Source organism: Hemiscyllium ocellatum, chromosome 26, assembly GCF_020745735.1.
Source record: "Hemiscyllium ocellatum isolate sHemOce1 chromosome 26, sHemOce1.pat.X.cur, whole genome shotgun sequence".
NCBI classification, from domain to species: Eukaryota; Metazoa; Chordata; class Chondrichthyes; order Orectolobiformes; family Hemiscylliidae; genus Hemiscyllium; species Hemiscyllium ocellatum.
The window spans coordinates 16,458,992-16,531,080 of record NC_083426.1 but is presented as its reverse complement, the minus strand read 5'-3'; positions in this window follow the sequence as shown (position 1 = coordinate 16,531,080).

Genomic DNA, 72,089 nt, shown 5'->3' with positions numbered 1-72,089 from the left:
ACATTTTTCCAACAGGAAAGAGACCAGAATTGCATGCAATATTCCAACAGTGGCCTAACCAATGGCCTGTACAGCCGCAACATGACCTACCAACCCCTGTACTCAATACTCTGACCAATAAAGGAAAGCATACCAAACACCTTCTTCACTATCCTATCTACTTGCAACTCTACTTTCAAGGAGCTATGAACCTGCACTCCAAGGTCTTTTTGTTCAGCAACACTCCCTAGGACCTTACCATTAAATGCATAAATGCTGCTAAGATTTGCTTTCCCAAAATGTAGCACCTCATATTTATCTGAATTAAACTCCATCTGCCACTTCTCAGCCCATTGGCCCATCTGATCAAGATCCTGTTGTAATCGGAGGTAACCTTCTTCGTTGTCCACCACACCTCCAAACTTACTAACCATACCTCTTATACTAGCATCCAAATCATTTATATAAATGATGAAAAGTAGTGGACCCGATCCTTGTGGCGCTCTGTTAGTCACAGGCCTCCAGTCTGAAAAACAACCCTCCACCACCACCCTCTGTCTTCCAACTTTGAGCCAGTTCTGTATTGATGATGACCAACTCTTAAAAACTTAACAAGGTGGGATTCAACTTTGGGATCAGGTTGGTGTTGGGGTGTAGAAGGGGTTTCAGTGACAATGAGAGCAGTGGTCGGAGTTTAGAAAGTAGGATAATTCTTAAGACCATAAAGCAGGGGCTAGAGTTTTCAACTAAAACTTATAGCTTATCTTGTTGAGTCACAATATTATCATTTCTCTGTTGGCTGGCTCACTCTCTCACAGCCCCACTTGAATGACTCACACCCAGGAGACTACCGGAATCTATTTGTTATAAATATAGGAAAATATGGGACAAATGAGAGGTTAAGCAGATTGGCCATGCTAAGTTGCCCATAGTGTCTAGGGATGTGTAGATTATATGGATTAGGTGTGGGAAATGCAGGTTTACAGGGGTAGAGTGGACTCAATGGGCTGAATGGCCTGCTTCCACACCGTAGATATTCGATGATACCTTGCCTTTTACTGGACAGATCAAGGGATAATCCCTTAAAATATAGGCAAAGTTACCACGCAAATGCATATTGAACACTTGAAAAGGGGACATCTAGAAAATTAAATCACCCACTTCATTCACATAATAAATAAAAGAAAAATACGCTATGCCTGTGAGTGCTGAGGATCAGTCATGAATGGGCTGTTCTGTAGGTTTCCAATTTTATTTTCAGGCATATAAACACAAAAAATACACAAAGCAAAAGGCAAATAAACAGTCTGGAAACCAAAAAGTAAACATAGCCATACAGGCGAAATGTTAAATACAGCTCTCACAATACAAACTGTACATTACATACATTAAAGAGAAGATGATGATCTGCCTCCTAATTTTCTCCATGATGCTACTTCTGCAATTAAATAAATAAAATGCAGCTAAATATCTCAACCAAAATGAGTTAAATATGGAAAATTTCACAATCAAAGCACTTCAATGCAGCTAAAGTACAGGCAGAACCAACCACAAGATGAATAAATAAACACAGTTAAACTGCAAACAAGTTAAATGGACGCAGCTATTGAAAATAAACGACTTAAGTGTAATTTAAACTTCCACATTGCACGATTCATGGCATTTTTGTCATTCATTGTGGTCTTGATTTTCTTCGATATTATGAATTTTTTTAAGTTCTTTCATGCACATTTCCTCCTCAGTCTGGAAGTGTTTGGTGAATTATGCTGTGAAGAAAGAGAACAAAGGTAAGCATGAAATCCATCAAGGAGTTCCAAACCAATGCCAGAAGGCTTCCAAGCTAAGCACCTGCTGAGAACAATTGCATTCTCTAGGTCACCTCCAATAAAATTGGTTCCCCTTCAGTTTGTCAGGCACCAAGATTCCAATAGCCAATGGCTTGATGAATAATGAACTGATCCTTTGGTCACACGCATTATTCCTTTTACTCCCTGTGGTATTTTAATACCAGCAACCAGTTCTACCTGTACATAAAACCAGTACTGAGTATGCTACACATAAAATTCAAAGACAACACTGATGAGGATTAACTACAAACTTTAGGTGAGATTATTTAGTCATTCAAGCTCACTGATTTACAAGACATCAGTGATGAAAGCAAAATTAACATTGCATCTGCCATCTTAATGATCCATTACTTCTTGCTAAAAAAACATTACCTTGGAAATTAATTGCAATAATCTTTAGCTTGCCAGCAACAGTAATGTACAACGCTGCACTGACCTGTTTGTGCCCTACTTTGAGGGTTGCTATCTCTGTCTGGGCAGTATGGGGGATTGCAGGCATGACCAGCACTATTTCGCTGTGTACAGCAAAATATTTGGCTTCATTCGGACAAGATCACTCAATGAAACTCAAAGCTCCAGAACCATTCCATTCTGAGTCACACAACTTGTGATGAGCCCCTCTAACAAGACAGCATACAGTACTTCCACTGCCTCTACAGTTTCAAAAGAAAAATATGAACTTCATCCAAACATTCCATAGTGATACCTTTAAGTAACACGAGTGAGGAGTAGACTGTATACTTCATACAGTTAAAGTCGACAACTGGTTGTGTTTGTTTAAGAGATAACATTACTGTACCTGGGAAATCAAAAATGGCAGGTTGAGAGCCAAACAAATAATATACTGAACTTAGGTTTGCAGGTTACTAATCCAGGTCTTCACAGAATCACTTCAGCACATTTAGACTATTGTGCCTGCATGGGCTCCATTACCCAATACCAATCTTCTGCCTTTTCCCAAATATCCATGTACACTATTACTATGCAAAAGCAATCATGAATGCCTCAATTGAACCTGCCTACACCACATTTCCAGGCAGTGTACTCCACATCCAAACAACACACTGCACAAATAATACATTTTCCTCAAATCGCCCTTGCCTCATTTGCACATCATTTTAAATCATGAAAAGTAATCTCAAATGACTAAACCTCTAAGGATTCTGAATTCTGTTCAACCTTTCCTGTTAGAATTAGTTGTGTTGTTTGTACCCATAATACACACAAGCTGATAAAATTATGGATAACGATGCATACGCAGCTGCTGCGTAATTCATTTCCAACCGTGGGGATTGCTGAACAATTTTCACCTCCATGTGATCCAGTCAATGACTCATCATTTTCACAGTGCAGCTCCTGTATATTGAATAATTGACAGTGCCGTCGAATGCATTTTGATTTTCATGACCATTTCTGTTGAAGTGAAATGATTTAATTATGGCTTTATTGATCTGTTTTCTGTCAATCTATTGGGATAAACCGGATTACTGTGCTTTGCAATCTGGCAGGAGATGAAGGCAGATGTGGTGGGTTCATGAAGGATTTTACAGTGCTTTCATAACCCTGCATATTGCTTTAATCAGATATCCATTGAGACTATTGTAATTCCAGGCACACACATACAGGTGCAATTTATGATAGCGGCCAGTCAGACTGGGTTTCCAGAGCTGTGACTGTGCGTGTAGAATGAATCTTGTAATAGCAGAATGACAGAGACAAAAAGGAAATGGTCTGTTACAGAAAATGAATAAAATGTAATTGATATTTTTTAATTTTGTAAATCAAAATGTTCATGTTTCATTATGTGCAGCTGTTTGTCTCTTAGAGCATGGGGCCCATTCTCCAGAAGTGGAAAATTTTGTCCGTTTGGCCGACTGACCACAGAGACAATCTCCTGACTTTGGCAGAGCACTGTCCCATTTCTACCTACAACTGAAGTCAAAATCCAGATGGTTGGGGATAAGGACCTTCTCTATGTCCCAGTCTTAGCAGGTGGGCAGATTTATCATTGTGTTATATAAATGCAAATTTACAATGTTGACGTTTCTAGGTTGCACTTTGGAAAATTAACATCCTGATCGGCCTCACTGTGAGGCAAAGGCTTAGGCACTTAATTCTTCCTTGATGATGAGTAGGAACGAACAGCATGATAGAAACTGGTAATGCTATCATAATATCAAAATGGAAAGCCATTTGATTTTAATAAACTAAGTCAGTATTTTAAGGAAATTAATTTTGCAGTAAACTGGAATGCAGCCAAATGACATTGAAAATAATGATTGCAATACTCCAATTTACTCCTATTATCCTCGAATTTCTCTTTGCTTACCATGTGTGAATGCAGGTCTTCAGTTTGATGGGCCACAGGAAGCAGAGAAATATGTTGTGCAGCATGGGGTTAATCTTCAAGAGAAATGGAAATAAAAACAGGAATAAAGAGAACACAAAAGGTATGCCAGAGCATTGTACATAGCTAAACATGACATAAATCAATAAAATGCTCTTTAAAGTTTAAACTGAATCTTGCAGTGTAGCTTCACAGATGTTTGGAGCCTCAGGGCAGTGTCCTAGAAAGTGTGCTTCCAGATGTGTCTGTTGTGTTTCCCTTTGTAGCAATAGCCTTCATTGATTGGTGAGTCAAAACCCAAAAGGTGTCTAAATTGCTTGAAGCACCTTCACCACCCACAATGCAGTGGGACGAGAAGGATTAGTAAGATCTTTTCCAAAGCACCTAGGGAATGCATAATAAATGTCAGTCATATCAGATGCTGAGAACAAACTGCCTCTCAGACAACATTTTCAGCCTTTGTGATATGAAGAAGTTACACTTATTGCTAGAAATAGTTTTCTGAAGCAGTGATAGAACCTCACTGCCACTTCACATATCCACTCTCTGACTGACGATGGTTTCTGCAGTTCAGTAGGAAATAGAAAGAGAGGAACAAAAATAAAACAATGCAATGTATAGTGTGATGTTGGGTAATATTTTGGATGGTGAGGCCTCCCACTAACATAAAGCAGTGGGTAGATGCCCCTGCCAATTACACAGCTCCACGGTATTTAACAGTCCAGGAGAGTACATCCCGGCTGGAGACAAAATCTTTGCCCTTCACTCGGAGAGCTGCCTCAGAGAACTGGCAGTCAATCTGATTACTTGGACTATAGAGCCGCCAGACAATGCGAATGGCAGCAGTGGTTAGGACTGGAACTGCAAAGAGTTCAGAGATTCTTAATCAAAGAATCTTGCTCCAGGAGCAGAATTTCACAATCCCCCACCTGTAGATTAACTGGGAAGGAATAGGGATTGTGGGATGAAAGGTATGAGGCTGCTGCTACCTGTAAATTCTCCTGGTGGCCTTCCCATCTCTCTGCCAGTCACCTTAACCCACTTACAAATTAACCTTTGGTAGGCTAGGTTTTACATTGAGATAGGTAAGGCCTAGCATGGCCTTCTCAGGCCCAAATTGAGGCTATTATAATTGACCACTTAAGGACCATTCCTGCCCAGATTCAATTTTGAAACTAGCAGGAGAAGTTCAAAGGCAGCGAGTGATACCAGCAGGTCACCTTGAATGTGATGGATGGAGGGTGTAGCTCCCTCTAGAGATGCCATCCTGCATCAGGTACAGCCCCTAAAGTTCTGACCACTGGGTGTCTGCACTCCCCATAGCTTCTACATCAATATGGTGTCTAGCTTCCAATAGCATTTGAAGGTTCCTTAAAACTCGCTCCTTATCCCCCTCAATCTCCATCCAACCTTAATGCCATTCCAACCACCCTCACCTTCTAATAGTGCATTCCCACAATACACTATGCCACCACTGTGCCATCCCCAAAATATCCTCCAAACCAACCCAAAGTGCATTTTCCCTCCCCATGTAAGACACCATGAATGTACCTGGTCATGGACTCCAGGACGTAAATATTGTGGATTGCTTGTATTCCCTGTCCTGGCCACTGCTGGCACAATTGAGTTTCCGGCAATTAGATTGGTCAGTAGCTGTCTGCGTGAGCAAAGCCTCTAATGGGAAGATGTAAATTCTGCTGTGGATTTATTTTGCCAAAAAAAACATTAGTTTGATGATGTGCAATTATAAAGAGAACATAACAACTGCCACCACAGAAATATCTTGTAGATATCTGTGCAGTGCTTTGAAAAGGAGCAGCATTTGTGCACATGGTGTTGCTCTGACTTCTTAATAGAGACAGGCACAGAAGCCTTAAGAATGTCTTCTTCCCCCCATCCCCAGGATCATTTGCAGAGATCAGAAAAAAAGAAGCTTTTTGGACAGTCTGCAATTTATTCTGGAAATCCTTCTGAATGTCTCCCAATCATAATGTTAAATGAAAACAGTATGATCTTTCTTAATGTTTCAAAAAATGTCTATCCTTAGGCCCTTTTTGAGTCAGATGACCAAATTAGTGCCACATGGAGCTAACTTAAGGATTTTATTAGGTTTTAAAGTCTCAAGGATAACTGATTCACCATGCTCAACCAGAGCTAAAAATTAGATTTCTTCCTGAATTAGATTAAGAGATTATACCAGTGCCTGAATAACTAGGCCTGAAGCCTAATTGAGATGAAGACTTAAGCATCACTTGAATAATTAAAAGGAGACATCATGATTTGTTGTACCTCCAGAAGCTTCTGGCCTATTTTGATTGCTTGCCTCATTAGTTGTGACTCTCTAATATGTTTTGGAAGGCTTTTGGAGTTGAACAGGAAGAATGAAAAGTAAGGCTTCAAAGAAAAACAAGCTTGTCAGGCTAACCTACAGCAAAGTCCTGAAGCTTGAGTATTTACCCAGCCTCTGTTCAGTTTTGTTGGATTTCTTCAGGGAGTCACTTAACAGATATTAGCTGCCTGTTCCAAAACTGTGCCATGTAAAGTATGAATTTCATCAACTTTCCACATGGGCAGCTGTTTTAAGAAAAGCACTTTCCAACTAAATCAAACATTAACTGAAACCTAAGATTGTTGAAACTAGACGCCAGCATTTTGTAATAGCCAGATAACAAACACATCCTTTGAAGACATAATGACCTCCCAGATGTATGAACTGAGCCATTCATTTTATCATCAACATGAAGGACGGATCATTCAAAGAGTTAATGGCTGGAACAATCATCTTAGCTATAACAATAACTAAGAGAATGTGAAATATTTCTTTTACAACATATAATAGACAAGGAGATTGAAAAATCGTGCAATGCAATTCTTTGTGTAAACTACTGCTGGGTTTGAACTTGTAAGAAACTGGTACATGGAAGAGGCAGAGCTTTCTTAGACTGTTAGCAATTCAATAATTTTGACAGATTTCCCACTGCTATGATTCTTGAGAATTGTACATCGTGATTCTGGATAAGTGGCAATGGAGGATTCATGGGAGAAGGTGGGGGGCACGGTGATGTCATGGTGAAGCGTGAGAATGTGAGGTGACATGAGAAGATGGGGGGGGTTGGAATAGCATAAAGTTGAGTGGAGGTTGAACCTGATGAGGAGTGAGTTTTAGGAAACTTTTAAATGCTGTTGAAAGATGGATACTAATTAATATCATACAGTCTAGCCCTTTTTTTGAGAAGATTTGGAGCTCAGGTTGAGGTTCTGGATGTAGGTTTGCTCGCTGAGCTGGAAGGTTCATTTTCAGATGTTTTGTCACCATACTAGGTAACATCTTCAGTGAGCCTCCGAATGAAGCATTGGTGGTATGGCCCACTTTATTTATATGCTTGGATTTCCTTGGGTTGGTAATATCATTTTCTATGGCGACATCATTGCCTGTGGTGATGTCATTTCCTGTTCTTTTTCTCAGGAGTTCATAAATGGGATCCAAGTCAATGTGTTTGTTGAGAGCGTTCCGTTTGGAATGCCATGCTTCTAGGAATTCTCGTGTATGTCCCTGTTTGGCTTGTCCTAGGATGGATTTGTTGTCCCAGTCAAACACATGTCCTTCCTCATTCATATGTAAGGATATAGTAAGAGTGGGTCATGTCTTTTTGTGGTTAGTTGAGGTTCATGTATCCTGGTAGGTAGTTTTCTGCCTGTTTGTCCAATGTAGTGTTTGTCACAGTTCTTGCAATGTATTTTGTAAATGACGTTAGTTTTGCTTGTTGTTTGTATTGCGACTTTCATGTTCATTAGCTGCTGTTTTAGTTGGTGGGTTTGTGCCAAGGGGTCTGAATAGTCTGGCAGTCATTTCCGAGATGTAGGGCAGTCTTTGATGTAGGGCAGAGTGGCTAGGGTTTCGGGACATGTTTTGTCTGATTGTTGGGTTTGTTGCTGAAAAATCGGCGGACTGTGTTCATTAGGTACCCATTCTTTTTGAATACACGGTATAAGTAATTTTCTTCTGCTCTGTGTAGTTCCTCTGTGCTGCAGTGTGTGATGGCTCATTGGAATAATGTTCAAATGCAGCTTTATTTGTGGATGTTGGGATGATTGCTTCTGTAGTTCAGTATTTGGTCCATATGTGTTGTTTTCCTGTAGACACCAGTTTGAAGTCCCCCATTGGCTGTTCGCTCTACTGCGACATCTAGGAATGGCAGTTTGTTGTTGTTTTCCTCCTCTTTAGTGAATTTTATGCCAGTAAGGGTACTATTGATGGCCTTTCTCAATGTAGTCTATTTGATTTCAAATGACTGTCAAAGAGACTCGAACAAACAGTTCTGCCAACCATTCAACCCAAACTTTGGGTCCGCTGTATGACACCTTTCTCATCGTTAAACAAAACAAATTAGAGGAAACCTTCAAGACCATCACTAATACCCGAACTCTATCAACAAACACATTGACTTAGATCCCATTTACCACCCCCTGAGAAAAAGAGCAGGAAATGGCATCACCACAGGAAATGACATTACCACCCAAGGAAATCCAAACATACAAATAGAAAGCGGGCTATATCACCAGTGCTTTATGTGGAGACTCACTGAAGACGTTACCTAGTATGGTAACAAAATATCTGAAAACAAACCTTCCAGCTCAGTGAGCTAACCTACATCCACAGTTTAACCATTTGAGGCATGAGGAAAGAGGCACAGTGTTCTTTTAGCACGCCCTAGAACATTGAACAGGAGTATTCAGCCCATCAAACACATTCTGTTATTTAATACAATCATGATTGATCAAATACTTCAATGCCTTTTACCCATTCTACCCACCCACAATATCCTCATAACCATTCTTACCATTGATAATCTGTAATTTCCTAATCTCTACTTATACTCAGACTGAGCCTCCACAGCCCTCTCGGATAGAGAATTTCAAAGGTTCACCACCCTCTGTGTAAAACAATATCTCCTCAGCTCAGCATTAATTGGTATCTCCTCTACTTTTAAATTGTGCCTTCTGTTTCTAGATTCCCTAAGTAGGGGAAATGTCTTACCTGCATCTACCCTGTCTATTCCTTTACTTATGTTGTCGGTTTTACTGAGATCACCTCTCAGTCTTCAATCTTCTCGAGAATACTGGCCCAGTGTGCAGAACCTCTCTTCATTGAACTGTCCTGCCATCCCAGGAATAAGTCTGGTGAACTCTCATTGCTCTCCCTCTGTGGCAATAATATCTTTCCTGAGATGAGGAGACCAAAACTATACACAGTACACCAGGTACAATCTAACCAACGTCCTATACAACTGAAGTAAGACTTCACTGCTCCTATTATCAAATGCATTCCATTAGCCTTCCTAATAATTTGCTGTACCTAAACATTAACCTTATTGACAAGGACACCCAGATGTCTTTGCACATCTACACTTTCTAACCATTTACCTTGTAAGAAATATTCTGCACAGCAGTTCATCCGACCATCTGGATAGCCTCACATCTTTCCAGATTATGTTTCATGTGCCATGCTCTCGTCCAGTTATTAGGCCCTCTTGAAATCATTTTGCATGTTCCTCGCAAAGCACATTCTTGCTTTGTCTGGGATTATCTGCAAATTTGAGAATATTACATTTGATTCCCACATCCAAATCTTTGTATATATCATGAACAGCTGGAGTCCAAATTTTGATCCTTGCAGTATCCCCCTAGTCACAGTCTGCAAACATGAGATTTACCCATTTATTCCTACTCTCTGTTCTCTGTCTGTTAGCCAATCCTTAACAAAATTACCTTACATCCCATGTGTTTAATTTTGCTAACCAACCTTCCAGAGGGACCTCATCAAATTCCTTCTGCAAATCCAAATATTCTACATCCATTGACTCTCCTTTGTAAATGTTGTTTGTATTATCCTCAAAACCTTCCAAGCAGTTTGTCAAACATGGTTTTCTATTTGCAAATTCATTCCCCAACTATACATAATTAAATCATTTTTACTCAAGTGTCCATCTATTATGTCCTTTGTGGTTGATTCTGGCATTTTCTCTGTTTCTGTTGTAAGGCTGATGGGCCGCTGTTCCCTGTTTTTTTTGTCCCTTATTCCTTTCTTAAATAGTGGCATGACATTTGCAAACTTCCAATCTGCAGGAATCATTCCAAACTCTGAGAGATGATTACTAAGGTATCAATTCTGTCAACAACAATCTCCTTCAAAACTCCGGAATGGGGACTTATGTCTCGGGAACCTATGAACCTTCAACCTCATTAACGTCTCCAATGCAACTTTCTTATTAATACATTTTTTTTATATCCTCATTTTTCCTAGTCACCTGGATCTCTATTTTTGGGAGATGCCTTAAGCTTCCTTGGTGAAACATGTAACAAAGTAATCATTTCACTTCTCTGCCATTTCTCCACTCTCACTAGAAATTCTGCAGACTCGGTTTTAATAGAGTCCATTTGTCTAGCCAAACATTTCCTTTCCCATGTACCTGTCAAAGCTTTTACAGTGTATTTTTATGTTTTTTTTTAATTTCTTTGCAATGGTATTCTTCTCTTCCTTTCCTTATTGAATTCTTTGTCCTTCTTTGCTGCATCTTAAAAACTTCCCAAGCCTCAGATTTATTAATATTTCTGACCATTTTAAAAATCTTTTGTTTTCAAGTTATACATATTTTTACTTCACCTATGTACAGTCTTGACATTTTAATGTATTTTGCTAATCCAGCTCAACCAATTTATGCCTTCTCATGCCTTCATAATTCAAAGTGAACACTGTTGCTTCAGAATGAATTACACACACACTCATGCATGCACACACATGCACAGTCACATTCGCACTCTCTGCATACACATACACACACATACTCTCTTTCTCTTCTTCTCTCTCTCGCTCTTTCCACCCCCCACCCCCCACCCCCATACACATGCAGACCCACATGTAAGTCTGTGGAGTGAATTTGTATTTGCAGAGCTGTATTTGAGGATACATTCTATTTTGCTCAAAAAGCACACAATCTGCAGGCAGTCAATGCAGTCAGTCAATCCATGTGACATTTTATAATTCCTACTTTGGAAATAGAACCAGTCTGACTCAATATTGGAATACAGACTAACCTCACACCTTTAATGCATTGTCTGAGCTGAGGTTTCACCTTCTTTTAATAAAACTTAAGTTATCTTGGGAATGTGACTTGAAAGAAGTTTTGGCAAATACATATTAATGAATCGAAACCTACAACCCATTCTAAAAGATGAAAGATGTAACAGCGATCTTAGTTTGTTCAATATATCATATCAGTTGTATGACGTTATGATCTTTTGCTATAAATTCTGTGTCTTTTGATCATGCCCCACTAACTACATGATGAAGGAGTAGCACTCCGCAAGCTAGTTCCAACTACACTTGTTGGACCATAATCTGGTGTTGTGTGATTTTTAATTTTGTCCACCCCAGTTCAACACTGGCACCTCCTCATCATCTTTAGCATTTTGAGATTATTCCACAGTCAAGGCATACTCAATGCTCAGCTTTGTTTTTCCTGTTCCTCAGGGCTTTTCTATGTCCCATCACCAACTGCACACGGCAGAAACGTCTGTCTGATACACTGACTATGGAATTCACTGTTGTCCTTCCATACATCCTTCTTTCCCCTGTACAGATGAGATGCTCCTGGTATGATTTGACTTGTCTCAGTTGGCACTCACCCAAGAAAAGTACTTTCCGAAATGGAATACCAATTGGCAAGCACAATAGACTCATTGGACTTCTACGCTACCTTCCTGGTTTTATTAGATTGACTAGTAGTCACCTATTCCATCTCTGCCTGTGTGCTTCTAACCTGTGGCATCAGCGTTTCCCTATATGTGCTATCTATGTAGTCTGCTGCCTCATGTATACACAACAGTAACTGCAACCTCTGCACAGCTTCCAGAACCTGGACATCCAGCTTGTGCAGCTAGTGATGCTTCCTGCAGATGTGTTTGCCTGAGATACATGGCGTGTCCATGACTTCACATAGACTACAGGATGTACACTCCACTTATCTCTGCTGTGTTGCTATCCCATAACTCTGAAAACTATCTTTTACCCTTTACTTCACTTAAGTTAACTTTGTTTTCCTTCAATTTTTCTTTCTCATTTTATTCTGTCTTGACTGAATTTTGCCCCCTTTCTTATGAGTTAGTGTTCCTTCCTAAAAGCCAGGTAAGCATGACTTTTTTAAAATAAATAATAGCTTTTTTTTACTTTTAAGCCATTAAGATCTGTCAATGACAGCAATTTCTCACCAACCAATAAAATGACAGATTTCCCAATTTACAGGTTTAGACTTTTTGACATGCAACGACTCCCCACTCACCATATTCTTTCAACTTTGGGCCTCCTCTCTCTGCACTGTGTTCAGAATGAAATAACTCCCCACTCACTGCACTCGTTTTAAGCTTGCTGCCTTCTGTCTTGGTGCTGTTTTCAGAAATGAACAGCTCACAAGATGCACAACAAACCCAAATTTTATGAAAAGGACAAAGATCCTTCATAAAAATTTCAAATGGATTGGAAAAGTATTTCATTAGCAGCGAAAGTGTGTAGAACAGGTTTTCCTGAACTCAGCTGAAAATTCGATTCTATTTCTTGAGCTATGTGTGACTTTAAGAACATTCTATATATGTACAAAAGTGAAAGAGAAGTAAAAAATTATTTTAATCCCGCTCCACCATCCAACAAGATCATGGCTGATCTGTTCGCATTTTGAATTTTATGTTCCCATTTACTCCCAACAATCTTTGATTCCTTTGCCTGACAAAAATTTGTCTACCTCATTCTTAAATATATTCAATGACCTTGCCTCAACTACCTTCTGAGACAGGAAGTTTCAAAGTTACACATTCCCACCGAGCCAAAACAAAATTCCTTTCACCTCTGTCCAAAAACGGCAAACCCTAATTTTAAAACAAAGTCTCCTTATTCTACCTTCTACCTACCTCTGTATGGAAAGAAAGCTCTGCTGGTAAGTTAACCCTGCTCTTGATATAACTTCGCAGTCACTGTAATGAAATTCTTGTTGTCTGCAGCTTTTGAGTGGTTGTAAACTCAGATCCTTCTTCCCCAATCATCTGTTTCTCAGGCAGCTTGGATAACATTGTTTTCGGTCACAGGTTAATGGAATACTTGCTGCATTTCCCATCAGGCGATGTGAAACACCATGTTATCATTCACTCTAATCAGCAAGGAAAAATAAAGCACATATATTTCCGTTCAATAACCTCACGTTTATTGTGGTTTTCTTTAATTTGCTTCAAGAAATTGCATCCAATTTGCTTGCCATGTGGGAAAATTGGCACAGTAAAAAAGATTTGCACTTATAGAGCACTCATCATGACCTCAGGACCTCACATTATGCCTTACAGCCGATGAAGTGCTTTTGAAGTGAAGCTATCAGTATGCAGGATATAAATTCATACACAACAAAACTCACAAACAGCAATGTGATATTACCAATTCATAGGCAGGTGTCAATACAAAGGCTCAAAATGTGGTCTCACCTCAGGAAATTGAATTGAAAGGCTTTTGGAGTTTGATATTGCCACTACAATTATCAAATCATGCGGAACAACGTTTCTGTGCATACCATCACAGTGTACTAATAAAAGGAAGCAAGTACAAAGCAATTGTAGCAGGCCATCAGCATCTACAAGTAATTGGCTCTGCAACTGTTGATGCCATCAAGTCCATCATCCAAAACTTGAATGAGCCGTAGTTTGTCTCACTTACAAAGACAATGTCCAGCATTCCATGAATTATGCAAGCTATGCTCCACAACAAGACATTGGACTAAAACATGTAGCAAGTACCATTGCTATAGAGACCATTGCTGGCAGAAGAATTATTATTAGTGACTTGGATGACAGAAGTGGATGAATTATCACCAAGTTTGTGGATGCAGCAAAAATAGGTAGGAAGACAAATAATGAAGATGATACAAAGAGTCTACAGAATCTTATGGCCGAGTTAAGTAAGTGGGTAAAAATTTTGGCAGATGGAGTATAATGTGGGAAAATGTGAGGTGAAGCACTTTGACAGAAAAAGTAGAAGAATTGAATATTATTTAAATGTAAGCAAACTAAACAAAACTGCAATATAGGGGGATTAGTGAGTCCTGAGTCATGAATGCTTGAAAGCTAGCATGAAAGTTCAAAAGGTAATAAAGAAGGCAAATATACTATTGGCCTTCATTTCAAAGGGAATTAAGTATAAAAATATGAAGGTCTTGTCATGGTTATGGGTTTTGGAGGTCGGTCATCTCAGGTCCATGATATTTCTGAAGAAGTTTCTCAGGGTAGTGACATTGGCCCAGCCATCTTCAACCACTTCATCAATTCGTGGCCTTCCAATATAAGGAAGTGTTCATTGATGCTTACACAATGGTCAGTACCATTTACAACTTCTCAAATACTGAAGCAGTCCATACTCAAATGGATACAGCAAGATCTGGAAAATATTCAGGTGAGGGCTGACAAGTGAGCCACAGATTCTCCAACAAAAGAAAATTTAACCATCACCCCTTGACATTTAATGGCATTATCATCACCGAAGTGGACTAGTCATATCATACTGTCAGTACAATAACAAGTTATAGGCTGAGAATCCACAGCGAGTAACTCACTTCCTGCCTTCTCAAAGCTAATAAGACACAAGTCAAGAGAGTGATGGACTATCCCCTCTTTCCTGGGTGGGTGCAGTTCCAACAACACTCAAGAACTTGACATGGATTAGCACAAAGCAGTCTGCTTGATTGACACCATATTTACAAGTATCCATTCCCTCCACCATTGACTGGGCAGAGTTATAAGGGCACCACCAAATTCCCCACCAAGACACTTGCCATCTTAAAATGTTTTGCCATACCTTTGGCGTCACTGGTTTAAAATACTGGAATTACTTCCCTAACAGCATTGTGGGCACACCGGCAGCAAATGGACTGCAGCAACTCAAGAAGGTACCATTGCTTCCTCTAGGGCAACTGTGGACAGGCAATAATTGATGCCCACATCCCATGAATGAATAACAAACTGCAAGCACCTAATGCTCGACTGCCATGTATTTTGAAGAATGGAAGATCTTTGTAGCAGTGCTGCCTTTCTCCTAGAGCTTCAGTAGCAGCTTTTGTTACAGCCGCGAGATAGAATTCCCCTTTATTTGGCTTGGTAAGTATTGATAAGTATCTTTAATGGCCTTTTACTAAAGAAAATGCATGTGTTAATCCAGGGATTTATAAAAGAGTAGCTTCAAATTGCTGGAGAAACAATTCAGAGCAAAAATATCAAAATTATAAAGGGTTATTTATGGCATTTTAATTCGTGTAACCATGAGATTCTAATGCAGCATTTGACCGTTAATTTCAAGACGCTGTTTTTCTTTATACTACTGTGACTCTCTCCTTAATATTTCCTTCTCCTTCTCCTCCTCCTCCCCCTCCTTCTCCCACAATTCTCTCCTCCCCCAGACTCCTGTGTTCTCCAGTTCAGCATTTCAATTGCTCTAACCCTGTGTGGGTGTAGATGTGATATGTACATGCCTGTAGAAGTAGTGGGTGGGCTGCGTCAGAGTTAGGTCGTTATCACTGTGAGTGCTTTATTTTCAATTAAACTTACCGTGGGCCGAACAATGATGTAGAAAACAGAACTAAAGCGTTATGCAATCCAATATAATCAATCACGTTATTTAAAAATAATTGCACGTTAAAAAAAATGCTATCTACATTCAGTTTCATTCAAGGAGTGTTTTTTTTCTACCTTTTAATGACTTTAAGCTCAAACATCTTCGGCCACCATCATGGTCTGTATCCAGTTGGATCACAATGCAGATAACAAAAAATTAGAAGTCATTTTCAAGACCACAGGTTTTTTCATTGTGGGATAGAATTATACACTCGATAAAAGGTCACTCAGCTAACCATTTCTGTGTCTGTCTAAAAAAGCTAACCATGTGATCCCATTTCCCTGCATTTTCCCCAGACCGATGTTCACACTAAGCTGCCTAGCCAAGCAGTAACCTAAAAGTTCCCACGCAGGCCATGCATAAGTTTTACCACTTTAAATTACTGTGTGCATGCTCATACACAAAGAATATTTAAACAATTCGCACAATCAAAGGAAATTAGAAGACGTACAGGGTGTGTTTAATGAATACACAAATAAGCTCTTAGGTGTCCAATGAGATTAGTCCAGCCTCAGGAATCGTGCGCTATTAAAATGTCATACCTGGAGCAGATGAGGGCATTAATGCCTACTATAAGAAGGTCTTGTACATAGTGTAAATAATGTCGCAACCCAATGGGGAACGAGGTCACTGATAATCAAGCCTCACTATTCTATAAGTTATCTCTATGACAAATGTGTAACTGCCGAATGAAACAACCAAGATGGTAAATTTCCCTGACTGCTATTCAGGATAAAAGCAATTCACACCAGGTTTTATCAATAACAGGAAAACAAGTCTACCTAGTGCAAACAAGCATTTTTTTCTTATTCAATGGCAGAAATTGGAGCAATATGTTTTAATTTTGTGACTTACAGAGATATAATGTTCCAAATGAACAGACTTTTAAAAGCTTCAAAGCAGTAAGCCACTGCAGAACAGCAGTCTGTAAATTTAAAGTTTTAGTAAAGAATTTAATGGTCATACAGTAACACAGAATTAAAATGACTGAGCTTATTCCTGATGAAGGGCTTATGCTCGAAACGTCGAATTCTCTATTCCTGAGATGCTGCCTGGCCTGCTGTGCTTTGACCAGCAACACATTTGCAGCTGTGATCTCCAGCATCTGCAGACCTCATTTTTTACTCGAAGAAATTCGATATAGTCTAGTAAAGTCTAAAGTAATTCAATCTGTAGAAACATTACTGAATATACAAATACAAATTTAAGGAACAGCAGATTACAAGCAATATTGCAATGATAAATTTGTTAAAGCTTTATCGTAATAAGGTTTATCAACATTTTGAGAATAAATGGAAAAAGATTTGAAATCATTTTATAGATTCAAACTCAGAAGTGGACTATACAAAATGCAAGAATTGACATGATAGAGATGCCAGCTCTTAAGACATAGCCTGACCTCAAAATCAATACAGAAATGCAAAAGTAGGACATGGTTACTGAGCTGAAGGAGGAATTAATGCACATAGAACTCATTATAGTCCAGAAATCTCCTTTAGAAAAGACAAACAGGACATTTTGAGGGGAAATTAGCAATTCAAATGATTTGGGATTCACAGAACCCATTTTTGTCAGTGGATATTCCATTGCTGCCAGTGCTGAGGTCATCATCCTGTCAGACTGTGGCTGTGACTGTGGCTAAAGATGAAGAAACTCCAGCCTACAGAGATGAGGGCATGTGAATTGGGGAGAGGCTGTCAGGAGCGTAGAAATGCTATAAGTGATACTGCAACACAAGGAGCATAAAGCCGATAGAAGTACGTACATAGTTCACAATCAACACTTCTCATGTTTGAGACATGGAGGTCCAAGACTTCAACTTTTATAAAAGTTCCAATAGTTCCAAGAGGAATAAGCAATTGCCAAACCATTGGTCTGAAAGCAAACCTTTGTCAGCAAATCAGTCAAGGGGCCACCAGTTGAAGGTTTCGTTGAGTTTCTTAGACCTATGACTGAATCAAAAAGAAGAAAGTTTCTATTAAGATCACCAATAATGGCATAAAAGAGACCTGTCATATGGTCGAGACGAAACATTGGCTAACCAAGCAAAAAAACTCAATCAAATTAGACTGGAACAAAAGAGTGAGCAGCACTGTGCTACCACTTGCCAGCACTGTGTTGAAGGATGGCCAGACCATGAGTCCACCAATTTGTCAGAACATATATTTTGAGCACCAACTACATTCCATAATCATGGATGGCGTATTAGCATTTGTGAAAAGACTAGTTATTCCAGCATGCCTGCAGGAAATGTTATTGAAAGGAATACACCTGGGACATTTTGGCATTGTCAGTGGTAGAGCCTGGACTCAGTCAGTGGTGTGGTGGCCAGAAATCTTAAAATCTTAATTCCCTTGTCACATGCTCCAAGGGTTCTACACTTGATATTTCTTTTATGTAGCTGCAGAAGCTCTTAGTGTTTATTATTACATTTCTTGCAAATTTACTTTCATTATCAATTTTCTCCCTTTTTTTACCTTTTAGTCAACTGCTGCTCGGTCCTTAAAAATTCCCAATCCCAAATTCTGTTTTTGCTACTAGTTCTTATGGCTTTATATGCATAAATGTTGATTGGATATTCTCCTTGACCACCTTTCTTAACTATGAGATGTTTTATTAATCCTAACTCATCACACATTACTAGATCCAAAAATAACCTGTTCTTGGTAGGTTATGCAATGTCCTGCTGTAAGAAACAATCCCTGGTTCACTTGACAAATTCATCTTCCACATTACTCTTGCCCATCTGATTTGTCTGATCAGCTGGTTCAGATTGTCAATGTCCAGTAATTATTCCAGTGTGGGTGGTTATTGCACATGGGAACCCTGTGGATCCCCATTGTAGCAGGAACTACCCAGGAAGTTGAATTTTTCAGTGGGCAATTCCTCTACTGCTGGAAACTTCAAACATTCTCCATTTAATTTAGAGAGTTTTGGGGGTAACACACTACCAACTACACCTTCCCCAGATCACCCTCCAGACCTTGACTAACAACCTCTCAGACAGACCTGCCTGACCTGACCACCAGCCATCAGACCCAGCCCAACACAGACCTCCCCATCTCACTTGACTCAAAAGCCCTCTCACCTCCCAGTTCCACCCAAAATACTAATGTCTTACACAGTCTGTGGATAGCAACAAGGAACCGTACTCTAAATTTTGGAAGGCTCAGTACTGGCTGTTGAAGGTTATATTGGTTATGCCTTGCTAAATGTAATTCTATTTATTGTTGCTGTGTAATAAGCCATATTGCTGTCTATAAGCAATGCTTCTTCTGTAGATACTCCATATGATGGCCTATCCTCTATAGACAATTAGTTATCTGAATCCATAAGCCTGGATTTTAGATTCTTGCAAACTTTGTATTCCTCTTGGCGCACAAAAAAAGCAAAGACAAAAAAAAATTTACAGAAAGAGTGGATCTTTTCTAGCTCAGATCTACGAATGGTACATAGACCTTTGAATAGAAGTGCAGTGATGTCCTGTTTATATAACAGAGCTTGATTAAAATAGATAGAGCCATTGCCTTCTGATGAATGTCTCACATGCCTCCCTAAAACAGCAAGTTAACATTTCAACAGGCAGCAGGATTGTGGAAAGCAAATCACATGGCCCATTGTAACATGCTGCCTTGCCCCTCGAGACTCTTTCCTTTGTTATTTTACTACGGTTGAGTGATTCTTTCCCCATTGAATAATATTTTACCATGTCTCCAGTAGTGATTGTAACGAGGTCAGCCAGGTGGACTTCATACAATGTGAGTTCCCTGATTGAGGCTGTTAACCTGTTATTCTAAAAGTGGTCCCACCAGTGTCCTGTATGGCTGCAACATGACCTCCCAACTTTGACACATGCCCAATGTTGCCCACAATCACAGCCGCAGATGGGACAAGTGGTGTTTGTTTAAACAGGCAAGTGGGTGGGATGCTCAGGATTTTACACAATTTCTGTTTGCACCTGAACTCACCTAGGCCTGATGGAGATACTGAAAACAATGGGCACATGGGCACAGACTACAATTTTGGGTGATTACTGTCTGGAGAAATCTACAATTCATTGGGGACATTGCATTTTATGAAGAAGGCTTCAGCATTCAAACCTCGTCTCCCTTCTATAGGAAGGATGTTGTCAAACTTGAAAAGGCTCAGAAAAGATTTACAAGGATGTTGCCAGGATTGGATAATCCATCTTTTCTTCGTTTTAACTTAATTGTCTTCTTGACTGCCATCCAGGGAGCCCTGAATTAGATGGTTTACCATTCTCTATTGAGAGAATATGCCCAGACTGTGCCTGAACCATTTCTTCATTAAAGCAGCCTTTATTTTGTTTCTGTTTATCCCACTAATTTCAGTCTATCCCACCCAGTTCTGCTCTTGCCTCATTAACGTAAGCTTTTGACCAGTTGATTATTCTTACTCTAGATATCATTTTCCATCATCCTCTGAAACCTTGGGATTCAATGATCATTATCCTCCAATTGTTCCCACACTATCATTTATCATCTTGTCCTATATCATTCCAAGAATCCAGTTTAACAGTGCTTCCTTTCTTGTGTGATGTAACATATGTTGCTGACGGAAATTCTCTAGATCACAATCTAGCGACACTTTCCCCCCACTGCCTTTTACACTAACACTATCCCAGACTACATTCAGGTAACTGACGTTCCCCATTATAACTACTGTGTGACACTTACACTGCTCTCTAAGTGAAGGGTGTGAACAAAGTGTTGCCTCAGGAGGCAAACTGTCAGCACCTGGTGGAAGAAAAGATAACAAGGGGAAAGAAGGTGGCTGTCGTTTGAGTCCTTTTTGTACTCCATGCCCCATGGTGAAATATCAAGAACAGATTCAAGAAGTTGATGTTTCACACCTATCTTACAAAACCCCCCAAAACAAACTCCACCTCTGCGAAATAAAAGGAAGGATGGTGGTCAAGCCAAAAACTGCTTGAGCTGTGCATGGACTATGAAGACGGATCAGGACCCTGGACCTGGGCCCCAGACTGAGGTTACAGTGGGGCCCAATAACTGAGGCTTGTGGCAAGAGGGGGAAGAGGCCACAAGCAAGGAGTTGATGCCACTACTCTCTGATTGAGTTACGAAGCCCTCCTCATGTCGGGAGCTCTGATCTCAGTTCAAGGCGGCCAGAATGGGATTGGGGGAGCCTTTCTTGGGTTGGGGATGGGGGCTGGCTGGGCTTCACCTGGGGATGTGACACTATGCACAGTGGAAAGAGTGGGGCCTGGGCCAGGGGCAGCACCCACATCTATGATTTCTGTCCTGTGCATTGGGCTGGGCACATTTTGGTGTGACATAGCTTGTTCACATTCAGGATCTTGGAGTGCTATAGAGTGGAGAGCAATCTGCCTGAAAACAGGATTGGGGTATCTCCTTATTAGACAATGCAAAACTACGACTGATGTGCATCCTCCAGAGAAGCCACAAAACAAGAGTGAGTCCTTTGGAAGGATTGGTTGGTCAGCAGGCACAGTGAGACTGATGCACATCCCTGAATTTTTGGCTGCACCTTGAAAGATGTCAAAATTCTTGAATTATGGTGCATGGGGGACTGTGGAAGACCTCAGTAATTCACTGCCTTGAGATACTATCAACAAAATCTAAAGAAGGTAAAATCAGCAGGGATTATGATCAGAATAAGGTATTTTTGTGAGTTATAATAGTGACATAGATGTATTGAAAGTATGAAGCATGAATATGAAGCACCTCTGCAGTGTCTTGAGACATAGCCTTGCTTGAAGTCAAAGGAGACCGAAGAAAGTTGAAGAGGAGGACTTTAAGAAGCTGATCAAAGAACTCATAAGAGTCAATGCAACAATAGAGTATCACTTCAGCATAAAGAGATTCTATTACATGTACGTCTGTTAACAGGCTTGAAGGTGAAGAAGGTTTCAAGCTAAAAGGAAGGCTTGCTTAAAGGAAACTTGTTGCTGCAGTACTGACATTTAAAATTAATTATTTCAATCAAATATGCTTGGAATATGCTGAAGTACACTGACTCATGGATATAGTGGGTGACTCAGAGGACTCGGTTCTGTACTCGGGCACCTAGTAGGCAAGAGTGTTGGGTGGGGCATCAAACCTGAGTGTTCTGCAATATCAGAGAGGGTTGATTTGACATATGTTGCTCTGGCTGTGTGGGACATCTCGCATTCATTGGGATTGTGAAGAAAAGGCAGTGTAGTCAGCAAAGGGCTGATGCTGGTCAAAAGAGACAATATGCCAGCTGTCGATCTGTGTAATGTGTTGAAAGAGGTTGGTTAAATATCAGACCTCCCTCTCTATCAAATCATCAGAAATGGTGGCTTCTTCCTTCTCACATTCTGTGTGTCAAGGAGCAAGTGCTGGTCTCATCCTGTAACTGGTCACTTTCCTGTGCATTTGCATATAGCCTGTCCTGAAAAGGGAATGGTAGATCCGTAAAAAATTAACTGAAACTTGCATCCATTACAGCAAAGCGTGGCATGCAGTTACTCTTGAATTTCATTGAAATACCTCCTGTGCTTCACAGTCAGATGTAAGAGGGTTAAAGAAGGTGAGTATTAAGCCATTGTACACTATGCCCGATATCTAAGTTAAGATGGGTTGTCATGGCATTAACAAAATTACATATGAAAACCTATACTTTGTTATGTTTTCTGGATTTTTCAGAAAATCTAGCATAGTCAATAACTATGTAACACCTTACAGCAAAATAAGTGTCAATAGGCTTCATGAAATCTTTGTATTTTGCCATTTCTTCCTCGATCTTGAGTTGGGCAAGAACAACATCAACAAAGTTCCTGATGAGCATATAGAAGTACACTACCCTGGTCTATATCAGATACGAAAACGAGGTTTGAAGTAATGTGGCACAAGGTAAACCATCAGCACAAATTTATCCACTGAATGGCCTGGCCTGGGCCAGGGTAGTGGCTCAGTGGTTAGCACAACTGCCTCACAGCGGCCAGGACTTGAGTTCAATTTCACCCTCAGGTGAATGTCTGTGTGGAGTTTGCACATGCTTTGTGTGGCGGTGTGGGTTTTCTCCCACAGTCCAAGGGAATGCAGTTTAGCTGGATTAGTCATGGGAAATGCAGGGTTATGAGGATAGGATGGGTCTGAGTAGGATTTCCTTCAGAGGGTCAGAGTGGACCCTTTGGGCTGAAAGACCTGCTTCTGTACTGTAGGAATTCTAAGGATGCAGATTGTCTGGCTGATTAACTTTAGAGCATGTCTCTACCTAAGCTTCGACGAAGGCCAAGATTGTTTCACAGAGTCTGACTCGGACCTTCCCAGAGGGATCATCTTGTGCTGTTGACTGTTTCAAATATTCCCACCATCAATCATGGCTGGGAAGTTTTATCAAACGAGGAGTCTATTGCCACCATGTTGTAAATAACAAAGAAGGTGTAGAGACAAGTGTATCTATCCATATTCTGGTGAACAGGAAACTGCATGAACTATTTCCACCATATACACATGTGGGTAAGGGAGGGAAGCACGAGAACACTGTCCTAGTTCCATGTGTGTCCCTCACATCTACAGGCATTGCAAATAATATGTAATTTTCATTAGCCTAATGAACGTATCCATTAACCTACACTTAGTATGACCCAAACTCTCATAATGAGATTTTAGATCTGATCATCAACACCTTGTTCAAAGCAGAAAGAACTAAAGGAGGAGAATGAGGTGGAGAGTGGTGGGAAGGTATTTCTAGATGTTGTGGTTCTGTTCGCCGAGCTGGGAATTTGTGTTGCAGACGTTTCGTCCCCTGTCTCGGTGACATCCTCAGTGCTTGGGAGCCTCCTGTGAAGTGCTTTTGTGATGCATCCTCCGGCATTTATAGTGATTTGTACCTGCCGCTTCCGGTTATCAGTTCCAGCTGTCCGCTGCAGTGGCCAGTATATTGGGTCCAGGTCAATGTGCTTATTGATTGAATCTGTGGATGAGTGCCATGCCTCTAGGAATTCCCTGGCTGTTCTCTGTTTGGCTTGTCCTATAATAGTAGTGTTGTCCCAGTCGAACTCATGTTGCTTGTCATCTGAGTGTGTGGCTACTAAGGATAGCTGGTTATGTCGTTTCGTGGCTAGTTGGTGTTCATGGATGTGGGTCATTAGCTGTCTTCCTGTTTGTCCTATGTTGTGTTTTGTGCAGTCCTTGCATGGGATTTTGTACACTACACACACTCAGATGACAAGCAACATGAGTTCGACTGGGACAACACTACTATTATAGTTCAAGCCAAACAGAGAACAGCCAGGGAATTCCTAAGCATGGCACTCATCCACAGATTCAATCAATAAGCACATCGACCTGGACCCAATATACCGACCACTGCAGCGGACAGCTGGAACTGACAACCGGAAGCGGCAAATACAAATCACTATAAATGCCAGAGGAAATATCACAGAAGCACTTCACAGGAGGCTCCCAAGCACTGAGGATGTCACCTAGACAGGGGACGAAACGTCTGCAACACAAATTCCCAGCTCGGCGAACAGAACCACAACAACGAGCACCCGAGCTACAAATCTTCTCCCAAACTTTGGTATTTCTAGTGCTTAGAGCCAAGACAACTAAAGGTATGGCCAACAAAATTGGAGTGATTAAACTGGAGGTAATAAGGGGCCAGAAATGGAGGAGCGCAGATATCCAGGAGGGTTTTGAGGAGATTATAGAGAGGTGAGGCCATGGAGGGTTTTGCAAACAAGGATGAGAATTTTAAAATCAAAATTTTGCTTGAATAGGAATGAATATAGATCAGCAAGCACAACGATGACAGAGGAATGGGACTTGCTGCGAATAAAGACGAGCTGCATTAGGGACATTTAAACAACTCTTGGAAAGGCACATGGAAGATACTACAATGGAGGGTATGTAGGTTATGGATTAGTGGTGCTGGAAGAGCACAGCAGTTCAGGCAGCATTCGAGGAGCAGTAAAATCGACGTTTCGGGCAAAAGCCCTTCATCAGGGCTTTTACCCAGTATGTAGGTTAGTCTGAGCTTAGAGTAGGATAAAAGGCTGGCACACATTGAGGGTCGAATGGCCTGTACTTTGCTGCAATGTTCTATGTTCAGCAGAGTTGGGGATGACTTGAAGTTTACAGAGAGTAGGATGTGAGGTACAAGCCAGGAGTACATTAACTAGTGGAATCTACAGGCACGGATGAAGATTTCAGCAACACATGAACTGAGATGGGCTGAATCAAGCGATTTTGCAGAGGGGCAAGTGATAGTATTCATGATAGTGCAAATAAGCTGTGGGAAGCTTATTCTGGACTCTTTAAAGGGCACAACAAAAAATGTGATTGAGATGTTTAGATCTGGATGAAGCAGTGAGAGTTTGAATGCTACTCCAATGTGAGTATGTAATTGTTTATGTTCTTCATAAAGTTCAAACAACAAACATTTCGTGCAAGTCATCCATGCATTCAACACTATTAGGTTCAAAGATTTAACATCAACCTTCTAGGCACTATTACCCTGGTGGCTGTAGGGTTTTGTCTGGCTGAGTTCCATATTGTCATTATCAAATTAATGTAAGTGTCTATCCAGTCGGTCTTTCACAGGAGACAGGGTGTTTGAAAGAGTAGATTGCAGTATAGATGAGTGGTGAAAATCGAGGAAATGCAAAGAAAGAAGTAAAAAATACCATTTAAGATTTATGTTAGGGCTATCTTTTTAGTTGATAAGAGCAGACCTGCTGAGATTTTCCAGCATTTTCTCTTTTGCTGCCTTTCCAGTCATTGGTCTACCCCAAAGAAATCTGAATTGTTTTCTTTTGCCATTTCAATAGTGTTATTATTCATCCAATTTATTTGGCTTATTGCATTACTCTTGGGATGCAAATTGGTGGGGTTTTTTTTATTTGTACAACAGTAAATACATTTAGAAAGTACTTTTACTTTGGGTTATTGTGAAGATTTGAAAGGAGAGATTTCTAATGGACCAATCTGTTACTTCCAATCCCACTGAGATGCTTTCAATAGCAACAAATTTTATGTGAGAGTGTTGACTCTATCCTTCAATAACAGCATAGGTTTCTGTGGCAAAGAAGATCCGCCATAAATTTCTGATCATGTGTGTCTGGAGCTATGTCATTGTGATGCCAGATTGCTTGCAGCTAGTGCCTAAGTCTGTGGGCTTCTACATACCACCTGGCATACCACCCCTTGTTCTGTGAAGCCAAGTAATGCTCACTCACCTGAATGCAAACCTGATCTTGTAACAGTTTTTTCTATTTAGTTAGTGTTAGCTCTCTTTTGGCCGAAAGTAAGTTTGTTATGGATAATAGCTTCTATGGATAATAAGTTCATGGTGTCGACCTTCAGGTGGGCGACTCATTAAGAGGAAGGCAAAAATGACTCCCTGTTAATTAGTGGTGCTACTTGGCTGAGTAGCAGGGACCTTGTCTTCCCACCTCCTCAGTAACAGCATCTGTTCATAATAAAGAGTTAGAGCACACAATTTGTCATTCATCTAGTTAGTCTACTTAACAGTTTGTGTATTTGGGAGTTAGGAATTCTGAAGAATGCATTAAACTTCTTTAGTTCGAGGGAGTATTGTTAGCTAAGCATAACCAAAACTGTTCAAAATATTCAGCAGATTTGGATTTATTTGTCAAATTATGTTTTCTAAATATTGACAAAAAATGTCTTTACTCCAGTCTCATTTTGTTGCTTGTTAGTCTTATGACAGCCACACTAGTCTGTGTGTTTTTGATTGTCTCCACATTTTATAAGTTACTAATCAGCAATAACATTTCCCCATCGAGTAATGGATAATAGTTAATGGGCTAATATTAGCGTGTTTGACTTTGAAAGACTTTCTGTTTTACAGGAGACAGCTTTAGGCTCTCAAAAGGTATTTAATTGGAGTAGTTATGTAGTGCAATCTGTGTTTGCAAAGTATCCTGAAACAAGTCTTGGTGCAGGAACTCAGTGCTTACAGAAATGCTGAATTAATGACAGATGTTTGAAGTTTTTTTAGCATTTGTTACAGGTTGTTGTTGTTCTTCAACTGTACATGTTGATGGATAAATGTCTCATATTGTACACACATACAGTAATTCTGGCCCATCTACTCTAAGTCATGAGAAAAAGTTTTCAATCTTAAACCATTTACCAGTTTTTGATCTGTAGCTCTGTAGTTGGCATCTCAAGTGCATGTCTAAGTTCTTTTTTCGATGGAAGGAGGGTTTCTACCTGTATCATCTCTTCAAACAATGAGTTCCAGAATCCTTCATCCTCTCAACAAAATAACTTACCTCCCCCTTACTCCTTACATTGATTACTTTTAATCAATGTTTCAAATTTTTTAAGTCTCTCTTAATAGAAACACACCTTTCTTCACCAGTCTATAAAAGCAGCTTACAATCTTATACACTTCAGCCAAACCTCCTCAGTGTCCTCATGTGCAAAGAGAAGAAATCAAGCTGATCCAACCTTTTCCTAACATCTAAAATTTTCCATTTCCTAACACTGATTCTGAGCTGCTGCAATTCAGGAATCTGTGATTATGCAACAACACAGGGTCCCTCTCTTCTTCTAAGCATCTCACAATCCTGCCAGTTATTATACTTTTTCTCCCCTGGGTTGTCTCCTCACCCTTACGTTACAGTTCTCTGGATTTATTACTTTCTAGGCAATATTAAATATCTTTTTGTTGTCAATAAGCTTCCTTCTCACGATCTACCAATTAGTCAATTTTCATGTCATACAAGACATCTTAATCATAAATGTAGGATTAAATTATTAACTTTAGTCAATTCTGACATTTTCCTTCCTCCCACTAAATCCATTTTGACTTGCCATCTGCTCTTGGATTCTGTGGATTTTACATTTTCTAACCAGCCTGCCATATTGGGACCTTGTCAAACTCACAGAACATAGAACGTTATAGCGCAGTTACAGGCCTTTTGGCCTTCGATGTTGCACCAACTTGTGAAAATAATCTGATGTCCATCTAACCTACACTGTTCCATTATTATCCATGTGTACGCCCAATGCCCACTTAAACGCCCTTAACATCGGCGGGTCTACTACTGGTGCAGGCAGGTATTTCCAAACCCCACTACTCTCTGAGTGAAGAAGCTACCCCCGATATCTGTCCTAAATCTATCATCCCTCAATTTAAAACTATGTCCCCTTGTGTTACCCTTCACCGTCTGAGGAAAAAGGCTCTTACTGACCACCCTGTCTAACCATCTGATTATCTTACACATCTCAATTAAGTCACCTCTCAAGCTTCTTGTCTCCAACAAAATCAGCTTCAGTTCCCTCAGCTTTTCCTTGTAAAACCTCCCTTCCGTACCAGCCAATATCCTAGTTAATCTCCTCTGAACCCTTTTCAAAGCTTCCACATCCCTCCTATACTGCGGTGACTAGAACTGCACACAATACTCCAGATGTGGCATGACCTCGTGGCTCCGAAACTCAATCCCCCTACCAATAAACGGCAACACACCATATGCCTTCTTAACAACCCTATCAACCTGGGTGGCAAATTTCAGGAATTTATGCACCTGAACAGAGATCTCTCTGTTCATCTACACTGCCGAGAATTTTATCATTAGCCTAATACTCTGCATTCCTGTTATTTCTTCTGAAGTGAACTACCTCACACTTTTCCACATTTGCTACTTCTCAGCCCAGCTCTGCATCTTATCTATGTCCCTTTGTAGCCCACAACATCCTTCAGCACTACCCACAACTCTGCCTACATTAGTGTCATCCGCAAACTTACTAATCCATCCTTCTACGCCCACATCCCGATCATTTGGAAACATGCCAAACAGCAGTGGTCCCAAAACAGATCCTTGTGGCACACCTCTGGTAACTGAGCTCCAGGATGAACATTTTCCATCAACCACCATCCTCTGTCTTCTTTCAGATAGCCAATTTCTGATCCAAACCGCCAAATCACCTTCAATCGTGAAACTCCGTACTTTGTGCAACAGCCTACCATGTGGAACCTTATCAAATGCCTCACTGAAGTCCATATAAAACCGCTTTACCTTCATCCACATGTTTTGTCACCTTCTCGAAGAACTCAATAAGGTAACCTACCCTTCATAAAACCGTGTTGACTATCCCTAATCAAATTACTCCTTTCCAGATGATTTAAAGTCCTATGTGTAAGTAAAAAGTGAGGTCTGCAGATGCTGGAGATCAGAGCTGAAAATGTGTTGCTGGTTAAAGCACAGCAGGTCAGGCAGCATCCAAGGAACAGGAAATTCAACGTTTCGGGCCAGAGCCCTTTCCTGATGAAGGGCTCTGGCCCGAAATGTCGAATTTCCTGTTCCTTGGATGCTGCCTAACTTGCTGTGCTTTAACCAGCAACACATTTTCAGCGATTATAAGTCCTATCTCTTATTACATTTTTCAACACCTTACCCAAAACCGAAGTAAGGCTCAATGGCTTATAATTACCAGGGTTGTCCCAGCTCCCCTTCTTAAACAAGGGAACAACATTTGCTATCCTCCAGTCTTCTAGCACTACACCTATCGACAATGATGACATAAAGATCAAAGCCAACTGCACTGCAATCCCTTCCCTGGCTTCCCAGAGAATCTGAGGATAAATCCCAACCAGCCCAAGGGTCTTATCTATTTTCAAAATTGCTAAAACCTCCTCTTTGTCAGGCTCAATCTCATCTAATCTTGTAGCCTGTATCTCCGTATTCTCAGTAACATTGCCCTTTTCCAATGTGAATACTGACAAAAAGATTTCAATAAGCACAGCGCCTATGTCATTAGATTCCACAAACAACTTTCCACAACTATCTTTGATTGGCCCTAATGTTACTCTAGTCATTCTTTTATTCCTGATATACGTCATAGAGTCATAGAGGTGCACAACACAGACCCTTCAGTCCAACCCAACCATGCCGACCAGATTCCCAACCCAGTCTAGTCCCACCTGCCAGCACCTGGCCCACATCTCTCCAAACACTTCCTATTCACATACTCATACAAATGCCTCTTAAATGTTGCAATTCTACTAGCCTTCACCACATCCTCTGGCAGCTCATTCCATACACGTACCACCCTCTGTGTGAAAATGTTGCCCCTTAGATCTCTTTTATATCTTTCCCCTCTGACCCCCAGGGAAAAGACCTTGTCTATTTACCCTATCCATGCTCCTCATAATTTTGTAAATCTCTATAAGGTCACCCTCAACCTCCGACGCTCCAGGGAAAACAGCCCCAGCCTATTCAGCCTTTCCCTATAGCTCAAATCCTCCAACCCTGGCAACATCTTTGTAAATCTTTTCTGAACCCTTTCAAGTTTCACAACATCTTTCTAATAGGAAGGAGAGCAGAATTGCATGCAATATTCCAACAGTGGTCTAACCAATGTCCTGTACAGCCGCAACATGACCTCCCAACTCCTGTACTCAATACTCTGACCAATAAAGGAAAGCATACCAAACACCTTCTTCACTATCCTATCTACCTGCGACTTCACTTTCAAGGAGCTATGAACCTGTACTCCAAGGTCCCTTTGTTCAGCAACATTAAGTGTATAAGTTCTGCTAAGATTTGCTTTCACAAAATGCAGCAACTCGCATTTATCTGAATTAAACTCCATTTGCCACTTCTCAGTCCATTGGCCCATCTGGTCAAGATTCTGTTGTAATCTGAGGAAACCCTCTTCGCTGTCCACTATATCTTCAATTTTGGTGTCATCTGAAAACTTACTAACTGGACCTCTTATGTTCGCATCCAAATCATTTATGTCAATGACAAAACGTAGAGGACCCAGCACCGATCCTTGTGGCACTCCATGGTCACAGGCCTCCAGTCTGAAAAACAACCTTCCACCACCACCCTCTCTGTTTTTTTACCTTTGAGCCAGTTCTGTATCCAAATGGCTTGTTCTCCCTGTATTCCATGAGATCTAACCTTGCTAATCAGTCTCCCATGAGGAACCTTGTCAAATGCCTTACTGAAGTCCATATAGATCATATCTACTGCTCTGCCCTCACCAGTCTTCTTTGTTACTTCTTCAAAAAACTCAATCAAGTTTGTGAGACATGATTTCCCATGCACAAAGCCATGTTGACTATCCATAATCAGTCCTTGCCTGTCCAAATACATGTACATCCTGTCCATCAGGATTCCCTCCATCATCTTGCCCATCACCGAGGTCAGGCTTACCAGTCTATAGTTCCCTGGCTTGTCCTTACCACCCTTCTTAAACAGTGGCACCATGTTTGCCAACCTCCAGTCTTCTGGCACCTCACCTGTGATTATTGATGATACAAATATCTCAGGAAGAGGCCCAGCAATCACTTCTCTAGCTTCCCACAGAGTTCTAGGGTACACCTGATCAGGGGGATCCTGGGCATTTATCCACCTTTACCTGTTTCATGACATCCAGCGCTTTCTTCTCTGTAATCTGGACATTTTGCAAGATGTCACCATCTATTTCCCGACAGTCTATATCTTCCATATCCTTTTCCACAGTAAATACTGATGTAAAATACTCATTTAGTATCTCCCCCATTTTCTGCGGCTCCACCCAAAGGCTGCTTTGCTGATCTTTGAGGGGCCCTATTCTCTCCCTAGTTACCCTTTTGTCCTTAATGTTTTTGTAAAAACCCTTTGGATTCTCCTTAACTCTATTTGCCAAAGCTACCTCATGTCCCCTTTTTGCCCTCCTGATTTCCCTACTTCCTTTATACTCTTCTAAGGATTTACTCGATCTATCCTGTCTATACCTGACATCCGCTTCCCTCTTTTTATTTACCAAACCCTCAATTTCTTTAGTCATCCAGCATTCCCTATACCTACCAGCCTTTCCTTTCGCCTTGACAGGAATATACTTTTTCTGGACTCTCATTATCTCATTTCTGAAGGCTTCCCATTTTCCAGCCATCCCTTTACCTGCGAACATCTGCGTCCAATCAGCTTTCGAAAGTTCTTGCCTAATACCATCAAAATTGGCCTTTCTCCAATTTAGAACTTCAACTTTTATGTCTGGTCTATCCTTTTCCATCACTATTTTAAAATGAATACAATTATGGTCGCTGGCCCCAAAGTGCTCCCCCATTGACACCTCAGTCATCTGCCCTGCCTTATTTCCCAAGAGTAGGTCAAGTTTGCACCTTCTCTAGTAAGTACATCCACAAACTGAATCAGAAAATTGTCTTGTACACACTTAATAAATTTCTCTCCATCTAAATCTTTAACACTATGGCAGTCCCAGTCTATGTTTGGAAAGTTAAAATCCCCTACCAGAACCACCCTATTATTCTTACAGATAGCTGAGATCTCCTTACAAGTTTGTTTCTCAATTTCCCTCTGGCTATTAGGAGGTCTATAATACAATCTCAATAAGGTGATCATCCCTTTCTTATTTCTCACTTCCGCCCAAATAACTTCCCCGGATGTATTTCCGGGAATAACCTCCCGGAAGGTTTATTTGATAAGGGATAGCTGTAATGCTATCCCTTATCAAAAACGCCACTCTCCCTCCTCTCTTGCCTCCCTTTCTATCCTTCCTTTAACATTTGTATCCTGGAACATTAAGCTGCCAGTCCTGCTCATCCCTGAGTCATGTTTCCGTAATTGCTATGATATCCGAGTCCCATGTTCCGAACCATGCCCAGAGTTCATCTGCCCCTTGCATTGAAATAAATGCAGTTTAATTTAATAGTCCTACCTTGTCCCTGCCTGCCCTGACTGTTTGACTTGCTTCTGTAATCAACTGTACTGGTCTCAGATCGATCTCTTTCCTCACTATCTTCCTGGGTCCCACACCCCCCTTACCAGTTTAAATCCTCCCAAGCAGTTCTAGCAAATTTCCCTGCCAGTATATTACTCCTCTTCCAATTTAGGTGCAATCCGTCCTTTTTGTACAGGTCACTTCTACCGCAAAAAAGATTCCAATGATCCAAAAATGTGAATCCTTCTCCCATACACTAGCTCCTCAGCCATGCATTCATCTGCTCTATCTTCCTCTTCCTCTTCCTGCCCTCACTAGCTCATAGCACCGGGAATAATCCAGATATTACTACCTTTGAGGATCTCCTTTTTAAATTTCTGCCTAACTCTCTGTAATTTCCCTTCAGAATCTCAACCTTTTCCCTTCCTATGGTTCCAATGTGGACAATAATCTCTTGCTGGCCCCTCTCCCCGTGCGAACATTCTGCACCCTCTCTGAGACATCTTTGGTCCTGGCACCAGGGAAACAACACACCATCTGCTTTTTCACTGCTGGCCACAGAAACGTCAATCTGTACCTCGGACTACAGAATCCCCTAACACAATTGATCTCTTGGAAGCCTACATACCCCTCGTTGCATTAGAGCCAGTCTCAATACCAGAAACTTGACTGTTCATGCTACGTTCCCCTGAGAATCCATCACCCCCTACATTTTCCAAAACAGCATACCTGTTTGAAATGGGTATATCCACAAAAGACTCCTGCCCTAGCTGCCTACCTCTCTTACCTTTCCTAGAGTTAACCCATCTATGTGACTGTATCTGAGACTTTCCCCCTTCCTATAACTGCCATCCATCACATACTACTGCTGTTGCAAATTCCTCATTGCTTCTAACTGTCTCTCCAACCGATCCATTCGATCTGATAAGATTTGCATCCAACAGCATTTATGGCAGATATAATCCACAGTAACCCTTAAACTCTCTTTAAACTACCACATCTGACAAGAAGTACATATCGCTGTACTAATGGCCATTTTTGCTCCTTCACAATCTACAGACCCAGAAAATAACACCAACTTAGAAGGCCTTAGGGATTTCCTTGATCCTATCCGCCAACAACTTCTCATGTCCCCTCCTGGCTCTTCTTAGCTCTCTCTTTAGATCTTTTCTGGCTAACTTATAACACTCAAGCCCCCTAACTGAGCCTTCACACCTCATCCTCACATAAGCCTCCTCCTTCCTCTTGACAAGAGCTTGGCTCCTTTTCTCAACAATTACCTCACTGCCTGATAGGTATATGCTTATCAAGGACCCGCAGTATCTATTCCTTGAATGAGCCTTGAAGGGACATTTCAAGAGTGTCCACCCCCTGCAGTTTCCTTCCCTATCCTATGCATCCTAAATCTTGCCTAATCACATCATAAATGCCTTTCCCCCAGTTATACCTCTTTCCCTGTGGTACATGCCTATCTCTGCCCATTGCTGTTGTAAACTTAACCAAATTGTGGTCACTATAGACAAAGTGCTAACTTACCTCCAAATCTAACATCTGGCTGGGTTCATTTCCCAGTACCAAATCCAATATGTCTACATGCTGTGTCAGAAAACCCTCCGGTACACATTGAATAAAAAATGACCCATCTAAACTCCTTGAACTATAGTATTCCCAGTCAATATTGGGGAAGTTAAAGTTCCCCATAACAACTACACTGTTACTCTTGCTCCTAACAAGGATCATCTTTGCTATCTTTTCCTCTATATCCCAGTATCAATTTAGAGGCCAATAGAAAACTCCCAACAGGTTGACCTCTCCTTTCCTCTTTGTAACCTCAGCCCAAACTATCTCAGTGGATGAGTCCTCAAACTTTCTCTCAGCTGCTGTAATACTGCCCTTGATGAACAATGCCATCCTTCGCTTCCCTCCCCACCAGCCCACTTTTACCATCACTCTATTCTTGCTGAAACATCTAAATCCTGCAATCTGCAACAACCATTCCTGTCCTTCCTCAAGCCATGTCTCTGAAATGGCCACAACATTGAAATCCCAGGTACCAACCCAAGCTGCAAGTTCACCCATCTTATTCCGGATGCTGCTGGCATTGGAGTGGACACATTTCAAACCAACATTCTGGTTGCCAGTGCACCCTCGTGACCTTGTAAACCTATCCCTGACCTCACTACCCTCAACACTGGAACTACAATTCAGGTTGCTATCCCCCTGGTGCATTAGTTTAAACTCTCCCGAGAGCGTTAGCAAACTCCTCCCCCCCCCCCCCCCCCCCCCCCCGGATATTGGTACCCCTCTGGCTCAGGTGAAGGCCATCCTGTTTGTAGAGGTCCCACCTTCCCCAGAGAGATCTCCATTTATCCAAGAATCCAAAACCCTCCCTCCTGCACCATTCCTGCAGCCCCATGCTCAGTTCCGCATCTCCCTGTTCCTCGTTTCACTAGGACATGGTATGGGCAACAAACCAGAGATAACAATTCTGTTTGTTCTAGCTCTAAGTTTCCACCCTAGCTCCCTGAATTTCTGCCTTAGATCCCCACCTTTCTTCTTACCTATGTCATTGGTGCCTATGTGGACCACAGCTTGGTGCTGCTCTCCCTCCCCCACAAGGATCCCAAAACACAATCCGAGATATTACGAACCCTGGCACTTGGGAGGCAACATACCAATGGTGGGTCTCTCTCTCTTTCCCATAAAACCTCCTATCTGTCCCCCTAGCTATGGAGTCCCCAACGACTAAAGCTCTGCTCCCCTTCCCCCTTCCTTTCTGAGCAGCAGGGACAGACTCTGCACCAGAGACCTGTGCCCCATTGCTCCCCCCCAGTAGATCAACTCCACCACCTTCCCGCAAACAGTATCCGAGATGGTATACTTGTTGTTGAGGGGAACCATCACACAAGATCTCTGCCCTGTCTGCTGGACCCCTTTCCCACCCCTGACGGTAACCCATCTACCTTCTTCACATGGCTGTGGAGTAGCTACCTCCCTGTAACTGTTCACAATAACCCGCTCCGCCTCCCGAATGATCCGAAGTACATCTAGCCCCAGCTCCAGTTCCCTAACACAGCTCCAGTTCCCACAAATGAAGTCAGGAGGGACACTAAAGCTGACCCTTGCCACCCACATACTGCAGGACGAACATTCAACTGTCCTAACCTATTCTAAATTCCCGAATAGACCACTGAAAAAATGAAACACAAAAGAAAACACTGACCACCTTACCAACTGACACAGAGAAAGTTTTTTGCCAACATCCTCATCGACATCCATATGAAACACAATTCACTCATCAAAACTTCCTCCTACTTTCTCAAAAAAATTCAAACACATTCGTAGCCATGCTCTCTGTCCTTGGTCAATCCTTGCATCTTTAACACAGTTTAGACTGACTCTCCAATTTTTTCTATAATTTTGCCACCACTGAGGCTGACTAGTCTGCAACTATTTGGACTATTTCTTCCTTTTTTTTGAACAATAGAACAATGTTAGCATCCCTGTCATCATCACACACCATTTTAACCAGAGATAATTCGAAAATGATTTTCCGAGCTTATGATTTTTCTTCCTTTGCTTCTCTTATCAGGCTGGGATACATTTCATCTGCATCAGGTGATTTTTAACAATTCATCGTTCAATTTGTTTATCCTTCCCGATATTTCACAATCCTTCTTCTTACCATTGCATCTGCTTTACCCCTCATTTTTGTGAAAAGAACTATGAATTATTCATTAAGAAAAATGTCATATCTACCATCTCTACCATAAGTGATCTTTTTGGTCTTTAACTGACTCTCTTTCCTCCTTAATTTTCCTCCCTCTATCTAGTTACAAAACATATTTGAATCTTCCTTAATTTTGCCAATCAATCTTTTTTCATCTTTGCTCTTTAAACTTCACTCCTGCAGTTTCTATACAGCTCTAAACTTACTGCAATGAACTCTTAGAATCTAACATAATTTTTCTTTATTTTGTTCTGATCCTAGCTAATATTATGACTGGAACAGTTAAATCCCTGACTGAAATTTAACTAAAATTTTTTTTTAAAGATTAACAAAGTGGTCTTTCACTAAAACACAAGCACACAATACTGTAGATTTGATTTTAACAATAACACTGAAGTTTGTTATACAAAAGAAAAGATAAAATGGAATATATCATGCCCTTTACATATAATACAAGTTAGAAGAGCTCAAAACAGACAGTAAGGTACAATCCTGTCCATCTGAACATAGTCAAGCAATAAACAAACAGGACAGAGAGTTTGTTTCTCGATCACACCTACAGGTTTAATGTTTCATCCAATTCCCTGTCTTGAAAGTTTGGTAGCCTCTTCCCTGAATAGTCAACCAACTGAGCATAGACTTTCTTAGCTTCAGGGGGTCTAACCAAACACATCTGGGATGTAACTTTAACACTAAGATCTTACCCCTATTTCTTAACTGTTCTAAACTATTACAAATAAGTATGAAGTCAATCAGTATTGCGTAGGTGCTGGAGAAACATTTTATTTATGATAACAAGCAGGCTATTGGAATGTTGTAAATATTTTTAATCAACTTATTTAGACATGATATATACACATCTCTAGGAAAGTGAGACTTGAACCCAGACATCTGGGTCAGGAGTATAGAGACTATCATGACACCTAAGGATTTTGTACCACAGGACAATCTGTAGATATTTATAGTCAAACCGCTGAGCAATGTTATGACACATCTCTGGAGTAGGTGGGAATCAGACCCAAGCCTATTAGCCCACAGACAAGAGCACAACCATTCTGTCACATGACTGTTAAGCCTACTTCACTTGATTTTCTCATGTGGTCTCCCATCCAAATACAAACCAGGCCTGAGCCTTATTGGCTCCTCCGATCAGATGAGGTTGGGCAAGTTCCCCTCCAAGCCACTCATCATCCTGACTTGGAAATATATCACCATTCCTCCACTTGAATCAAAATCTAGGAATTCCCCTCCTAAAGCATTGTGAGTCAATCTACAGCAGTGGTTAAAGAACGCAGCACACCACCACTTTCTCAAATTCAACTAACAATGGGCAATAAATGATGGCCAGTCACTAACACTCGTGTCACAGTGCAAATTTATATGATTCTTTGCATCTGAATATTGTATATAGCTTAGAACAACACTAATAGATGTATTCTGTGTAAGACCCACACCCTGCATATCTGTTTTTGTATATAATTAACATCCAGGCAACTGAATCAAAACTGAATTGATAGAAAATATTTGATTCCTTATGCTCTCAGAACAGAAATATGCATTATATAGGAATAAGAGCATTTTTAAAATGTGCTTAAACATCCTAATACCATTCTAAACTAAACATAATGCAGGGAAACCTGTGCACAGATTCCAGTTAATGTTTTATTCATTCCTTGCAAAGAAGTCGCATAGTCTGCCTACTGTTTCTGCAGAACATAAGCCTCCAACAGTGAATGCATATCTGAATACAGCAAGAAAGGTTCCAGTTCTTCCACTCAACACCTGTGAAGCAAAACACATTTACTTCCTCTTATTTGCCAATGGCCCATACAAATTCCAAAGCATGAACTTCACTGAAGGAGTTGGCAAGAATATTGCTCACCTCCCTGCTCTCAAACATCCTGAAGAGAAGTCAGTCATGATTGAACTGACTTTAAGTCAAGGGTGCTCCACATCGTGCTGTGTGTGGCCTTAACACACTGACGAGTGAACCTCCTCTTCTAGCACCATTGGAAAGTTGTCCTGGCCTGTGATTGGCTAATTGCTTTCCTAGCAGCACCAGAAAGGAGTAGTGGCCATTGCTTGATCTGCAACGAATGCCCATGAGAAAGAAAATATGGATCTTACAGAGAAAAGCAAAACAGAACCTTATATGTGAGGAGGGATGAGGCACCTGGGGGAAGAGGATGGCTGGGGATAGGGAGTTTGGAGACCAGGAAGGGAGAAACAATGTGGAGATAACATCTTGGAGCATGCAATAGTTCATAACTCATTTTCTCAATACTAGCACAGACATGTCAGTGCCTGTGAGTGTAATATATGTAGATACTAAGAACGATAATAAACCTCTTAAAACTGTCAGTACAATGTTACCCATATCTCATTCTTATGTTATGGGAGATAATGTAATTATTATCTCTTTGGGTACAAATGCCCTGCTGAATATAAAAAGAAATCACTGCATCTATGACAGATTGTGAGAGCAGACCAGTTCAGAAATCTGTCACTCACTCCGCCTACCATTTCTCCCACTCTCAGAGTCATCATTAAAATCAATCCCTGGTTTCCAAAGCAAAGCAAACCAACAGCAGAGTCAAAGAACCTTTGTTTCAACACTTGTGTTATAATTAAGGCGTTTATAACATGGACAGATTTGCAATTCCTTACCTTTAATTCTCTTTTTACATCCCTTTTGAACTTTTATTACCATGGCTGCCTTAAAAGTCGAAAATCTCCTAAATTCACTCATACATGAATATAACAGCTAGTTGCAGCATTTATCTCATCCACTTTGAGGCTTCTTTATGACAGGGCTGTACATTCAGAATTAAACTTCCAAATACTGTTTATCTTACCCACGCAGAGTAAATCATTCCTATTATCTCTAGAGAGAATCATTAAATCATTAATCCTCTCAGTAGTATTTTACAGATCCCACTTGTGTTTTTTTTTATCATTTATGTTTTAACATTCACAGACATCACAAAATTTTCATAATGTAAGCAACCCAAGTTTATCTTTTGATTTGATGCATCGTGATGACATGTAAAGAACACAAGGACGCATATAAGTTAGTACATGATGCAGAACAAAATCTGAAAGAGTACTTCAAGCTAAAGCATGGTGATAGGGACCAGAAGTTCAAATTGACAGAAGATCAGTTTGCTATTGATGTCAAGTTTTTCTCAGTACAAAAATTGGTTGATGTATGCATTTGACTTGGGATTGCAGAAGCAAACTTGGAAAGAATTCAAATATCATGGAGCGATCTGGATGGATGAGAAAAGGACAGTCTAAATAGTTTTCCTCTATACCTTTTTTATGAACTTTCACTGACTGTGGCTATTTTATAAGCTTATTGCTTCTAGGACCAGGATCTTTCACCTGCTCCATTAGTGGATAAGGTAGCCCCAGTCCTCCATTGTTATATTTCAATATACATTGCCAATGTGTAGGAAGGCTGCTCAGTTCTGTTCTTTGTTCATTCAGGATTCCTTTTAACTCAGCAAATTTATTCTAAGTATTACTTGGATTGCACATAGTTCAAACGTGGAACAATTTAAGGATATTTATTTCAATCATTTTGTAATTCAAATCTCTTTAATTGACAGAAAATAAATAAATTCAGAAGCAACTGATAGTCTTTTTTGCTGAAAAAAGATTTCTGTTCAGGGTAAAGAGACATCACAAGACAAATGAATATTTCTGCAAATAGCACAGTTGAAAAAAACAAACAGAATGTGATTAGGGCTAAGGAGATAGTAACCACTCCTTGGAGACAGCTGCAGTCTCTCTTTGCCTCAAAATATTCTTTCTTATAGATCGGTAATTGTTATTTAATCGCACTGTTTAAGATTTGTCTTGCAATTTGATCTGTCGATAGGCACAAGGAAAGAATGGCTTTGGAATAGGAGAAATGGGGATAGGGTGAAGTTCCAAGGGCCACTGAATAGTTCACTAATGGATTATGAATGTTATCAGATTAGATTAGATTCCCTACAGTATGGGAACAGACCATTTGGCTCAACAAGTCCACACCGACCCTCTAAAGAGTAAATCACCCAGACCCATTTCCCTACCCTATATTTATCCCTGACTAAAGCACCAAACACCATGGTCAATTTAGTATGGCCAATTCACCTAACCTGCACATCTTTGTGATTGTGGGAGGAAACTGGAGCACCCGGAGGAAACTCATGCAGACACAGGGAGAATGTACAAACTCCACACAGACAGTCGCCTGGGGTGGGAATCAAACCTGGGCTCCTGGCGCCGTGAGGCAGTAGTGCTAACCATTGTGCCACTAAGGTATTTTTGGCCGAGTCTTCCTAATGTTCTATTATTCTATAGGATTCCATCAGGGAAATGTGACAGTAAGATAACTTGGTAATCCATTTATCTCTTAGTTAATCAATATAAATCCCTAAAGGAGAGTAAATTTGAGAATTCTCCATTATTTTATAATATGGAAACAGCAAGATTATTGTGGGTAAACTCATGAACACTTTCTATAAAGCCATCAATTATTTGAATCTGAGTAGAACATTTTTCAACATCAAGTTCATGTTGTTTGTATTTTTAGTTATCACCTGACAACATGCTTAGCCTCCATCTCTCTGAATCTAGTTCATTTGTGAGCACAAAGTCCACATATCTCTAGAATTAAAATACAGTGAAAAAATACGGGTTTGTAGAATATGAGCTAATAAAGCAAACTTTGATTTTACTTTTGTTTGAAAGGAATATAAACCTTCTCATTATGTTTTGATCTAATTCTGTTGTTAATCAATATAAATCCCGAAGGAGAGCAGAGTTGAGGATTCACCATTATTTTATAATGTGTAAACAGTGAGATTATTTGTGGATCTAAGAACATGGGTAAGCTCATGAACAATTTCCATAAGGTCATAAATTGTTTGAATCTAAATTTCAAGGTAAAGAAATTCTGTAAAAGTGTGATGGAGATGATCAATATTCAACTTTCAGCATCTTATTTTAGCCCAGGACTCTTCAAGACTTTTCTTGACATTTTTTTGATTCAGATGCCTTTTCCTTTTAAACTTTATACCAGTGTTTGTATATGTGTGTTTAATATATTGCTTTATTATTTCACTCAGTGTTAGTAAGTAATAAAATTCATTTTTCTTCCTCTCAAGAAAACCTTATAGCTGGATTCTTTCACTTACTCTAGTTCTGCAGTTTAAGTGAAGTGCAATATAGCTGTATGCTGAACAGAATTAAAAAATCTTTGTTATGGCTGGCTAAGGGGTTTAAAAAGAATGGAGCCTTTCATCTTTCTTAAATTGGAAGGGCAAGAAAGAGAGAGTTGATCTGGGGAAAGTGGAGTTGAGGCAGAAGATCAGCTAAGATCCAATTATGTATTGAGGTACTCAGTGCAGCATTCCCAGAGGCTAGGAATACCGCACTGAACAATTCAGCTCCGAGCCCCTTATAGCCTATCCACCATCTATAAGTCTGGAGTGTGATGGAATACTCCCCACTTGCCTGGATGTGAGCAGATCAAACAACACTCAAGGAGCTTGATACCATCCAGAACAAGCAAGCCACTTGATTAGCACCACATCCACAAGAATACACTCAAGATATTCAACAGTAGCAATATGTACGATCTATTTCATCAAAGATCTGGAGACAGCATTTTTCAGCTCTTGACCATTTCATCTAGAAGGACAAGGCAGCAGATACATGGGAACATCACCACCCTCAAATTCCCCTCAAGCCACTCACCACCCTGACTTGAAAATATATTGCTGTTTCTTCATTGTCATAGGGTCAAAACCCTGGAATTCCATCCCAATGACTTTGTGGATGTATCTGCAGCATGTGGACTGCAGTGGTTCAGGAAGAGCTATTACCACCACCTTCTCAAGGGCAACTAGGGATGGGCAACAAATGCTAGCCAGCAATGCTGGTGTTGCTGGGTGTTGCTTGTATTTTACTTGAACCTCTGCTGATTTTCAGTAAATGGAAAATGGTGTCCTGGCTCCCAGGTTGGCAGCGTCCTTGATCTGCTCCAATCTGGGGATGATTGTGAGCTCAGATCGAGGTGGGGAAGGGCTGCTGGAACCAACTCCCCTTGCTTTTGCCTCCAACTGTCCAACATTAATCTCACCATATTGCCCAACTCATGATGCCAACCAACACGCTAAGAAATCACTGAACCCTCATCTGCTGTCCCAGGTCTTTGGTATCACAGTGCAGCCAACAGTCTTGACCCCCTGATGCCAATCGGTTTCCAGTCTCTTATTGGCCAGCAGCTTGAGGAGGGGTGAGGCATCATAGTCAGACATAATGCAACAAAATGCCTGCTGGGTGACCATTTCAATGCCCGACTGGTCCTGGGCATTGTAGCATCCACACCCCACTCTTTGAAGGAAAGTTAAAAAACTCCAGTCCACGTGTGTATGAAAAATGTGGGTACCATTTCAAAATAAAAAATTCTATTTGAATGATGTGAAAACAATTTAAAACTAGATTGGGAATCTCTGAGCTTGCAATAAGATTATCGTCTTGCATTACGTTACTAATGGCTTTTTGTATTAGTAAAAAAGCTCATTTTTTACTAGCTCTGTAGTAAAAAAGAGCTTGTACTTTTTTACAATGAGCTAATAAAGCTCCTCAGATGTTGCCTGACCTGCAGTGTTTTTCTAGCACCAGACTGTCGACTCTAACCTCCAGCAACTGCAATCCTCACTTTCGCCTATGACATTACTAATGTCATTATACAATATTAACACAAATAGATGAGTTCAGTTGAATGCACACAACTAGAATGGTTGCTTTTTCATTAAACTATTTACAGACTCTTTACACCTGTCATTCACACTGCTAAATTCATAGTGGACAGCGAATAAGGTCACCTCAGATTACATTGGGATCTCGATCAGATGGGCCAATGGGCTGAGGAGTGGTAGATGGAGTTTAATTCAGATAAATACAAGGAGTTGTATTTTGGAAAGGCAAATCTTAGCAGGGCCTGTACACTTAATGGTAAGATCCTAGTGAGTGTTGCTGAACAAAGAGACCTTAGAGTGCAGGTTCATAGCTCCTTGAATGTAGAGTCACAGGTAGGTAGGATGGTGAAGAAGGCATTTGGTATGCTTTCCTTTATTGGTTAGAGTATTGAGTATAGGAGTTGGAAGGTCATGTTGCAGCTGTACAGGACATTGGTTCGGCCACTTTTGGAATATTGCATACAATTCTGGTCTCCTCCCAATCAGAAGGATGTTGTGAAACTTGAAAGGGTTCAGAAAAGATTTGCAAGGATGTTGCCAGAGTTGGAGGATTTGAGCTACGGGGAGAGGCTGAACAGGCTGGGGCTGTTTTCCCTGGAGCGTCAGAGGCTGAGGGGTGACCTTATAGAGGTTTATAAAACCATGAAGGGCATGGATAAGGTAAATAGAAAGGGTTTTTCCCTGGGGCGGGGGAGTCCAAAACTAGAGGGCATAGGTTTACAGTGAGAGGGGAAAGTTATAAAAGAGACCTAAGGGGCAATTTTTTCACAGAGGGTGGTGTGTGTATGGAATAAGCTGCCAGAGGAAGTGGTGGAGGCTGGTACAATTGCAACATTTAAGAGGCATCTGGATGAGTATGTGAGTAGGAAGATTTGGAGTGATACGAGCCAGTGCTGGCAAGTGGGACTCGATTAGGTTGGGATATCTGGTCAGTATGGATGAGTTGGACTGAAGGGTCTGTTTCAATGCTGTACACCCCTATGACTCTGTGTGTTTTGTAAAATCAATATACCAGTAAAATATACAGCACAGAAGGAACGCCCTTTCCTCCTCCTTATTAGTCCCATTTCCTTGCTTTTTCTAAAAGAATTTCAAGTATTTATCTCAACTGTTTCAAAGATTGCTATTAAATCTGCTTCCACCAGGCTTTCCACTAGTGCATTTGAAATCATGATATAAACCAAATGTTCTCTCAGCTCCCTTAGGTCCTTTAAATGCGTCCTTTGGTCGCTAGCTTCTACTTTATCCATCAAAATCCTTCAAAAATTGAACACAGATTTTGATAACATTTCCTATAAGAGTAGTAAAAATCCCACACTGCTTCCAGAAGTTTTCATTTGAAGTTAATAATCATTAATAGTACTGCATGAGAATATAAATTAAAGCCCGAAAAGTGTATAAACATTAGATCAAACAAAACTGCTATATTGTAAAGGTGTTGAGAAGACAAGAAGTGTGTATTTAACGAAGATGATTGATAATTCTGGTTTATACTTACTGTGCTTTAAGTATACACGAGACTTTAAATCATATCGTAACAAACAGCATGAATGATTACAGGGAGATGCAATGTCTGGACTGAAAAACTCCAACTGAAAATCCCCTAATTAATTATGGCAGGTTTTAATTTCATGAAATGATTAATGTGGAGGTGGACTTGTTTAAGTTGGCTCCACAGTTTTTCTTGTAACTGAATTTCATACATTAACATGTTACTTAATACATAGGGATTCTTTTTTAAAAAAGAGATTTTTGGAAAGATCAATATCGTAAATATTTAAGGGAGCATCAGGCAATGATTTAGATCGAAATGTTATGCAGGGATGTTGGGAAAAAGCAGGAGAAAGGCAATAGAGTAGAATCCCTATTTTGTGGAAACAGGGTCTTCAGCCCAACAAGTCCACTGACCCTCTGAGGAGTAACCCACCCAGACCCTGTGTTTCACCCTGAACATGTAACTAACCTACACATCCCTGAACACTAGGGGCAATTTTGCATGGCCAATTCATCTAACCTACACATCTTTGGACCATGGACAGGAACTGGAACACCCACAGGAAACCCATACAGACACAGGGGACATGTGCAAACTCCACACAGACAGTCACCCACGGCTGGAATTGAATCCAGGTCCCTTGCACTGCAAGGCAGCAGTGCTAACCACTGAGCCACCATATCACCTGCTAATATAACTGGTGCAGGCATGGTGGGTTGAATGGTCTCCTTCTGCGTCATAAAAATTCTGGGATAATCTCTAAGGCATGTACAATTTGCAGGTTATAAGTGAAGCAACAAACCCTATGTGTTCAACTGCAAAAATGATGTCAAAATGTCAGAACAAGATATGCTGGTATTGAATCTTAAACGATTGAAATGTACACCATGCCTTTATTTTGATACTGCTTTGTCATACTATATGACCAAGTCAGATCAGCTGTGCTCTGTTTGAGTTACAGCCTTGTCATAATGCCAATGATTGAGGTTCCTGCAATGTGGACGTGTGCTTAGCTGTCGAAAAAATAAATGCAACACAAAAAACAATTGGTTCCAATTGGCTTGCAAGTATTGGAAATTTAAATCATGTCTGGCACCATTCTAGAAGACCAATTGAATGCATTCTTCACTGCTTGGGGAAATCTTAACATTTCAATACTGACACAATTGTTTTCTCTTTAACATTAATTAATATATGTCTCATCTAAAAAATAAATTTCAAGTCGAAAATAAAACAACTTTTCCAATGAAGGAAAAGCTGGGAGCTGCTAGATTAATGGTAAATTTTGGTTGAACTGCTTTTGATTTATTTATTCAGAGGATTTGGGCCTCACTATCTGAACTAGCATTTATTCCTTTCCATCCTTTTGGGAAGGTGGCAATTAGCTGCCTTCTTGAACCAGTGCTGTCCATTTACTGTAGGTAGACTGACAAACCCTTAGGGAGGGATCTTCAGTATTTTGACCCAGTGACAGAGGAGGAATGGTGATATATTTCCAAGTCAGGATGGTGAGTTATTATATAATTGACCAAAAAAATAAAACTACCTCACTGAAGTATTCCTAGCCCCCGACCTGCTCTTGTAGCCACTGTCTTTATGTGGCAAGTCACATTGAGTTCTGGTTAATAGTAATCCCCAGGATGTTGATAATGGGAGATTCATGATGGTAATGCAATTGAATGTTGAGGGCAATGTTAGATTGTCTTTTATGGGAGATGATCATTATCTTTGTGTGGCATGAATATTACTTAGTGTTTCAAACCAAGTCTGGATATTGTCTGGTTTTTGTTGCAGTTGGGAATGGACTGCTTCACTCTATGAGGAGTTGTAAATGGTGCTGAATATCTGCAATCATCGGTGAACATCCCCAATTCTGACATTATGGTGGATGAAAGATCATTGATGAAGCAGCTGAATAAGATTGGGTGAAAGACACTGTCATGAAGACCTCCTGGAGCTAAGATGACCTCCAACATACACAAGCATCTTCTGATGTGCCAGGTATGACTGTAACCTATGGAGAGTTTGCCCCTGATTCCCATTGATTCCAATTTTGTTAGAGCTCCGTAATACAACTCTTGGTCAAGGAAGGAGTAGATATGGAAGTATCAAGCTGGGCATGCTAGTATCAGCTGACAAATATTGTAAAATTGTGGATGCTAGAAAACTGAAACAAAAACAGAAATTTCTGGAGAAACTCAACAGGTCTGGCCACATCAAAGGAGAGAAGTTCTGAAGAAGAGTTGCTGGACTTGAAATGTTAACTCTGCATTCTCTCCATAGAGGCCACCAGACCTGCTGGGTTTCTCCAACAGTTTCTGTTTTGGTTTCACTTGACAGATGGTTGGGTCCCTTTGACAGGTCACTGTCAATAAAGAGATTATAAAAATAAAACATTAACAAACAATCTGAGGTTCAATCAAACAGAAAATATCAATGTTTTATTTTTATCATTCCTTTATTGACAGTGACCTGTCAAAGGGACCCAACCATCTGTCAAGTGAAACCAAAACAGAAACTGTTGGAGAAACCCAGCAGGTCTGATGGCCTCTATGGAGAGAATGCAGAGTTAACATTTCAAGTCCAGCAACTCTTCTTCAGAACTTCCCTCCTTCGATGTGGCCAGACCTGTTGAGTTTCTCCAGAAATTTCTGTTTTTGTTTCAGTTTTCCAGCATCCACAAGTTTACAATATTTGTCAGCTGATACTAGCATGCCCAGCTTGATACTTCCATATCTACTCCTTCCTTGACCAACTGTTGTATTACGGAGCTCTAACAAAATTGGAATCAATGGGAATCAGGGGCAAACTCTCCATAGGTTACCGTCATACCTGGCACATCAGAAGATGCGTGTGTATGTTGGAGGTCAGTCAGTCATCTTAGCTCCAGGAGTTCCTCAGGGCAGTGTCCTTGGCCCAACCATATTCAGCTGCTTCATCAATGACCTTTCATCCATCATAATGCCAGAAATGGGAATGTTCACTAATTATTGCACATGTTCAACACCAAACATAACTCTGCACGCAGTGAAGCAGTCCATTCCCAACCGCAAAAAAAAACAGATAATATCCAGATTTGGTTTGAAACACTGTAAGTAACATTCATGCTACACAAATAACAGACAATGACCATCTCCAGTAAAAGACAATCTAACGTTGCCCTTGACATTCAATTGCATTACCATTACTGAATCTCCCATTATCAACATCCTGGGGATTACTATTAACCAGAACTCAATGTGACTCACCACATAAACATGGTGGCTACAAGAGCAGGTCGGGGGCTAGGAATATTTCAGTGAGGTAATTCACCTCCTGACTTCCCAAAGCCTGTCCATGAAGGCACAGGTCAAGAGTGTGATGGAATACTCCCCACTTGCCTGGATGGGTGCAGCTCCAAAACACTGAAGAAGCTTGACACTATCCAGAACAAAGCAGGCCATTTGATTGGCACCACATCTAATAAACATCGCTCCCTTCACCATCGTGCATAAGATTCACTGCACAAATTCATCAAAACATCTTGCGTAGTACTTTCCAAATCCACAAATCACTTCCACCTAGAAAGACAATGGCAGCAGTTACATGGGAACACCACCACCTGCAAGTTCCCCTCCAAGCCACTCATCATCCTGACTTGGAAATATGTCACCGTTCCTTCATTGTCGCTGGGTCAAAATCCTGGAATTCCCTCCAAGTGGAATTATCAGTCTACCTACAGCGCATGGACTGCAGCATTTCAAGAAAGCAACTCACTACCACCTTCTCAAGGACAATTAGGAACAATCAATGACTGCTTGCCAGCAAGCGAAACCCATATCCCAGGAATGAATGAATAAAACAAGCCATTTGACTCCCCTTTGCAATCAAAAATCCAATTAACTCAACCTTTTAAGTATTCAATTAATTTGCCTTCTTTGTTCTTTGACAAGAAAATTTCACAGAATAACTACCTCTGAGAGGAAAAATTGTCTCCTCATCTTTGTCTTAAATACAAGGCCTCGTATTTTAAATTGTATCACTGAGTTCTATTCTGTCCAATTAACATCCAACCTGTCAACTCCCCTCAGGATTTTCTGTGTTTCAATACGATCATCTCTCATTCTACACAACTCTAAGGTTACAGGCCTAAATGTTTCCTCATAAAAAAACCTCTTAACCCCAGTTGAGTGAAACTCTCTGAACTACCTCTAAAGCTGCATAATTGCAGCAAAGCATTCCCTCCTTTATAATGAGGGAATGAATGGGGTTAATTTATGAGGAATAGTTAAAGAATTTGGATCTGCATCCCCATTTGATTTTGAGCGATGATCTCACTGAAATGGACAATATTCCAAGCGGACTTTGCAGAGGGGATGTTGAGTGATTGTTTTATCTTGCGTGGGAGTCTGGAACCAGAAAATAAAGTTTTTTAAAATTCTCAAATAAGACTGAGATGGGAACTTTTTTTATTGTCTCCCAGAAGTCCTTAGTCTCTGAGATTCTCCTCCCTGGAGGACAGTGGAAGCTAAATCAGTGAATGTATTCGGGGATAGGTTGGATAGATTTTTGATCAAAAACTAAGTCAAAGGCAACAGGGGGCATTAAGGTCAAAATCAGATCAGCCATGGCCCTATCAAATGACAGAGAAGATTCAAGGGCCAAATTATCTACTCCCATCACTAATTCATATTCGTGTTTTGCACTTCAATTTTCTGCCAATGAAGTTTCCCTTAGATTTAGAAACAGTTTTTGTTTCATTTCAGCTTTGCAAGAGCTGTAGTTTTTAATTCCAGTCACACCTCTTATTTAAAATAAATTTTCCAGACAGGTCTCTAAATCTCTAAATTACCAGTTAAAACATGAACATTAAATCGTTGGATAAATATCGATCAGAGAGGCTTAGAGAAGCCAGTGGAAGGAATAGGGATTTGGTTCACTACAGAAGTCAAAGCGGAAGAAGATTAAAGATGAGAAATGAAATGTGCTGTGCATTTGGCCCTCTGGAGAAACCGTGGTAACTGGGCAAACAGTTCAGTGACATTTTCAACATTTACCAATTCAGTAGCTTTGAATGCCGAGTAAACTGTTTGCTGTGCCAGTGTAAACACAAGAGTGAGGCCTGCTCTGCCATTTAAACAGCTTGAGATGATGTTTTTTCCTCTGTTTTGGGATCTGGTTTGTAAGATTTCCACTTTGCAGCAAGTCCTTCTGCCTCCATTACAAAAAGGAAATACTGCAGTGAAACAATACTGTAAATGATTTTGTGTATCTGGTATGTTGACGCTTTTTATAAAATATTTTCAAGACAGGAATCAAAACACGAGAGTGGATTGCCAAGTTGAGTTAGTTCAGTAAACTTACAGGACAGTTGTCTGCCCACAATGACTGCATAATCAACATGCCACAGATTCCTCTTCCATTTGTGAGAATTTGCACATTTCTGAAAATAGTCCTCCTTGACTATACCTAGTTTTGTTGCTGTTTACACATTGCTTCAACCCACCATTCTCTAAAGTAGTATTTCTGCCACATCAGTCACTTAATTGGTTGAAAATATTTGAAGTACATAGATCACTGATTTTCAAGAGAATGCCATAAGTTTTGCTACTTGCTGAAAGATGCCTCAATGAATTAAAAACAACAGTTAAGTGCTCTCACAAAATATAAATAAAAACAGCTATTTCAAGATGTAATGGAGTGTTTCTAAAATTGGTTCCATCTACTTTCAATGATACACCTTAAAACAAGTCCATCAGCTCTATGTATCTATACCAACTTTCTGAAAGAGCTATTTAATGATTCCACAGCTCATATTTAGAGTCAGCAAGATATCTCTAAACTTTTAAAATGGCAGATGGGTTTTGGACTCGGGACTCCTATCTCATTTCTGACAGGTCCCATTCTCCCCAGTAGAGGAAAGAGTGATGCTTCAGTCACACAAGAAGGAAACCCGAACCCAATGTGAACTCAAAGCTGAGTTTAGTTTGGTTGTTTCAAGGACTTTCACCTGCAGCAATTACATCGAGATTTTGTGGAATAGCCTTACATTCTTGTAAAGGCTTGATAATGTCTGTAAAGCTGTCAAGTTGTGAAGCTCATTAAAAGGAAAGAAGAAACCACTTATCAATGTCAGTGAGAGGTAATCAAGCTCAGCCTATGGAATTATTAAGATCACCAACACCTAAAAATTTAGAAAAGACTGCCTGTATCAGCGAGGGTTAAAAAAAAGGCTGTTTCAATAGCTGCTTGTTGACATTTCTCCATTATGTCATTATTAGTGCTTGACCGCTTTCCAAAATTTACAATTAGGTCACCTAGGCATTCAAGATTTACAGTTTACTTGACAGCTCAAGACTTATTGCATGATGTAATGGTATAGACTGTTTGATTTTATGTGTTTAAAACCTTGAAGATTTATAAGTTTGAAATGAGCTTCCATAAATATGAATTATACTTCACTATAGTAAAGGCAATAACAACTATTTAAACCTTTATTTTATTTCATCTAAAGATTTTTCTAAGGTCTGCGTAGGCAAAAACCACATAAGTTGGCATAGAGATTGTTAATAGTGTTGGATGGGTTGGATTAAATAGCAATGGGAGTGGGTTATGGGATGATGGGGTTTATGGGTGATGGCTGGAAGGTCTCATACTTAAATTTTTCTCATCATAATATAAACGATGCGAATATAGGAGGTTAGTAAGCTTGTGGATGACACCAAAATTGGTGGCATACTGGACAGTGAATAAGGTTATCTAAGATTACAAAGAGATCTTGATCAATTGGGTCAATGGGCTGATGAGTGGCAGCTGGAGTTTAATTTGGATAAATGCGAGGTATATCATTTTGGTAAAACAAACAAGGGCAGGACTTATACAATTAATAGTAGGATCCTGGGTTGTGATGTAAAACATCGAGTAAAAAGTGAGGTCTGCAGATGCTCGAGATCAGAGCTGAAAATGTGTTGCTGGTTAAAGCACAGCAGGTCAGGCAGCATCCAAGGAACAGGAAATTCGATGTTTCGGGCCAGAGTCCTTCATCATGTTTTGTGATGTAAAACAGACAGACTTAGAGATACATAATTTTTTAAAATCTATGTCACAGGTAGACAGGGTGGTTAAGAGGGTGTTTAGTATGTTTGCCTTCATTGCTCAGATCTTTGAGAATAGGAGGTGGGACATCATGTTGAGATTCTACAGGACATTGGTGAGGACTCTTCTGGCGTAATATGTGCAGTTCTGGTCACTCTGCTTTAGTTAAGTTTTAGAGGGTTCAGAAAAGATTTGCAAGGATGATACCAGGAATGGAGAGTTTGACTTTATAAGAATAAGCTGGATAGGCAAGGACCTTTTTCACTGGAGCACAGGCGGTTGAGGCATGACCTTATAGGGGTGCATAAAATCATGAGAGGAAGAGATAAAGTGAATAGCAAGGGTCTTTCCCCTAGGTTGGGGAAATTCAAAACTAAGGGGCATAATTTTAAGGTAAGAGGAGAAAGGTTTAAAAAGGACATGAGTGGCAACTTTTTTACACAGAGGGTGGTTCGAATGTAGAATGAACTGCTAGAAGAAGTGGTTGAATGCATAGTTACAATTACAACATTTAAAGGATATTTGGCTAAGTAGATGAATAGGAAAGGTTTGGAGGGGTATGAGTCAAATGCGGGCAAGAAGGGCCAGTTTAGTTTAGGAACATGGTTGGCGTGGACTAGTTGGATGAAGCATCAGTTTCCATGCTATATGACTCTCGAACAACTGCAACAAAGTAGAGAATGAAATGGTCCTTTAAGTAGTCCATTTTGGCTCTCAGTAGTCCTTTGTGGCTGCTCCTGATCTGAATCCAGCCTTGCAGATTCTCTACTGCATACATACACATACCCCTCTCCCCAGAATGACAGTCACTTGGTGGGGATGCAATAAAGGCATGCGCATGTACCAGGACACCCCCTGAATTGTATTACCGCAGAAGCAAGTAGTAATATCTCTTGTCCTTTCCCTATAACTCTGCAAATGTCTTCCCTTTTTAAGTATATCCAATTCCTTTTTGAAAGTTACTGTAGAATCTACCCCCACCTTCAGGGAGTGCATTCTAGATTATAAAAATCTGCTAAGTAATACACATGTCCCCCAGTTCCCCTTTGTTTTTCTTTCTTGCCAACTAACATAAACCTGTCTTCAGTTAGTGAACCTTTTGTCAATAGAAACAGTTTTATGCTAACCACAAACACCAGTGATACTATTGAATATCTGTCATAAATCAACACAATTTTGATCACTGGTTAAAATAGGACTATTTCTGCAGGATATTATCCAAGTACCTAATACTAAATGAAGAAATATATTCACATTGTTATGCTAATTTTAAGTTTCAAATTCTTTAGGCAGCAGAATATTTTGATAATTTAGAGTGAGAATTATTTATTGAAATAGTTAATTATTTTGAATATGGAGGTCAGGGATCAAAGCTCATGACACATGTTCATAACCTCCAATTTTTATGTAAATAATGATCAACACTGCAGCAAAGTTACTGTTATAGTAAAACATTTCTGTTGAATAATAACGCAGTTGATATGAGATGGATAAGGGAGTTGAGGTGTCAATAGCACACAGTGTTGTTTTGGTAATGAGTTTCAATCTCATCATTATAACTGTGGAGAGAAATCAGTGTTTTGGGCCAAGTGACCCTTCTTCAGAACTTATCTGCTGAGATTTCCTGTTTTGTTTCTGATTTCCTGCATTCATGGTTCTTTTGTCTTTTTATTCACAATGGCAGCTGATGGAATTAGGTCGGTTAATGATCCAGCTAATTTCAGTCCTGGTCAACATAATCAAGTTTTATAAAATCCATCTAGTTCACTTTCGAAAAAGAAATCTGCTATCACCTCGTGATGCAATAGGCCCAAAGCAATATGGTTGGCTCATGACATCCCTCTAAAATGGCTGACCAAACCATTCAGTGTCAAGGGAACCACAAGATGGGGCAACAAAATGTTGGTCTTACCGATTTCCAGCATCCACAGTTGTTTCGGTTTTTATTTGGCTTTATTAATGATGAGCACCACCTAGGAATGATGGAGCAAGCACAGGATTCTATTTTCTTGGCAGCTTTAGACAATGTTCTTAATGTTAAATGAACTGTTAACTTTAACAGCTCTGTGGTTATTCTATTAAATCTCAAAACATTACTATTTCCAAGTTTTTCCTCCATAGATTACTCTGCATGTAATGATCCTATGTACCCATATATTTCTGGATTCAGAGCCAACTAGAATATACATCAGGGGACTACAATAAGTGACAATCCAAATTACAAGTTATAATTATATAGCAAGAAGATAAATTGAGTGTAAATATTCTACGATGGCTGGTAGGCTATTGAAGTGCTTTTGAATCATCTTGATCCCCAAAGGCAATAAAATATAGTTTTCCAGATACTGATGTGCACATACAGTACATAAATCAGTCTCCATGCTGTTTCATCTTGGCATGCCTCAGTATGAGCTTGGATGGCTTAAACAGGAGGGCCACAGGCAGTGAAGTCAACTCAAGGATCTTCTCAGGATGGTTAGCCTCTGACCTTTGGCCCATTGAATTTTCTTTATTGAACAGTGAGGTCATTTTCAGCCTCAGGAGTGACCACCTCTCCTGGTGACACTGCTGAGATGTCACAGCTGCCAGTCGTCTGACTGAGTAGGTGGTGACCCAATAGTCTTAACTGAACAACAGGCCCAGAATTGGCCAGTTTAGAGGTTGCTTGCAGCAAAACAGCAGAGGCAACAATCATGGGCTCAGATCTCACCTTTTACCCCACATCAGAGTCTCAAAACCCGCAGTAAAATTCACAAAACATTTCACATCAATGGATCGATTGGACCCTGTCCAGGTTGTATCACAATGCAATACACACAAAGGACGCATCCTTATACTCTAAAATAAGCTGACACTGTGACAGAGTTTAGAATTCAACATGTTTTTCCAAATGCTGATGGTTTATATTTGCATGAACCCTGAAATTAAACCTCAGTTATCAACGTGCATGATGATATACTTGTGTGTTATTTTAGAGGAGGCGATAACTCATTGAGGTTAAATTCTGAAAAAATAGCAGAAGAGAAGAACTTCAGATGAGCACATTAGTATGTAAAAGCAAATAATTTCTATGCCATGGTCTCAGAGCTTTGTTTCCCATTTGTGTTCTTTCCACAAAAATGAACTTCTCTGTGAAATACGTACAAGTACATGTATTTGTTGCATCCAAATGTTCGGAAACATATCCTTTCAATTGCTTCTGAATCATCCACTACCAAATTCTTATGGTATTTCAGAAATTTATTAAAGGGGGTGGTCTCTGGACCATAAATAACCGATTTGACTTCTGTTTCTCCTCTGATCTGAGCATTTGCAGCTTCCCCCATATATCTTCCATACATTCCCATGACTGAGATAGGAACACAATATCTACAGAAAGCATAAGCACATTGTCATACCCTATAATGATTCTGAAGGAATTAATGTTCATGTTACATTTAGCTCCACCCAATCTGACAATATCACATTGTCTTTACTTGGAGATGTTTGAGTTCTGCCCCATAAGAGCCCTTTGTCATTATATCTCACCCACAACATAAACTGTGCGTATGGATATCATACAGTAAACCATCTTGCCAAGTGTAACAAGCAGCACTTCTACTTAGACTCACCAGCGATCCATCCTTCCACTCAAAATTAGACAAACCCAAGATTCAGTGTAGATGAAGGAGGTTTGGTAACAGGAGTGTACCTCAATGACTCCTAACCCAGTACCACATGTTGGTAATTACCACACAGACGCTTTCACACATAGCAACATAGAAAATAGGAACAGGCCATTCAACCCTTCAAGCCTGTTCTGCCATTCATTGTGAACATGGCTGATTATTCCACTAAGACCCTGTTCCCATTTCATACTGTAATCTTTGTCTCTTTAGCCCTAAGAACTATATTTACCTCCTTCACGAAAACATTCAATGTTTTGTCCTCAACTGCTTTCAGTGGTAGAGAATTCTACAGGCTCACCATTCTCTGGCTTCAAAAATTTCTCATTTGAATCCTATCCCATATCCTTAGGTGGTGACCCTTTTTTTTTGACTCCCTGATCAACAGGAACATTACCCTGTCTGGTGCTGATAGAATTTTATAGGCTTCTATGAGATCTCTCCACATTAGAACACGTCTACAATGCTACCTTCCTCAATAACCGGTGTTTCAGCCATCCATCCCTTGTTCTTTCTGTTTACAGTATTTACACAACCACTGCATTTCACAGCTCAGAACGAGGACATTGAGTCCATCACACTGTGCCAGCCCTTTGAAAAAACTATTCATTCAGTCCCACTCCCATATTCTTTGCCAAGACCCCTGCAATTATTTTCCTTTTCAAATATATAATCAATTCCCCTTGGAAGTTACTGTGGAATCTGCCTCCACTGCCTTTGTCAGAGAGAACATTCCAGAATATAATAATTCACCCGTGTTTCAAAAAGGTTCCCTTCATCACTCCCCCGATTCTTTTGCCAATTAAGTTAAACACCAGTTTGCTGTAATGAAATGATATGGAAAAAGATAAATTATGATGTTGGGTTATCATGGGGAGAGAGTAAATCAAGTTCTATTTCAAAATCTTAACCATGTGGTTCCTGACTATACTTTGTGTTCCATGGTAGGGCCTGATTTTAGGTGTTAATGCCTCATCCTAAGAATCTTAGACTCAGCCTTTCTGGCAGAGGATGATTTTACTCTGAATTGCCGTTTTGTAATGGCATCAATATTCCCCCATATGTATTTTATGATGTTAATGATTAGGCTGTCATATGGTTTGGATGACATTTGATTCTCAAAAGTAATGTCCAACAGACAATGACAGATGGCCTTTTAAAAGACAACATTTATTTACATCCCACTCCTACTCTATTTCTGAGTGCTGAATTCAATCCAGCTGCTTCCACTGTTTAATGTGTTCACTTTCAGTTCTGTGAAGGCAACAAGTTTTATATAAGCTAAATGATACCAAGCTGCTTGGAGCCTCTCCAGATTCAGCTAATAGCTATCAAACATCTTCGGAAAAAAAGGTTAATTTCCCCCAAACTTTGACTATTAATTACATCAGAGCGGATTTTCTGCTGTCTGTGTGAGTGGAAACAGCATGCTCCCTGAACGAGGATAAAAATAATCCCATTTCCAGTGGTCAGGAGAAAATGCGTGGAAGCCATTGAGTATGTGATTTATCAAAACTTTGGTTTCGGCTTGTTAAATTTAGCAGTGTGGAATGAATGGAAAATATCATGGAAATGTTCCTCTGTTCGTGCCTGAACTCTAGGTAGTCTTTGCAGACCGGGTAATGTGAGCTTGACATTTCAAAAGCATGTCATTTAATATCATGTTCAGGAAGAGTGTTGGTACCTTCAGACCCCTAGTGTTGCTGCGTCTCACTTTGAATCCTTGCAGTCCAGAAAGGGTTGTGTTGAGGTGTTCGCCATTGAACAATTCAAAAGCAGAAGAGGTAAATGCTGATTTTCAGAATCGAAATATACCTTAGCTGCAAAGTTGACTTCTGTGGCACTCATAGTTTTAACTCCAAGAGTGTAGTCTTATTTTCAGACAGTGGCATTGAGGTTGTGCATACAGATTTCCAGTGAACACTGAACACCAAATTGTTGAAGGCAATGTCCTAGCAAATACATTATGTGCTGGAGGTTTGCAGAGTAGGTAGATCACTGTCAGATGCTTTTGCTGTCATTTTCAAACTTTTTACTCAAGCTAATGCCCTTAAGTAAGCAGAGCTGAACCTACATTCTAAGTCAATTGATGTGGAACTGGAAAAGCACAGCAGTTCAGACATCCTTATAAAGGGTTTCAGTCTGAAACATTGATTTTCATGCTCCTCAGATACTGTCTGTCATGCTGTGCTTTTCCAGTACCACATCTGTTGACTCTGACTTCCAGCATCTGCAGTCCTTATTGTCTCCAAGTCACTGAACCTATATTCAATAGGGGAAGGATGCCACTATCAGTGTTACTTAAGGAGATCTTCAACCATTTGCAGATTTGTTGCTGACTTTCCAATTCTCTGAGTTTGCAGAAGAAATTGACGTTTTGAGGAGTTGGTTTAAATTGGTGAAGACCACAGGAAGTTTTGCTAGACAGGGTTACTGCCAGGCAACAAATGCTATCCCTCTACTCCTGACTCAAAAGTCTACTCCACAACCATGTGATATTCAGCATATCTACAGTGAGAGTCATGCTCAACAAGCAACATCTTTGAGCAGATCATGGGGCTGCTGAAGCAGCAGTTCCACTGTCTCGATCAGACTGGAGGAGCATTTCAGGATTCAGTGGAGCAGATGCCCAACTTCATGGTGGTCTGCTGCATCACCACGACTTGGACATCATAACATCACATTGGCCAGTACCAAGGATTTAGTGATAACCTTAGTACGAGGCAGAGAAGCGAAAGAGGAGGCAACCAGCACATCCATTCACCAGGGGAATTATGCATAATCTCTTCATTCAGCTTTGGTCCCTGTGAACAAAGTTTCCGCCCCCATTGCACCACTGTCCCAAACCTTACCATTGCACAGTCACAAATGACAATATTGCTGACTATGCTGAAATTAACACAACCAAAAAACACATTCTGTACCAGCTTTATTCAATAATCCATACACAGTTCAGTAAATGCCCCTTTGCATTATCTCAGTGCCTGTGCTGTCTGCCCTCATGATCCAGTGTAGTGCTTTTCAAGCGACTATAGAGTGGCTGGAAAGCCTCTGACTTTTGTTGGGAAAGACCTGCACCACCTTCTCCTGTGAAGGAGTTTGTTGTGTGACAGGGAGTAAGGCACCATGCTCTTGGATGACATGGCTATCATGGTTGAACTACCACAGTGAAATGTAAGTGTGAGGGCTGGAATAGTATGAGGGAAAAGGCTGATTTTTGATATTTGAGAAGGTGAAAGATTATCGGGGTAGGAAAATGGAGCAATCTGATCAAGCATGATCTTAATGAATCCAGAGAAAGCCTGACTGGCCGTGCAACCTCCCCACTCCCCCAAATCCTGGTCATAACTTGTACATTTACATGTAAGTGTGTGAGAGTAAGGTGTGAGTCTGCGTGTGCTTTTACATCAGCTCGATATAGAGTAGTGCAGCAATAGCTGTGTGATGTATCAGGAGATGTGAGTGCTTCAGCAGTTTAGATGTAAGGGATTTAAAGGTGAATCTATAGTCTTTGGCCATTCATGTCTGTTCATTAAACCTTGTTCACAATGATCTCTGTGACTAAATGCTCCTACTCCTATCCTTGGCTGCAAGCACCCCTGAGCTTTTGTGGATGGAGGATTTCGCTCCTCCTGGCTACCTTTCATGCCAGAACTTCAAGTGCATCAGAATCTACCACCATTCTGCATCATCATCACCGTTCTGTTCTGTTGGTCAAACATTGTCAGCTACATCCTCCAACAAGTACCTGCTGCGGCAGAAAACGCCTCCTCATAAAGAATTGAAACTTGGCTTTAAGTAGTGCAGATTCGCTTAAAAATGGTGCTGGACTTGTGTCCTCTACTGAGGCATGTTCAGCATTGGGCTATGTATCCCCAGTTGAAGAGACAGCACAAAACGTGTCTGCTGCCTGTATGATTTTGAATGGATGTGGGTTAATTGAGCATCACACCCATTTGCAAGTGCTCTTGAATTTTTAGCTCAACATAAAAACTCCCAGATGTCAGTGCTTTTTTTTACGGTTCCACTGAGTGCAGAAGGGTTAAGGTCAGCAGCTGAGTCCTCTCCACCAATTTCACGCAATTTATCGATGACACTGACTTTAAAAGGAAAATAGAACCATAATGATTGCTATGCAGACTAGTTAGTTTCTCCACTGGGTCTAAACTGGTGGAGAATGCTCTAGTCGAACATTTTGTTTGAATTGTTATTTGCTCTGTGTGCAGTCTGGTCTCTGTGCCAATGGAAGGATATGTTTGCCTTTGAGAGGTGCAGCAAAGATTGATTCCTCGGAGCTGAATGTTAGTAGAATGAGCCCATACTAGAGTCAAAGGGATCTGCAGCACAGAAAAAAGGCCCTTCAGCTGATCGCATTGATGCTGGTCATAAAATGCCACCTAACTATTCTAATCCCATTTTCCAGCACTTGGCCCATAGAACTGGAATGTCTTTGTATCACAACTGTACCTCTGACAATGTCTTAAATGTGATGAGGGTTTCTGCCTCTACCATCCTTACAGCTAGTGAGTTCCAGATTCCCATCAGCCTCTGGGTGGAAAAAGCTTTTCCTCACATCTCCTTACATTACCTTAAATCCATACCTCCTGGTCGTTGGTTCCTCCATTAAGTGGAAATGTCCCTTCCTGTCTATGGTGTCTATGCCCTTCATAATTTTACACATCTCAACCATGTCCTCTCTCAATCTGCTCTCCAAGGAAAAAAAGACCACAATCTATCCAAACCTTCTTCATAACTGGAACTCTCCAGCCTAAGTGACATCCTGTAAATCTTCTCTCTACCTTCTCCAGTGCTGTCACATTCCTCCTATAATGTGAATTCCAGACCTGCACATAATAATCTCGCCCTGGCGTAACCAACATTTTATACAGTTCCAGCAGAAGCTATCTGTTCTTAAAATCTTTGCATTGACCTGATAAAGGCAATTCTGCCACATGCCTTCCTAAACACTTTATCCACCTACTCTGATACCTTAAGGGAACCGTGTATATACACACGAAGGTCCCTCTGAACCTCAGCACTTTCCAGGCTCCCGTATTTCCTTGCCTTGTTTGTCCTATCCAAGTTCATCACCTCACATTGATTTGGATTTGAATTTTATTTTTTACTGATCAGTCCATCTGACCAGCCCAACATATGTCCTCCTGTAATCTATATTCTGTATTCTCCGTAGTTAGATGAATGAGAGGGAAAGTCTCAATGTATAAAATCCCTCGAGGCCTTGACAGGATAGAAGCTGAGAGGTTATTTTCCCTCAACAGATAGCTTAGTCACATTACAAATGGTGAGCCATTAGTGGTTGAGATGAGGAGAAAATTCCTTCTCAAGTAGTTGTGACATTCCTTGTCACAAGGGGCCAGCTGCCCTTTTGCATTCAAAACACATTTTGGAAGAATCAATGGATATAGTGATAGAGCAGAAAAATGGAGTTGATGAGTTTGGCCATAATCTTACTTTAAGGGCAGCGAAAGCCTGAGGTATTTGATCAGCTGCGGTGTTGACTATAGGTTGTTTAAGCACATAATGATATGACAGAGCTAATACTGCTAGTGACTTCAGCACCACTCTCTATAATAATGTCTTACGCAGCATTCTCCTTTGGTTACATGGCTATTCCAAGGTTCAATCAAATTACTTCTGGTTTCTGACCTTTGAGGCCTGTACATTAAAAACAAATAGAGGGAATATTGGCCGTATGGACCTGAAGGAGAATAACTTGAGAACTCAAAGTAGTGAGGCTATCATCCAGGCCCTCCTCATCTCTATAACAATGTCTCTCATTTCTCACCTCATATAACTTTCTCATGTAACTTATTTTTAGTTGCTATCTTCCAAAAACCACATCTCATTTGAGAAAACAATCTCTTCTTGTTAGATTAGCATGTGATATTTTTCTACCACTCCCTTCAAGCATACCCTGTAGTTCCCTATTGCAGACTGGAAGAACAGCATCTCATTTTCTGCTTGGGAACTCTGCAGCCTTCTGGATTTAGTATCGAGTTCAGCAACTTTAGGGCTTGAACACTTTCTCTGACGTACTTACCCCTACCTTCACACATGAGACCTTATCATCACAGGGGATGCTACCATACACTGTCCAATGTCAGTTACTAAAAGTGTATGTTAGCAGCTATTCAATCTCCAAGGCTGACATTTACTCAGTCCTTTGTCTGTCCAACTATTTTTGATCTCTATCTACACCTATTGTTTACTGCTCTCCCTTCCCACCCATCCCACCTTCTTCATAAATACTATCCTTTTCCTAGCTACCAACAGTTCTGAAGAAGAGTCACTGGACCCAAAACGTTAATTTTGCTTTCTCTCCAAAGATGCTACCAGGCCTGCTTACTTTTTCCAACAATTTCTGTTTTTGTTTCTGATTTCCAACATCCACATTTCTTTTGACAACAGACAATAGGTGCAGGAGTCAGCCATTCTGCCCTTCGAGCCAGCACCACTATTCATTATGATCATTGCTGATCATCCTCAATTAGTATCCTGCCTTATCCCCATAACCCTTGGTTCCAATATCCTTAAGATTTTGTGTTTGGTTCCTGTAGATCCCAGCCCTAATTGAGGATAGTGACACCAACCCTATCCATTGTGAGCAATACGGTGGTGAGGATTGCTCCTCCAACAACTATTCGTTACAATCTCATGTTCCTAACCAGTTCATACCCACCCGAATTGCATTTCCAATTTAAAGCCTGCCTATAAAAATACAACTTGATACCTTCATGTTCAGAGATTGAACATCAGTAAAATTAGCAAATGGTTCTCATAGAAACAGGATGAGCTTTTGTGAACAAGCCTTCGTAAAAGAACTTTGCAGATTTTACAGCTCTGAAGCCTCATCTGCAAATATGCTACAGAAATAATGTGTGACTATGATATCAATGGGAGTGCATGTCACAATTAGAGAGTTGAATGCTTCCAGCATTTGAGGTACTTCCCCATCAGGACAGCTTTACCAGTTTTTTTCACTCTTCAAGCCAATTGATTCATTATATCTCAGCTGTCACATTGTCTGCAAGTTGATAATTTTATACATTTCTTCATCCTTCCAGCCATTGCACATAGATCCAGCTGAAATGGGCATCATGCATGTCCTCAAGGCTGAGAGTTTAGCACCAAGTCCCCTGTATTAGCCCTTAGTATACCCCTAGGAGCACATTTTTTAAGTGTCATTGGCTAGGCCAGCCTTTGTTGCCCTTCCATAATTATATTTGAGCTGAATTCTTGAACGACTGCAGTCCATGTGGTGTAGGTACCCTCGCAATGCTGTTGGGAAGAGAGTTCCAGGGCCAGTGACCCAGTGGAATTGTCAGCCAGGTCCACCTCAGTATATGAGTTCCCTGATTGGAGATATTAAACTGGTCCAATCTGGGAGCCCTGGCTGACAGATAAAAACAGGAGTGTCGAGCATATTGTTCACTCTGAGAGATAGCTCTGAGGGAGCTGGATCAGTGTCAAGGACTCTCCACATGTAAGTAAAGGGTGACTTGGTGATGGGATACCAGCTTCTGTGGGGTTATTTTGAAGGCGTGGCAGGATGTGGAGGAGAGTTTGCAGTTACTGGTTTTACCATGTGTCTGATGTTTATGACCTTCTAAGTGGTAGAGTCTGTGGATGATGAGTATATGTAATGCATTTAAACCTATTCATTGATATTAATAATTAGGTGAAATTAATGAAAGTGAACAGCTGATATTTAGCACAAATAACATTACTATATATGAGCAAACATCTATCACATCAGCTATACCTATTGCCCAGACAACTATTCCCCTGAATCATGACTAGAATTTGGCAAGAGTGTGCTATTAGGGATGCAGAAGACAGATATAATGAATCGCCAGCAATGTCTCTCCTCTTGAGGTACAAAGTGTATGAAGTTTATGAAAGGTTGGCACTGCTGTATTTATCTTGCCTCCTTGTATCAAATACATCCTTCCTTAATGTCAGCAAATAGGTCCTGTACAGACAGATTGCTCTGTGATTTAAGACAATCTGCAGAATAAATGACACCAAGAAACCTCTGTTTGGATCCCTTCATTTTCTAGAAAATCTGGCTTTCACTTTTTAACCTAAAACAAACTCATAATCATCTGCTGTGAATTTGACTCTCATTCAGCAGCAAAGTGAATCGAAATTTAAGTGCACATTGCCCCTTATTTTCTGACCACTCACTTCAATGATCAGATAATCCAAGGCAGAATTCAGTTACGTTTCCAATTTGTGTTACCAGGATAAACATCTGTGGTTATGAGGGGAGATCTGAGTTACTGAGACTATCATCACTTGGGCAGAAAAATCAAAGAGGAAATTTAATTGACGTTTCTTTTAAATTATGAAGGATTTTCATATGGTCAGTAGGATTAATCCATATCCTCAGTGACTTGGAGACCTCAATTTAAAATTTCTACTGAGACATTGAAGCGAATGGTTAAGTGAATGGTTTAATGCAGAGGGTTGCAGATGAATGGAATGCTTTGCCAAAGAGTACAGTTCAGAACTTAATCTTTACTAAAAGGAGATAACATTCAGAGCTTTTCATTTAGCAGTAAACAGGACTAAGACACAAGAAACAGACATTATCTAATTAATCTGTTCAATAGCGTTGTTACACACCTCTGGAGTAGGTGGGATTTGACTCCAAGTCTCCTGGCTCAGAGATAGGGACAATACTGCAGCACCACAAGAGCCCTCAGATACAGACTTGAAAGAATGACCAGCAATTTGTTCAGCATGAGAAGCACATTGATTGTATGATTGAGAACAAGCTGATTGATTGGGCCATTTTTGGTGTGGAGATACAGCAGAAACAGTTAACTGTCAATCTTAGTTCTCAGACCAAGCATGGAGATTCTGATTGGTTAGAATGTTACTATGGGAATGCAGGAGTGATTAGCTGTTCTGATGACATTATTTTTACCCAATGAAAATAATGCAATGTACATAAGAATTGAAATAGGGTTTGCTGTATTAAGAAATGTGGCTTCTGGCATTCACAATGCACCACACTGCCAGTCCAGCTGATAATATTAAATTGGTTTCCAGTGCAATTATTAGCACTGTCTGGATTAGAGTCATAGAGCCATACAGCACAGACACAGACCCTTTGGCTCCAGTCATCCATATCAAATAGGATACTCAAACTGATCCAGTCCCATTTTCCTGTGTTTGGCCCCTTTCCCTGTAAACTTTCCTATCCATGTACCTGTCCACTGTCCACTGTCTTTCAATTGTATTCACCTCTACCACTAAGCCTCTGCCAGCAAATGGCATCTTTTGAAACTAAAAACCTTTTGCTACTACATGGTCCACATCTCCCTTTTTTCTGCCTACGTATGTATCTGTCAAGATGTCTCCAAAACATTGCTAATGTATCAGATTCTACCACCTCCACTGGCAGCACTTTCCAAACACTTACCTCCCTCTGTGTAAAAAAAAACTTGCCTTTCACATCTCCTTTAAACTTCTCTCCTTTTACCTTAAACTTACGTCATCTCGTAATTGACATTTCTACCCTGGGGAAAAAAGCGCCAACAATCCATTCTATCCATGCCTCTCATAACTTTGTAAACTTCTATTGCATCACCCCTCAGCCTCCAATGTTCAAGTGAAAACATGCCCAGTCTAGCTAATGTTGCCACACCAGGCAACATTCCCGTAAACCTTTTCTGCACCTTCTCAAAAGCCTTCACATCCTTCTGAAAGTGTGGCAATCAGAACTATGTGCAATATTCCAAATGTGGTCTAATTAAATTTATATACAGCTGCAACATGTCTTGCCTGTTTTTATACTCTATGCCCCGACTGATGAAAGAGAACATCATATATGCCTACTTGAGAACCTTATCTACTTGAGTTGCCATTTTCAGGGATCTGTGGACCTTTATGTCTAGATCCCTCTGTATGTTAATGCTTCAAAGGGTTTAACCAATTACTGTACACTTGCTTCCTACATTAGATCTTCCTAAATACATCACCTCAGATTTGTTCAGATTAAATTCCATCTGCTATTTCTCCACACAAGTTTCCAGTCTACCTGTATCTTGCTGTATCTTCTGGCAATCCTCCTTACTATCCACAGCTCCCCCAAGTTTTGTGTCATTTTGAAACTTTTTATTCAGACCATTTGCATTCTGATCCAACATCATTTGTATATGAAACAGGCAGCAGTGGTCCCAGAACTGATCTCTGTGGAACACCACTGGTCATAGATCATCAGTCAGAAAAACATTCTTCCAACGCATTTGAGAATGTTCCAGGCCCACTCAGAGACATCCTTGACCCTGGCACCAGTGAGGCAACATACCATCTTGGATTCTCTTTTACAACCACATGAACACCATCCCCACCCACCGCAACAATCTGTACCCCTGACTGTAGAGTTCCCTATTGCTCCGCTGCACTTTGTTTCCAGGTAAGACTGCCCCATGCTTGGGTTTTTGGCAGACTTCCTTCCCTAAATGAAATTAATAAACTAGAAGGGCTTTTATAATCACCATTACTGAGCAGCATTCAGCCCCAGATTTTGTTAATTGAGTATAAATTCCCACAGCTGCCTTGGCGTCATTTGAATGCATGTCTCAGACCATTCCTGGACTACCGGATTACTCGTCCAGTCACATTACAATTATGGGGTCCTCTGCCTTTATCTGCCACCATTGGCATTCCACCAGCACTCAGGGCCGATGGAGAGACCACACAGTAAAACCGGGTGGGGGATGCTGACTGTAAACATCTTGGCCTCCATGAGGGGGCATAGAATGGGAGCTATCTGATCCAGAGCCCCTCAGGCAAGGGCTGTATAAATATACCCACCACCCCTGCTCACCGATCATCTGGACTAATAGCTTTTCCTCAAAGTCCTGGCACATCACACACACTCACCTTTGTTTCGTGAAGTTATTCTTGGCCAGCTGCAGTTCAAACATGTAGCTACCACTCTGAGTGGCACTGTTGAGATGAGATAGTTGAAAGCTCACCCATTGGTGGTTGCAGGAAGCAAGACCCTTGACCATAAAGAACAAATGCTTGTCAGTTAATTGCTTGATTCCACAGATCAGGGTTTCTGGAAGGAGTAAGGTTGTGTGTGGCTTTCCTGTGACCCACTGTTATGGCCATTGCTCCCTCAACAAAACTCAGCCAATAGTGTACAGAGGAAATGTTCCCAAATGTAGACAATTCAGTTGGTGGTTTGGACCCTAAAAGCATCAGTTTCCAGGTCAACTGTAGATCTTCGGTAGAATCATAGAATTCCTACAGAGTGGAAACGGGCCATTTGGCCCAACAAGTCCACACCGACCCTCCAAAGAGTATCCCACCCAGATCCAATCCCCTCACGAATGCACCTAGCCTACCTGTCCCTGAACACTATGGGCAATTTAGAATGGCCAATTCATCTAACCTGCACATCTTTGGATGGTGGAAGGAAACGCTTGCATACTCGGGGAGAATGTGCAAACTCCACACAGACAGTTACCCCCAAGCTGAAGTTGAACCTGGGTCCCTGGCAATGTGAGGCAACAGTGCTAACCACTGAGCCATCGTGGCACCCAATTAGTATATCTCAAGTACTTTGCTTTCCAAAGTGCAGTGGAGGAACTTTGAAATAAAATTCCTGTCGTTAGAATTTTGTTCCCCTTTTAAGGCAAAACAACGCTCCAGTATTTCAAAATTATCTGAAGTTCTCTACGTGGGTGTTGCAGCAATCTTTGTTCCATTAAATTAAAATTAACACTTTACAAAGTGGATTACAGTCCAATGAAAGGTTTATCATCTGAAATAAGAAGATCTGAAAAACACATGCTTGTTCAGCACAATTGTAAATACTCTAGGCTTCAATAATCCACAAATGGCCTAGAAAAGATTACAGTTTTATGCAACCACAAAATGGGATGGAACCAATGTGCCAGAATTGAACTTCTCATCTAACTTCTCTTGTGCTCACTCTCTCTCTCTCTTCCCCTTTTTCTCTGGAGTAGATTTGTCCAACTTTGTGCTTGTTTTTCTCATCAATAAATTATTAATTCGGAGTCCAAGTTCAAAGTGTGATAGTGCACTCCCCATCCTCTACAGAAATGTTTTAACTGCTGTTGAGGTTTAAATGCCAGAAAAGTCCTTTGGCTAAACTTACCAGTATCTTCACATCCACTTCGAGTCACCTGCTAGGAAGAACGTGCTCTGAGTGATTTCTTAAGGTCTGGGAAGGTCTAACTCACAGTTCTTATGGAGAACAACAAATTAGAATTCTACACTTTGCTTGCAATCCATTCTCACTTTTGTCTCCTGCAGAAACAAGCTTCATCAGCATGGTCTCAGTGACAAGGAGAAACCACAAAACATAGCTTTCTCCGCCTTTAAGAAGACAGCATGGATGGTTCAGAAGATGTAATCCTGATGAAGGACTTATGCCCGAAATCTCGATCCTCCTGCTCCTTGGATGCTGCCTGACCTGCTGTGCTTATCCAACACCACACCTTTCAACTCAGAGGACATACGGGCAAAGCTACCACCTGCATCCCCCTCCAGCTCAGACGATGACTCTTTTAGTTAGATTAGGATAAGGGTCACATCACATCTCTACAGCTGGCCAAGAAAGAAATGCCCCAGAGTGCTGGCCCTTGCTGATGTGCCAGAAACTGTGCATTTGCTCAGCTCCAGCAGTAGAGGACCGATGGTGCTGGCTATTATTTATTGAAAAGAACAAGCAAACACAGGATCTTTTGTCAGAGACACTGGCAACATGACAAACAAGTTGCAGGACTGCACAATTGCCATGTCCATCATGCTGCCTGTGGCATATGAGAGTCTGGTTGGCTCCTGCAAGTTGGCAGCTGCCATGGCGTGTCAGGTCCCTCACTCTCAGAGATGTGCCCACCACTGCACGAGCCATTGATGCTCAGCACCAACAGCAATGTGACAGAGGGGAGAGAGACCTTGACCTTTCTCTGGTCATCCCTAACCCACACACGGCCAGAAGAGGAACCACCAAAAAGGCTCCTTCAAAAACTGCTCTCAAGACACTCCAGAGGTGGCTGGACTTTCTGCCCTGACCCTGCCTTCACCCTGGGCCCTGTGGGAATTCAAGCTGAGGAGGGTGCTACCTATCTCTGGGTAGGACACAGCGTGTCTGACCCCCTCTAGACAACAATTACCTCCTGGGCTCACCCAACCAAACATCCAAAGCAAAGTGAATCTCTCCTTCTCAGCTATAGACCAGGGACTCCAGGCTCAGAGGTAGAGACAGTACTACTACACCACTTAGGGGGAGACAGAACAAGACATGCAGAAAATTTTGACAATTTTTTTTAGAAAATGGAGGGAGGAATAACAAGCTGACCAGGAGGGACTGACAAGTTTTAAGACATGAGTCCTTTGGAAAAATCAACGTGCTTAATGACAGAGAAAGAGAGAGCTCACTATTTGGAAGAATGGGATCTTAGTTTAAGTGAGATTGAAAGGAATGGAAGAAGTTGAAAGAAAAGACAAGAAAAGTGTGTTTGAGCAGACGAATAATGAGTGAGCATTGATATGGCTCAGTATAAATGGAACTGAGTGTACAGAGATGTTTTACCCAATTTACTGATCAGGGCTTTAGCTATCAAGCCAGGAATAAATCATACAATTCTTAACAGGACTGCAGATCTACACTGCAAGTATTAAATTGTTAATGCATCTGTGAAACCCCATTAGAAAAACTGCTTGATTGAAAATATAAAATGCAGTAAGCTAACCACCTACCTGTCTAAATTTGTTATGTACAGCTGAAAATTGGATTTTTAAACTATCTTGCAAAATAATCATTTGCACTATTAAGGCATGTTCCATGTAAATCTTCACTTTTTAATGTTTTGGTAACAGTGGCTCTCAATGGTTATTGAGCACAGTAATAGAATTTCCCTTAATGAGTTACTTGAAGTGCCATAATTAATGACTGCACGTTATCCAAACTGCACATTTATAGATTAAAGTTAGAAACATAATTAGTGTAAGGTTTTTCATGATGGTAAGTACTGAGGGAATAGATATTGAGATACTATTTATCCTGATGGGGAAAGCAAGAAAAAATTAGGATCAATCATTTCAAAATAAACTGCTTAGACTATACTTTAGCAAAAGGTTTGTTCTTACCTTTCATTCTATTCAAATTATCTACTCTGTCAACACATGTCTGTTGTAGATTGATTGAGCCCTAATAATTCAGAAGTATCTTTACATAAATTCACTTATTCATTAGACTGTTACTAATGAGAGGAGATATTAATTTTAAAACTGAACTTAATCTTATCAATTCTGCAATTCTGGCAAATCTGTTAAAGCTTACCACAAATAATTTCAGTCTAGGGTTCTTAGAACTGTAGGTATTACACCCACATGTCACTCATTACATCAACACTAATATACTGAATGTTCTGAGCTTAAATTGTAGAATCAAAGATTATTTTAGCCACTTTCAACAATTGTAGTATTGTCAGTTAAGTTTCAGCCAGATCAAAATCCTTTCAGTTGAACTGCCATCAATTTCCCTTCCCACGTGGTTAAAGATGCCCTCCAACGCATCTCATCCACATCCCGCACCTCCGCCCTCAGACCCCACCTCCAACCGTAACAAGGACAGAACGCCCCTGGTGCTCACCTTCCACCCTACAAACCTTCACATAAATCAAATCATCTGCCGACATTTCTGCCACCTCCAAAAAGCCCCCACCACCAGGGATATATTTCCCTCCCCACCCCTTCCCGCCTTCCGCAAAGACCGTTCCCTCCGTGACTACCTGGTCAGGTCCACGCACCCCTACAACCCACCCTCCCATCCTGGCAGTTTTCCCTGCCACCGCAGGAACTGTAAAACCTGTGCCCACACCTCCTCCCTCACCTCTATCCAAGGCCCTAAAGGAGCCTTCCACATCCATCAAAGTTTTACCTGCACATCCACTAATATCATTTATTGTATCCATTGCTCCCAATGCAGTCTCCTCTACATTGGGGAGACTGGGCGCCTCCTAGCAGAGTGCTTTAGGGAACATCTCCGGGACATCCGCACCAATCAACCACACTGCCCTGTGGTCCAACATTTCAACTCCCCCTCCCACTCTGCCGAGGACATGGAGGTCCTGGGCCTCCTTCACCGCCACTCCCTCACCACCAGATGCCTGGAGGAAGAACGCCTCAGCTTCCGCCTCGGAACACTTCAACCCCAGGGCATCAATGTGGACTTCAACAGTTTTCTCATTTCCATTTCCCCCACCTCACCCGAGTTCCAAACTTCCAGCTCAGCACTGTCCCCATGACTTGTCCGGACCTGTCCTACCTGCCTAGCTCCTTTTTCACCCATCCACTCCACCCTCTCCTTCCTGACCTATCACCTTCATCCCCTCCCCCACTCACCCATTGTACTCTATGCTACTTTCTCCCCACCCCCACCCTCCTCTAGCTTATCTCTCCACACTTCAGGCTCACTGCCTTTATTCCTGATGAAACGTCGATTTCGCTGCACTTTGGATGCTGCCTGAACTGCTGTGCTCTTCCAGCACCACTAATCCAAAAGCTGGTTTCCAGCATCTGCAGTCATTGTTTTTACCATCATGTCTGTTTGTGTCAGGATTATTGCCAAATAGTCCTTTCTGTGGATACCATTCTGTCAATGTTTGATTTGCTTTGCATCACCACAATCCAGGCCTTGTTTCAATCTCTCTGGTTGGCAAGACACAACTTCATGACAACAACATGGCCAAATCCTCACAGACATATAAGGAATTACAAATAACTGAGTTGATTGTTCAATACCTGATTTCTTTCGAGAGGTGGGTGGGGAGGGAAGGGGGGAGTGAACTCACATGACCAGGAAGGATGATGTGGCATATTTTAAATTTGACCATTGCTTATTTACAACAAGGTAGCATGCTCTGATCATTTGGAAGCTGTAATTTAAGGGTCACCATGACATAAGAACATTACAGCACAACACACTAGTGCACAAAGTGAAGTTAACCATCCATTGAAATTAAAACATATGGATTGTCCACGCAACTACCATGCCCTGTTTCAGCCTGAGCTACGTAACTGTCTGTTTAAAGGCTATTGCCCTATTCTTCCTCCATATCATTTGGAATAGGGAATTTACAAACAAGTACACCTTCACTTGAATACTGGTGGCAATCTGAAACTCTGTATTCCAAAGGTATTATTACAGTCTACATTGAATAAAAGTTTCAAAATTGAGATTAATAGATGAATTAGGTGTATGGAGAATGGATTAGATAAGGTGAAGATCAGCTGTATTTTCATTAAATGTTGGGATAGGCTGGCATGGTGAATGGCACATTGTCTTTCATAACAGGAGCAATCTTGGTAATTTTGTAGTTAGATGCGGCCTTACCTGTGTAAGCCTCCCTCTCCTGGTTAATTGTAAACAGCATAAGTAGCAGCAATCATCGAGATGTTATGTTATAGAAAAAGGCACATCTTCAGTATAAATGGTATTCAAGAAGCTTTGTTCAGATAAGTGTCCTGACTTTTGTTTGACTCCAGCTTTGTATTCTGAGAACATGGAATACCTTGGCTGTACAGCACATTCTGACATGTTATGCCTGGAATTAACTTACAACTGCCGGTCTAGCATGGCTCTTAGCTGTGCATTGTGCCTTGCAGTCAAGGTCATAGCCATTAGTAAGAAATATCTATAAATACTTAGAAACCATGATCTCCATCGATCATTGTGTTCCATCAGGCAAAAAGAAGAAAAAAATTCATTGAAATACATCAGAAAATGTGCAGCTGGCAGTGCACAAGTA